This window comes from Papaver somniferum, unplaced genomic scaffold (assembly GCF_003573695.1).
Source record: "Papaver somniferum cultivar HN1 unplaced genomic scaffold, ASM357369v1 unplaced-scaffold_128, whole genome shotgun sequence".
NCBI lineage: Eukaryota > Viridiplantae > Streptophyta > Magnoliopsida > Ranunculales > Papaveraceae > Papaver > Papaver somniferum.
The window spans coordinates 2724820-2796908 of NW_020621936.1; the positions used below are offsets into that span (position 1 = coordinate 2724820).

Genomic DNA, 72089 nt, shown 5'->3' on the forward strand with positions numbered 1-72089 from the left:
AGACAAAGTTTGTTTGTGATTACTTTTTATCTTGCCTATCGGAGATATAAAATCTCAAGCCAATTATTAAAATTGTACTCGTACGATAGAAAATGCAAGATCAGATCACACAAATACAAGAAAAGTAGTATCGGTCTGGCTTCACAATCCCAATGAAGTCTTTAAGTCGTTAACTTGGTTTAGAAGAAGAAACCAAAGGTTAAAGGAGAATCGACTCTAGCTATGCAACTAGTATCACACGTAAGGTGTGGGGATTAGGTTTCCCAGTTGCTAGAGTTCTCCCTTATATACACTTTGAAATCAGGGTTTGCAATCAATGTTAGATTAGTAACAAAACATTTAATATTCACCGTTAGATGAAAACCTGATTAGATTCAAGCTAATATTTCTCAACCGTTAGATCGAAAACTTAGCTTGTCACACACAAATGAAATGTCCAATTTTGGGTTTATGAAACGTACCCAAACATTAATATTTGTTGGTTCAAAAAGTCAACCAAATTGGTTAGCCATATGATTACTTTCACATCAACCATATTCTTCTTCACCATAACTAGTTCAAATGACTCAAATGAACTAGTTAGAGAGTTGTTCAATTGCTTAGATCTTATGTAACTACACAAGACACAATCGAAGGAAAATCGGTTTGATTCACTCGAATCGGTTCATGAACTTTATAGCCACGGTTTGCAAAAGCATTCCTTAGTTTATTTAAACATTAGTTCAAGAACAACCGACTTTAGATATAACCTGCTCAAGTTCGCGGACTGGGTTCGTGGACTTAAGATCATGGAAGGAGTTCACAAACTCCAGCAGAAATTCTCGGTCGAACTTCCGCCAGTTCGCGGACTGGGCTCACGCCACTTCCATTTCTCTTGATCAACAAAGTTCGCAAACTCTGGTTCAAGGAATAAGGACTTATACATATATGTGTTTCCACAACAATGCTTATATCCTACCAATGGTTATGTAATATAAACTCTCATTTCAATCGTTGAAACATTCTCAGAGGACGGATATAGACGTTATTCACAGACCATTTTTCGTCAGAGCAATTTTCAAAGTGATTGAAACATAACATGACTTTCGTCACTAGGTAAATATGAATTCGGCTAAAGTGAAAGCTTACCAACACATATTTCGAGAAATAGATAGGCGAGATAAACTCGGCTCGAAATAGCAAATGTGTATAATGAAAGTCTATATATCAAAAACAATTTTGTATCAAGAGTAGGAGATAAAATAGATAGACTTTTGAGTGACAGATAAGTTCAAGTCTCCACATACCTTTTAGTCGATGAAGATCCACCAGTTCCTTGAGTAGTCCTTCGTCTTGTATGATGATTGTCATGGAGTCTTGAGCTCAACTACACTTTCTATCCTAGTCCGAGACCTTTAGCTATGTAGGCTATAAATCAAGACTTATAGTTTTAATCACTAACATTGACAAACATTCTTGAGATAGCAACGCATGCGAGTTCGACTGAGCAATGCTCTAACACGAAGAAGATGATGTTTGGACTGTTATGTTTCCATCTAAGAGAGTTCGCTTTGAATCTTCTGATAGTGATTCTTATCAAGATAAAGGTGCTTCTACACTTAAGTATGATTTTTCAAGATCTCAACTTAATGAGTTTACTCTTAAGATGAATGTAATTCTTATCGAATTCCAAGCTTTGAGCGAAGATATGCATTCATCCTCCAAAAGAATTAAAGAAAAATTGAAATCATTGAGTCAAGGTTGTCTCAGATTGAGGAGGAGTTGGAATATTACAGAGAAGTTGATGACTACACTCCTTCTTCTCCTTAAGTTTTCCTTTTTACTACTTAACCCCTTGTCGGAATTTTGTTCTTATCATTTAAACAAGAGCACTAATTTTTAGACTAATTTTTATGTATTACATTAGGTATTCCAAATATTTTCATCTTACATAGTTAAAGTTTATTAATTAAATTTTGTTTTGGAAGATGACTTGCAATACCTAATCTTCATGGTTATATATATATATGTATTGCTTGTGATATTTGTCTAATGCTATCATTATTGGTGATTAATTAGAACATATATCTCATATGTTCTCATAGGTTAAGCTCTTTCACTCTTGCAAAAGAGGAGTAAACTATTTTGAGAATGAAAGTTTTTGATCTTCATGGTTACACTTTTTGTGAAGAAACTGCTACAGGATTTCCTAAGATGTTCTGTATGGATCGACTTACTTCCATACTTGTGTCACCACCAGGGAATAAGTGGTGAACTTTAATCTCTACGTTCGTACATGTCTAGAGAGGTTATAATTCTTATGTTGAGTCATATCGCACTAATTGTTCTCTTGTTCGTAACTGGCGTCGAGAACAATTTGTGTTGATGATTTCTCTCACAAAAGTATTGTATCTTAGTGCCTCTAACATTAAGATCGTTGTTTTTAACTTCTTTGTTCATAACTGGCGAGAAGAGAGAAAAATATTGGATACAAGTTTAATTTGTTCGTAACCATCCTATTAAATATAAAGTCCAAGAAAATCCTTCTATTTTGACTGGAGTTCGCTCATGTCGTCCTTTCGGGAATGACATAAATGGGGGAGATTTTTATTTGAATTTGTGCTTAATGGTAATATGTTTGTGGGGAGTGCGGATGTGGAATTATAGGAGATGTTTGTGCCTTATATATGTCTCCTTGACGCAAACCGAGATTTCTTGGTTGAAATCGTCTAAACTAAAGGTTGGCATGTGTTCTCTAATATTGAAACTCTTTTAATTAATTCATGATTATCCCAATTTTTCGCATTTGTCAATTTTGTTGACAAAAAGGGGGAGAATTATTAAGTAGTATGTTACTACATACATGTGGCTTTTACGAAGCATCATGTAAGGGGGAGCGCATTATTATCTATAAGTCTTACCTATTTTGAAAAAGTAGTATGTATTGACTAAGGGGATAATGTATCACCGTAGTATTTCTTCAAAATTGTGGTGCAATTGAATTTTAAGGAAGGTAGCAATACTATGTTTCTATATAACGACTAATGAGTAGAGTGTGTTTACCTCGTTCTATAAAAGCTCTAACAAGCATTCTCATAAGTTGTTATCGTTATGGATCTTCAACAACAAAGTGTTGAACGAACACATGAAGAACAGTGGACGAACTTGAAATACGAAGAATTCAAGGCATGTATTGAAGAACCAAGGAAATCAAGCATAGTGAATTGATCTGAAAAAGTTTATTTATTTTATCCATATGTATTGAATATTTTTGTTACTAAAATTGAAAAAGGGGAAGATTGTTTGAGCATTACTCGGATGAACCTACAAGTTTTGCTATCTCAATCTTATTATCAATGTTAGGTGATCAAAACCATATCTTGATTTCTATTCTACTAAGTCAAGTTTCAGATAGGTAAGAATTGTATTGAGTATCATTGATTACCCTTGAAGACTGAAGGTCGATGAAAGACATCTGGAGAACTTCTGTATCAGGTGTGTGAATAATGAACCATTCTATTTTACCCACTATACCATCATTCTATCTATTGAGACTATGTCGTATGACTTATAGTAGATTCACAAAGAAGATGTTTCGAGTCAAGTTTGTCTTGTGAAAAATATAGAAATATGATTTAGCGATTAGATGTTCAAAGCTCCTTAACAATATAGTTCTATGAATTAATTTGTGGATCAATTGAAAAATTGCCCGTGCAAATGATTATATCACTTGGTAATGTTTCAAAAATCATAAGAAAGAAATATGAACTTACTGGAATTTCTACTCGGGGTAGGCATAGATATCTGAGATACACAAATACAGGAAGGTTGGCGAACTAGTTCGCAAACTATAGGTCCAGTTGGGAATAATTCACGAACCTGGTTGGCGAACCGTGGTGAACTGATTTTATAAGTTGGATTAATTGGCTAGCAGTTGGCGAACCCGGTTCATGGACTGTAGCACCCTAACTTGTGAAAAATCCCTACGCTTGGCGAACCGTTGTAAGAACTATCCCGATAATGTTTAGCAGATGCTCAAGGACTTATTATTTTAATATGTTTAGCATTGCTAGAACTCTCTTAAACACTTCTAAGACTTCATTGATCACTTAAACATTTATGTGTGTGAACTATGATTAATTTTTAGGTGTATAAATGAACATCAAGTAGCTTTTAGTTCTTTGGATAACTTTCCAAACTGAACAGTCATTATATAAGGTTCAGTAACCGAACCTATGTGTATAGTCTTCTATTGTAGTTTGAAGACCTAAGTAGTTTGCTTGATTCTCAAGTTATCTTAGCTTGAATTCTAAACTAACCCTATTCTTTGAAAACTATAAATAGAGCATCTCTGTCAACTGGGAAAATCAATCTCTGACACTTTGTGTCTTAGTTGATTGTAGAGTCGCATCTATTGACCAAGTGGCTCAACGACTAAAAAGATTTCGCTTGGGAATTCTGAAGCCAGGTTCGACTATCTTTACCTTGATAGTTCGTGAATCCTGATATTGCTTTCTATTATCGAGGTTTTCGTAATCTTTTTCAGGAAAGATAGATAATAATCACAAAGTTCTCTTCATCTCAGACTTTGTGATTCCTCAAGATAGATATTTAAAGACTGATCTTAGTTGATCTTTCGACGATCATTTTTAAGAGGTGGTTAAGAATCTAGGATGCTCTTCGAGAGTCGTAATTTCAAAATTTGTGAGGTTTGTAAGCTTGTCTATTGCAAACATATTTCTATACCTTGATCTTTGATTTAAAAGGAAATAAAATAGGATTATATGTTAGAGGCAGATTGGTATCAAAAGTCTTCACTTTGGCTAAAGCAACTCTTAGGATGTAAAGGACGTCATCTAAGGGAATCAAGTGCGTAGAACATCCGAGGTTCAAGAGACACAAGGAGCGCGACTGTAACTGAACTGCTTGGAGGATAGATTCGGTCCCAACTATATTCCAGTCTGAAGTCTGATAGTAAGCTAGTGTCTGTAGCGTCTTAACACAGTATGGTGTTCAATCTGGACGAGGTCCCGGGGTTTTTCTGCTATTGCAGTTTCCTCGTTAATAAAATTTCTGGTGTCTTGTGTTTTTCCTTTTCTGCATTATATTGTTTATCTTTATAATTGGATTTACACAGATTTCTACGTATTCAATCTAAGTAGATACGTTCGTTTAATTGTAATCGATTACGAGACTAGTTTCTTGTAGAATTCATATCTTGAAAGATAGATAACAAGTTTAATCACTCGGCAGAATTCCGATTGAATTATTTGGTACGACTAGATTGATCTTGGATATTGATTTTTGAGATCGCCCAAGTACTCTACTTAAAAATTAGGTTCACGGACCTTGTGTCTATATACATACTGATTGAGTAGAGGTTGAGATATTAACTCTATATACATATTGTCAAGGATCATTAAATTGGTATACTTGCAATTGTATTAAGTTTTTCCTATACATGTTTCTGAATGAAAAAGTTGGTGTATTTGGTATACCTTGTGTTTTCAGATCCATCTATTTCTTAAAGTTTTTCTTAACTAAATTAGATGGTGGGTTGTTAAACACACCACCAAACAACTTAACAACATTGTATTAGGCAGAAGTGTTAGGATCAACAAATGATCCATCCATTTTTCATGGTTTACAATGATAAAGTGACTAAAGTAACAAACAAAAACAAAACTAAAGTAACGACTAAGGCTGCACAAATAACCCGGTGTACCGAACTAGAACCAGGAAAAAAAAACGGAACTGGTGTAGGCGGTACAGGGACCGGGACTGGATATGAGAACCGGTATAAGACTAGGTACATGGACTGGTTCTATCATATTCCCGGCCAGTACCGGACCAAAAGTACCGGCTAATAATAGTCGTCTAGATTAGTTAATCCTAGCTGTATAGTCTAAGTCTTATCTATCGTGTATTCGCGTTAGTCTGTCTCATTTCTATTCACTTCTTCCTTTTCCTCTCGGCTATCAACTGAAGAGTGAAGAATAGCTTTGCAGCAACCTGAAATTGAGAGATGGAAAATTGATATGGGTTAGGGATTCACTATGAATCGAAAAATTGAGAAGGTGGTTGGAGTTTTTAGGGTTCGAAATCTGAGAGAAGAAGAAGATGGATCATGTAGATAGATGAAGAGCAAAAGGGGGATCTAGTGATGATAAATATATGGAATTATGCTACAGACGTTGCTGATGGTTTAATTGTCTTGATGATGATGAGTAATTAAGGAATTGAAGAGGGTTGAAAGAATCAGGAGAGATAATGAATTAGGGTTTCAATTTTCATCTGCAATAGAGAAGACGAAATTGCTGCTTTTGACATGAAGTACAACGAGGAGTTATGCTCGAGATTCAAGCCGATTGAAGAACTGAAAGTGAAATTAGGGTCTTTGAGATGAAATTCAGATTGGGATCGAGTTAGATTGTGAAAGGAAAGAAGATGATCGGTTTGAGTATGAAACTGATAATGGGTTTAATCGATGAGATCTTGCTGTTGTTGCTATAATTGATGAATATAGAGATGTTGAATTACAGGGGAAGGCTGAGTTGATGTTGATGGACTACACCCATAGAGGACTGAGTTGCTGTTGATGGACTCATTCTGACGGCCATTGAATTTTTTTTACTAGTATTGAACATGAACTTGTATCTTGTGTAGCAAGCTCAAATAATTAGGGTCAAGTTTGGGCAAGTATGAGATGATGTTGTTGAACGCTTGAAGCTGCAGTGTTATTTTTTTGGTTCTAGCAGTTCATTCAGATGGAGTTTTTTGTTCCATCTTCGTGTCAAAATATGGGTAAAAACCCGGTACCGGTCTTGAACTGGACTGGTCTTACAGGTACAGGTACAAGCACATGTACAGGTACCGGTCCTCAAAATGAGGTACCGGTCAACTCCAGGTACAGGTACCGGGTTCATAAGAAACCCGGACCGTATCGGCCCATGTGCAGCCTTAGTAACAACAGATAACTATCTCGGTATGTAGGTCTAAGTCGGTCTGAAAATGTGTCTGAATCTGTGTCCTAGTGGTCGGAGTTGGTGTCTTAGTGATCGAAGTTGTTGATGTTGATGAAACTCATATCGTTTTTGTTGATATTGCTGATATTTTTTCTTCTTCAGTTGCTTCTAGCTAAAGTTGGTGTTGATTTTTTGCCTGCTGAATCTTGAGTTGTTTTTGAACCAACTTTTCTGACGAAAATAATCCACATCATGGAACGAAAAAGTAAAAAGAAACAAACCAAAAACAATTGAATGATATAGAGATATAAATCCCTCAAAAGAAACCAGAGAGGACACGTAAATCTAAGTTAACAAGCAAGATTCAAGTTCAATAACTAAATGAGTTTTTGCTTAAGAACGACTGAAGGAAATAAACGAGATTAAAACCTAAACTGATTATAGAATAGATGATCACAAATAACAGAAAAGATTAGTGGTTATTTTTGCAACTCAGATTTATTTCCGAATGAGCCGGTATGAGTGGCAGCGTTATTAGGGTTTTAGTTTCTTATCGCCTAGAGAAAGAGAGCCTAATGCTTTGTGGGTGCATGTTTGGGAATATAAAAAAATTCCTACTACTAATCTTTTGCACTTTGTTTGGGCGTGGATAGGCATTTGCATTGGTTTTGACATAGTTAGAGGAAATTATTACCGGGCTATCCGGATGGTAAAAGTGTTTCAACGTGAGATGGCAAATGGAATTCCTAACAGGTCTCAAAGGTTTTTGAAAGGTTTAGGTCAATTTCTATGAGGATATTTAATAATCTAATGCTTCCTAGTAAGAATGTTTGGAAAGTGGACCTTTTACATGTTGTATTTGATAATGTAACTATTAAGGATATATATAAGATGAGAATATCAAAGAGAGATAGTGATTAATTAAGATGGATTCCTTCCCATAATGATATGATGTAAATACTGCTTACATAGTTGTTAATGATGCACGTAGTTATATTACTTTTGATATACAAAAAATTCCTTGGGTCACATTCTGGAAGGAAAAATTCCCTCCAAAGATTTTGCACTTTTTTTGGAAATGTGTTCATACTTGTCTCATGTTAGGGAGACAATGTCAAAATTTATGCTTAGTGTAGAATCACATTGTCCTTTTTATAACTCTGAAATTGAATTAGTGGATCATCTGTTTACAAATTGACAGGTGACTGTAAAAATACGATTAGACAATCACTTAATATGGAACCATTATATAATCAAAAAGAACCGATTTTTTTAATGAACTCTTTTTCATGAGCGACAATTTAATCCAGCTAATCATTTTGATCTACATATAAGGCGGAAACACTCCAAAAATTCGATTTCACCTTCGAATCGATAAGTTGATGCAATGTTCCAAATCCAATTGTGATGTTATAGAAGAAATCTCTATTTTTGTAAAGTCACGACCAGTTGATTAAGCCATCAGAGGTGAAAAACAAAAAATAAAAGGTGATAAATGAGAAATCTTTTTCTTTTTTTGTTCTTGAGACGTTCACTTCTTGGCAAAGAAATAGGAAAAGTAATTGATCTTAATTTTTCAGGATTCGAACAATATAAAGAGTATGAAAATCTCAACTAAACTCATCAAATTATCAAAAACCTATCAAAATATCTGGATGAGGATAAACAACCTTTGCTTCATCATAATCCTATTTTTCCTTGTCCGATATCCCCCAAATCAGGGTTCACAAAGTATTAGAGCATCATTCGGTCAAACTCATAAGTATTTCTATGTCAAGCTTGTTCTCAATGTTAGTTGAACGAAACTATATCTTGATTTACAGTATACTAAATTCATTCTTGGACCAGGATTAGAGCATGATAGCTAAGTATCAAAATTTACCAAATAACCCTTTAAGATTGAAGAGCAACGAAGACATCCACGAGAACTTCATCAACAAAAGTATGAGAAGACTCACTATCTTACTTACTTATTAAATCTACCATTTTATCTGCTAATATAACGTCGTATGTCTTTAGTATAATTGATGAATTGAAACATGGAAATTTCGAGTTTAATGTTATATTTAATTAATCTCGACGTATAATTTCAAGCAACGGATATTCATTGGTTTATCACTTTTGAGGTTGAGAGCAATTTATTGTCAAAAGACCATGACTATGAAGATATAAACTTAAAGACATCAATAAGTTGCTCACGAACTGCTATAAGGTTCAGAAATTATGCAAAAACTTGATGTTCCTAAACTCAAAAATGCACAAGAGATCACCATCAAGGTGTGTTACTGTACACTTTGAAAAATTACTCTTATGTTCACAAATTGATTTTTATTTATGAATTTGCGAACTATGCACTTTTGGATATGTTCATAGAACGTTTTTCAAACTTGCTCTTGTAAACGAGCTGGTTTATGAGTTCCCAAACTAGGAACTTTTGAATATGTTCCTGAACATTTTTAAAGATCTTGTACACGAACTGGTTTATAGGTTCGCAACCTAGCATCTTTTTTGGTGTTCCTGAACTCCAGTATTGCTTGAAGCTTCACTTTATGCACAATTCTAGAACAACAACTTTTGTATGCATTCTTCTTTGTAACTTAAGGAAAACTTTTCGCATGCTTACATGAAATCTATTCTTTAGAATCAAGCAATATTGAAAAGTTTTACTTTGCTTGAGACTAAAGTAATTCGCAAACATGGAAACTAATTCACAAACTTGATTTCATTATAAGCAACCTATCTTTGTCTATCATTATAAATAGAGGGGTCTCTGCAACCTAAAATCTCAATCCTGGCATGTTGTGACTTAGTTGAGACTGAATTCGTCCTCTAAAGATCTAGGTTTACTCGAGAAGCATAATTAGGCTACATTTTTTTTAGTTTTCACTAAGGGACTCGTGAATCCCAGTCAGGCTATCTTTTGCCTGATAGTTCTTGATATCTAGAATTTTATCTTGATTACCATATCTCTTTATTCTAAGGTTCGTCTCTCCGGTTATACGGCCATTCAAGAACTTTTGAGTGAAGCATAAGATTGATGGAAATTACAAATTTCATATAGTCTCAGATTTTCTATAAAATTTATATCTAGATTTAGGTTGATTTTATGAAGTGGAATCGATTAGGCATCTCTATGTATAACCTAATCTATCCTTATAGTTGAGGTTTGCTTGATATCTTCTTTACTCTTGAATATCCCTCATAAGAAAACAGATTTCCATACCTTGATTGAAATATATTTGTAAAAGATCAATAAGTTATCTGTTTGTGGAAGATTAGTTGAAGTCCTTCACATCGGATGAAGCAACTCTCGGGCCTGTAGAGAACGTCAAATAGGGGAATCATGCGCCCAAGATCTTGCGAGATCCAGGTGACATAAGGTGCACGACTGAAACTGAATTTCTCGGAAGGTTGATTCAGTCTCAACTACATTCCAGCCCGAAGTATGATAGTGGGCTAGTATTTGTGGCAATTTAATACAATGCGATATTCAAACTGGACATGCACAAGTCCCGGGGTTTACCTGCTAGATTGCAGTTTTCCTCGTTAACAAAATTTCAGGTGTCTTGTGTTATTCCTTTTCTACATTAGATTATTTGTTTGTATAATTGAAATATCACAAGTAATACATTGATAAGCCTAGATAGTCCAAGCCGGAAATGATACAAAAAAGCGTCTCGGATCTAGTTGAATTACTTGTTGTTGTGTTGCAGGCACCTTTGTACTTCAGTATCTGTCACTTTTGTATCTCCATCATTCTCATGTCACAGCTCATGCTGACTAGAAGTACCGCCAGAATTTACACGACCATCGGGATTTAAACTTGAACTCAATCTAAATAGGATGGTATCCACATGCTGTTTTCGAACCGCCTCTAAGTGCAAAGCCTTCATATTTTAATTAATCCACCACAAAATTTTACATTCTATCCTTAATTGATATTCAGTGCATCTATATTGAAATAAGGATATCTATCTTCCGTAGTTGTCGAAATTATTGGAAATAGTGGTTGTCTCCCCCATGTAAAGTTATACTTGGAAACCCCTAATATACTTCAGGCATATTTGAAATTATCGGATTTGCGATTCTCTGGTACCATTTCAGATAATGTGATTTAGTAATATTCGTTTGTGTGTTTTCATGGTATCGTTCCCATGCCGTCTATCTAAACCTATCAAAATATGATGCAGATACGTGAGTTTTCTTTTGGGGGTTAATGGATCTTACAAAAGTACTCTATAAATGGAAAATAACTCTTTTCTCGAAATATCAAACATCGCGGTTCGATATCATGCTAAATAGAACAACTATTCTTAGTGAATAATCCAGAATTCGTTGTGTCTCAGGATCCACAAACTCAACAAAATTACCATTGTAAGGATAAACATCAATATTTTGGAAACTTCTTGTCATTTGTTGATATCTCTGAGTAAAAACGAAAAATATTTTATCGTCACAAGGTTTGTTTTCCCAATTGCTCTTGATGTACATTCCATTGGTGAAACTCTTTGGGTGTTGTCAATAAGAGATGGTTTACCAACATAGAAGTAGATATATCACCAATACTGGAAATAAATTCAGTATGTTTTTATTTTAAAAAATTATTCAATTTAAAAAAAGAAATTTTGATATTTGCTTCTATGATGTCCCAGAAACCGTTGAAGCTTGTGTTGCCTATAGATATTGGAGGTCAAGGTATATTTCTGCTAAAGTTACGGATCCCCAATCAATTTATTTTATTTTTGAGCAAAGAGGAAGGAGATTTATTGATAATAGAACCAACATAGTACAAAGGGAAAAACCTAGACCACTCAAAGAAAAACTAACAAAGTAAATCTTGCTCTCAGACTCTAGAATTCTAGCTATGATGTTAGAAGGCTCTCCCAGCCAAGTTTGGAATCTGATGCTAGTTCTAGCTAGTTTTGCTAGCTTATCAGCTGCAACATTACAAGATCTTTTTTGGAAAGTAACTTGACAAGACTCTAAACTCTGAAGGATTTTTTGGCAGTCAGAGATGATATTCTGATCTTCCCATTTTAAACCTTCAACACTACTACTGTTACAATACTGAAATACAGATCTATTATCTCCTTCAATAATCACTTTTTTTAGCTCCGTGTATTTAACCCATTGTATAGCTTTGAGCAGAACTAATGATTCAGCCTGATTCACATCTCTGGACCTTGCTGAGAAGGCCATTGCTGCCACGAATCTCCCTGCAGAATCACGAGTGACTAAAGCAAACCCAGCATTAGTGTTTTGACAAGTGAAAGAAGCATCTATGTTCAGTTTAAATCAATCTAATGGGGGTTTTCTCCAGGTTTCATCATGCTTGATGCAGTTATGGTTTTGATTCTTCTTATTATGGCTAATGCAGTTCATTTCTATGTTGTTCAAGTAAGAAAATATATTATGCACAATGCTCCTAGGATGATAAGATTTTCTTTTCAAAGACTTTTCACATCTAGCCTTCCATATGTTCCATAAGGTACAAGCTGCAATATTAGCCAGGTGCTTATTTGAGGCTTCTAGAGAATTTTCATCAACAAACCAGGAAATGATCCAATCTTTGACAGAGTTGTGATTTATTTTTGATTGGTGCAGAGCTGTGGAGATGCCAAACCATATGATGTCAGTATAATGGCAGTTGCTCAGAAGATGAGTAGATGTTTCTGCTTCTTGATTGCATAATGTACACAGACTAGAGACTTATTTCTTGTATCTGCTAACTCTTTTGTTAATTGGCAGAAAGTCTTGGCAACATTTCCATAAGAACTGTTGAACTTTGTAAGGGACTTCAATATGCCATAATTTCAGCCATCGAGTTTCTTGAAGAGGGTTATTATGTTGCTGAGAGTCCTGAGGTTTTGTCATATTCCCCAATCATAATATGGTGCCTCGTACAGTTCTTATAAAGTTTCAATCCAACCAACTTTTGAAACACTGGTTGAGTAAGGAAAAGATGTTTGGCGCATTAACCATAACATAAACACTCTTCCGATTTCATTATATTTGGCTTGATTATTTGGACTTTCCTTGGATTGTAGGAAAGATTTCAACACTAAACAACATATTCTACCTCCTTTCAACTTTTTATGATTCGCTCGTTTGGGGGTTTGCCAAAACAATGGAAGATGTCTTCCTGTAGATGGGGCAAAATGATTTGCTGGTTTTCACGGAATTGAGGAGACGACCGTGCGTAGGAGACTCCTTGAACCGAGAGAAATGTTCAACCTCATACAGATGCACTGCAAGAAGAGAGTGCTTTGAATTCGAGAGATCAATCTCTAGTACCAAGACAATGGCCGTTCCAGAGTAAATTCAGTCACAAGAGAGAATGGGTTGATCTGTAGGAGGGAAGCTAAGAAATGTATGGAATCAATGGTAATCAAAGATTATGGGTGTGTTATGTATTCTGAATAAGATAAGTTCCGAATGATTGAAATTGCTTAGTTGAGAGTAATTGCTCAAATGATGAGGTGTTGATCTCGTGTTGTCTGTGAGACGTGAGATTCTTGTATATTCAATCATGATTACAGAGACTTATTTATATTGCTGGAATTGTAGACACCATGATCCCATGAAGTGTGACAGTTGATGGAATCAAAGAGTGGGTAAATGGAAATCGTGTTTGAAACCAGTTGTTCATCGTGTGGAGACTTGGTCGATTTTGCATCCACTACTTTGTTAAATCCTTCAACTGATTGCACGACTTGCTCACATTCCATCATGTGTATGAACACACGTGCCGTAGACCGCCATACCAAAACCCTAGTTAATATCCCCCATGTGACACGATTGACGTCTCGTGGTTAATTAGTTAGTTGTTGACTTCATGATTTTATGGGACGATGAGTCCATGTATTTGCTGAGTTGAACATGATTTTGCAAAATGTTATGAAACTCATGAATTGAACGTGTCTGTTGAGACAGAAGTATAATTCTCACGTTGATAGTTGAGGCGAGCAAGTATTGCTCTGAATTGTTGAATATTGATAGTTGAACCAATATTCCTTGATTTGAGCAAATATTGCTTATCTGAGTAAGTGTTGCTCGTCTGATGAATTATTAGTAGCGTGACCAAAATAAAACATTAATTAGAATACTGGTAGTTGAACCGAGCATAATTAATAAGAATACTGATCATGAGATCGCCGTAAAGTTATTAGTGTTCGAATCTGGAATTATGATCCTTGGAATCAGAAACCCTAATTTGATCAATTGATGACCAATTGATGGTTTATTTCAAAATCAACCATGGAATGAAAGATGGATCGGCTACATGAGACCATGGGTCGACCATGTAGCGTCCATATGCTCATGTGAGCAAATACCAAGGTCTCGTGAAGAGTTGGTGAAAGAATGATCAAATGCTAATTCAATCATTTCTCATATAATGCTCGTCTGAGCCTTAGGTAATAAAACCTAATTAATTATGAAGAGGTGAGGGACCGACCAAAGGGTCATGAAATCAGCCCTGGGTGGTCACGGGATCGAATGACGATCATTCCATGAAAATCCAAAATTATTTGGAAGAGTTTTGGACCTAATACGTGCAATTGCGCAAATTAGGTCAAATCATGAAAATACATGGGACCGGATCATTGCGAGCCTAGGAGCCAACCCTGGTCGGTCAAGGTAACATGCTCACGTCGTCAACACGTCCGTGTCTCAATCCTAAGAATTTTGATATTTTCTGGCGTGCAGTTGAGCATCCATTCGAGAAAATATGACAAAATTAGGGTTTTGCTGAAACTGAGAAAACTTCATGAGATGAAGGAAAATAATTATAAAATGAAGGAATATTGAAACGTGGGACTGCTGAGGCCATGGCATGGCCGGCTGGCCAGTGACCACGGTCCCGTGGTGTTTTTCCTGATTTTATATTCTTTTTCATGAATTTATGAAAATATCATGAAATAAAGGAATTTGTTGAAATTAAGGAGTTTCCTTAAAGTGAAAGAGTTTCCATGGGATCAAGGAAGCAAATAATATTAAAAATTAATAAAATAAGGGCATGTGGGACTGGCTGAGGCATGGCCGGCCGGCCGGGTCCTGGTCCCGTGCGTTTTCCCTAATTTTATGTATTTTTATGTATTTTTTCCATGATTTGAAGGAATTTTCATAATTTGAGAGAAATACCATGAAATCAAGGAATTTCATGGGATCAAGGAAACCTTAAAATACTAATAATAAAATAAAGGGACGTGTGGGACCGGCTAGGGCATGGTCGACCGGCTTGGGCCCGGTCCCACGGGTTTCCCTAATTTTATATTATATTTTTCATGGATTTATGAAAATACCATGAGATTAAGGAGTTTTCATGAGATTAGGAAAATAATAATAAAATAATGAGGAACCATGAGGTGTGGGGCCGTCCGGGATCAAGGCATGGCCGGTTGGCCAATAATCACGGCCCCACAATGTTTTTCCCAATTTTATATTATTTCCTTGGTGCGAAGGAAACACCATGAAACTGAGGAGTTTCCTCAAAATGATGGATATTTGTTCAAATGAAAGGATTTTCATAAGATCAAGGAAAATAACAAAAAATATGATAAAATATAAAACTGGGTGGGATTGGCCAGTTTTATATAAAACTGGCGTGGGAAATTCAGTGGATGAATCCAAGAATTTAGGAATAATTAACTTATGGCTATATACTAGCAGAGCAAGCTGTCTAGGAGCATTAATTATTCTGCTGGAGCTTCACATCCTTTATATAGTCAGGAAAAACTTGTTGTTTGTATCCTGAAGACGTTATCGCTCTATACTAGCAGAGCAAGCTGTCTAGGATCCGTCAATCTCGTGATTCTATATAGAAATAACTACTGAAATGTTCAGTGTTCATGAGATATGTCGTTATCCAGCCGAGAGACTACATATCTGCATGTACTCCGAGAGAAAGTATTCTCAGTCAGAGGATTCGATGAGAGACTCGTGTCTCAATACTCACATATGATTGCGGATCAGGAGTTCGTATAATTATGGGTTTACGATTTTAGCCTTTGTCGAAAATCCACCGTCTACACTTCCATTCTTCATTTTGGCAACCATTAGCTTTGATTGAATGGTGTGCGAGCTCCCACACCTCTTGGTATTTCAAAATGGAAATACAAGGGGGATAATTTTCATAACAACAATGATAGCATTTTTAATTTTTGGGTTTGGTCAGAAAAAATAATAAAAAAAAATTGTGTTTGACATCAAATATATATGAAAATAAATTTGAATCGTAATAAACTTACCAATTTCAAAGTCCAGGAAATGAGCATGTGTGTCGTAGGTCTCCACCTTTCTAACAACGTTCGGACAATTACGTTGTTGTGTTTTTTGTGATCTAAAAATAAACCGATTCCAAGGATACATATCCACTCTCTCTCCGACTAGAAGGGGCAACCATAGAAAAAACAAACATAACTCTTTGTAGCGGCTTCTCTTTCTGTGTTATCCAGATCGATCCTGACGTCCTGATATATGACCTGTGAACCAACAACTAAATTCAACGAACTAAACTCTACAACACGATTTTGTTCCTAATTGATATTTGGAACATGCAATGACATTATTTCATTTTTTATGTGATGGTTTTCATTTTATACACCAGTTTTTACTAAGAATTGTAAACAACAAGCCGAAGATTTTGTTTAGAAAAATTAGGAAGGAGAGAGTGGAGTGATGTGAGTCAAAATAGATGAATTTATATTATATCAAAAATAGAATCTTTGGCAAGTAAGCCGTTGGAGACACTTGTTCAACCGCCAGTAACTCTTCTTAGGCCGCGCGTCTCTATCACTGTCATGGATTAAGTTTTTCCATGGTGAAAAATGCGTTTTATATCCACATAGTTGGGTTGGACAAAAAAACAACATTTGCAAATTACCGTGGGAACTACCCTTAAATCAAATATTAGGTTACATGGCAGATTTTGGTTACTAAGCAATTATTGGGTCACATGATAATTTTTGTGTCGGGTTTGAGTCACTTGATAATTGTAAAATTTACAAGACAAATTTTTAGTTTGTTTGTTTTTCTATAAACGGAATGCATTGAGAAAAAGGAAAAAAAATCTAGTTTCTTCATGAGATAGTTTTGGGATTTTAACTTCCGAGACATTAAACTAATTTAGGATCAAAATAACATAGGATGTCATAGTGGAGATTTTAAGTTACGCCGGGCAGATTTTAGATCATAACTAGGTATCACCGAGGCCTACGGCCTCGGCTCAACCTTTTATTTTTGCATATTGTTTTAGATGATGGGTAAACTCACTTAATATATTTTTTATTTGAGAGTCAGGCTCCTGACCATCTTAGGAAGCTGTTGAATTTCTTTTATCGTTAGTTCCGTAAGTGCCCCTTGCAACCGAAGTGCTTGGTTGTCACCATCCGAGGAAATAAACAAACTCGTCTTACAAATATGACATCAAACATATTATGACCATTGAAACTATCCTAACCAAGCAGAAATTCGTTCAATGCTTGACCACCCTACATATGGAGCGCACACAGGTAAAAGATAATGAGTTTTGCCCGCCAACAACGTATCGGAACATAAGTGCTTTCTTTCTTTTTCTCGTGTCATTGTTTTTACACTGGGAAAGGAACCCTTTAATTATAATTTTTTTCTTTTGATCGGTAAAGAATTTGGTGCTGGAAAGTTTCGAACTCGGCTCACTGATATCATCACCCAATGTCTTTATCATTGTACTATAGTGACCGGCTTAATTACAAATATTTTGCTCATATAGAGTAAGTATGGATCACTTACATTCCGACTTATTTAATTGGACCATTCTTTACCACAATGAAAACCGTTATAACCTTCTAATTCTTGTCCATGAACACTTGAGGAGTGCTTTTATTGATATACTTCAAAACCGCACAACCAAGCTTGCAGTGATCAGAGGTAACCTTATTTACATTGAAAGAATCCGCTCCCAATTTACATTGTTTCAAACAATTAAGAGGACATAGTGTTGGAACAATTGCTGAATTATGCCTGCAAAATAATTACACAAAAAACAAACAAAACATTGTTATGGATGAATCGCGGACTAGGTCGCTTTCTTTAAGACGTTTCGCGGCTATGCCCAAGATTGTGCAAGCAATTCTTCCATGTCGCATCGTCCCCAGGATAAAACAGCCGAGTTCAATATCTCTTTCACAATCACTCTTGCACCGTGAGGAATGTGATACTACTACACTTCATTCTTGCTCAGAATCTCTTATAGAAAACAAATGATGTTCACAGATTGTTTTCTTTCACAAAAATATTTCCTTTGAAAACAAAAAACATAAAGAAGAACTCAACTCTCTCAATTTGTTTTTTCCAACCAAAATCTCTCTTTATATTAAAAGGTTTTGACATAATTTAATCAAATATAATTATGGTGTAGTTAACACCATTAACTCCACAATATGAAACCCTCAAAGTTATAATGGTGTGTTGTTAACACCATCAAGAGCAGAAAAATGAAACGGTCAAATTAATTATAGCAAAAATTAATTACTTTTAATAAAGACTAAATTTGCAAATAAAAAACATATTTATTGGGATCAAATATTTTAAAAATATATTCCCAATTATATTTTTAAAAACATTGAGCAAGAACGTACAGAGTTGTGCATAAGCAAAAGTGTCTCGCGACTTGAACCTTTAGGTAGTGTTAATATGCTCTCTTAAAGTCTGACCATAGAGTGAACATAAGTCTTGAACTCTAGGAGATAAAAAGATTACTTAACACACACGACTATACTAGTGTAAAGTCTAAAGCCAGCACACTATGGTCATGTGCTTGTATCCCAGTTTAATGAATGATCTAGAGAACTACCCATATTCTCATAGAAAGCGGCCAAACTTTCACATTCATATAGGTGAGTCTATCAAGAGTACTCATGAATGTACCCCACTCTAAATAGAGATATAAACATCATTAAGAGTTTAAAATTTTAAAATTAAAACTTAAACTCAACCTTTACTCGTTTCAGGATGTCATGCCGTGGGATGAATTCTTCAAAAGCATGATTCTCGCATCTCCATATCACCTATGACTTCGTCTAGTCCCTTTGAACCTCTTTCTAGGTTGGGTATCCATCATAGATGACTCAATCTCAATGGGAATCAACCTCATCCCTGAGATGTATTCACATCTTCTTATCAATCCTTTCGTCAAAAGACTAATGGAAACTCGTTTCAGACACTATATAATCCATATTCTCATAAAATCAACTCTTATAGTTGTCGTTACATTCTCAATTCATGCAATAGCCGCGGTACTATCACATTGGATTAATATGTCTGTTCATCTATCTATTATAGGATCGAATCACTCCATCCCTTAAAGGATTCAACTGAAAGGAGGTCCCCAATCAGCTTCGCAATATCCTTAAAGGATTGCGGTAACCATTTAGATAGTGTATTTCTAGGCATATGATGTGTTTGAAACACCTCATAACCTTCTCAATATTTTACCAATTTTCCATACTAGGATTGGCAAATCTGAATATAAAACCCCCACTATGGAAGCAATATATTACACCCCCACTACAAAAAATACTTATATATATAGTCAATCACGTAGCAAAGAAGCATACTGAGCTACCATACTCATGTCTAGTACAATCACACATAATCTCAAAAGCATTAGCACTAAACCAAATGAGTGAAAACTTGTTTACAGTCAGACTATATATATTTTTGTCTCTTTTAAAAATTATATTTTCATTGAAATGAAAATGATCCAAAGAAAGAAAAAATTCATTTCAAAAATATACATCATCTTCACTCAAGTCTTTCATGTCAAATAGCAAACTAAGCATGTCACTTATGCATACAAAACAAAGAGTATTGTGCATTTCATTTTCATCAATTCTGAAATCATTCGAATGAATCAAGTAAACAATTTTTATTTTATAAATTTTTTTAAAGTTGTTTTTCAGAATATAAAGGATAACTTATCTAACTTATATGATTTCTTTTATTGTAGAAACTACACAGTTTTCCATGCTTGGTTTACATAGATTCTCATCCTTAACTTACACAAAAGTATATATTTCTACTTATAACTATAAAAAATCATACATTGTAGAAACAACATCAACAAACAAGCATGTAAGTTATTTAGCGACATGAATGTAAGAGTCAACAATTTTATGTTTGCTTGTCTAAAAACAATAGGCTCATAAAAACTTTTTGCCAAGATTTAATAGTTTAAAGAACAAAGTTACTCTCTATAAGAAGTTATCTTTCAAATTATAAGCAACAAAATATTCATGACTAAAATTTAGTCTCACTATATATGCTTTTCTAGGTTCATTCTTAGTGAATTACTTGTCACCTTCATTTTTCTAGTTCCTCTAATTTAAATCAAATGTGTTAATGCATAAGATATGGAACCCCCACTATTTTTGACTCAAACAAGAATTTCAAAAAAATATTCAATGATCCCAAAATTTGTGAAAAACTAATAAACCAATAATCTAAACCCAAAACGTTTTGTACAAGATAGCGGATAAAAATTCAAACAATTTTCATGAAGACAACATCACCTAGTTAACTACTCAAAGTATCATATTTGATATCAATACATGCCACTCAAAGCATCACACATGTTTTTATAAAATTCTCCAACATTATATTTCATTTCAAACTTATGCAACTCGCATTAGATTTGAAAGGGTACATGCTTTTATGAGTTAGGTAAGATTACATACATGTTATTCAAAAATTCACCAAGTTTATAAGAAAATATAACATGCTTATATTCATCACTAACTCACTGATTTCTTAAAAAGCATGACAAAATCTCATATTTCAAATATTCAACATTCAATTTATGTTATGATAAAATTGCAATATTATGATCAAACATTTTATCCATAACATATCATTTGTAGTATTGCATTGATCAAACTCAACAAATTTATAATCTCAATCTTGTAAATAACAAGATAGGCGGAAACTAGAATTCTTTCAAAAGTATGAACATCTTTAACAAGATTGTTCTATCCAAAGTAAACTTTGAGATCGTACCAATACCGAAAATCCTAGTGATGTGAGTATATCTCAACACCACTTTCTTTCAAACGATTTGGTTCAACTTTTGAACCATAACCTATCAAAACAAACATGGTGTAAAACACCAATATATACCAACCTCTCACCGTATCCACAATTTAAATTAATTTAGCTTGAAAAGCATTGTTAATAATATTTGATATCTTTACAATGTCGTGCAAGAATAACAAATAAATTCATAATCAATATTATGTTCATTTCTTGGTGAGAGTTGATATTCACATTAGTTTTGACTAGGTTTCTAATTATTTCGGTTTTGGGTTCGTATAAAATTCCATCTCATAAGTTCCAAACTTATATGAGTCACATGTTTATTGTCATACACAATAATTCTCAATATCTTGTTTCCCTAAAATTTATTCTAAGATTGAACAATCAATTTATTCAATTTAGAATGTCATTATTTGATCACTACAATAACTACAAATAGTTCATCAAACATACCTCAATTGCTTTTAAAGCTCAATTGGTTGTAAACCATTGTCCATTCTTTGTGCACTAACAAAGAAATCAGCAACTCCATTTCTCCACACATCGATTAATCTCCCGCAATTTTTTATTTCATTAGAAAATAAAATTTCCTCAAGTAAGTGAATTTTCACCTGTCACAATCATGTACATGTGAGCATTTGAAACCAAAAAAAAATATGTAAGGTATGCACTTACATAATTACTTGAAAATCAAATAAAACATAGCACTTCATGTTTCTCTTAAGTTTCAAACAAAGATTCAAAGTTATATAGTTATAACATATGGTTATAACTTTCCACTAAGAATATTATCAAGCACATGTGGTGCATTAGCTTAATCTCTAACAATGATCTTCTTTTTCATTTCCAAAACAAGAGTATGAAGTAATAAAAATCAAAATCAAAATCAAAACATGAATTTTAATATAATTTATTACATCTCAATCTTTAATCTCTAATGTCAAGTATCATGTCCTATTTTGGACAAACGTACACAATGATTTTGAAATCACCACATCTCTCAATCTAAAAATCCAAACAGGAAATTTCAAAAAGGGTAAGTTCATAATCTAAAAGTTTCATGTTTCACACAAACCCAAAATATCAGCACAGAGATCAAAAATACTAAATTAATCAATACTAAATTTCTAATCGTCAGAAATTTTCAACAACATTATTCAGTTTCGTAAAAGACTCTAAAAATACTTTTCAGACTCTAAAAATTATGAAATTTTACAGGGATGATCCTCATGATGTCTCATATACTTGGTTAAAATTTTAAGACCCAATTCCTTTTCGTTAAAGAGATGCGCTTAAAACTCTACAACATGTTAAAAACACCCATTTATCATCAACAATATTTTTCTATGTCAAAAATTCACAAAAAAAAATTTTAACCATGTTATTCCTAGTCCATCAAGATCATACATAAATTTACTTTAGGTATTAAGTAAACTAATTCCAAGCATCTTGCTAAATTGCTAAAGAAGAATTATACCGTTTATATAATTTAAAAAAACAAATTAAACAATGATACTTATCGCGTTTCAACAATCGTTTCTTTTGATATCCGTGGCAGAATAGAACGTCTTAAAATTGTTGGAACAATTGCTGAATTATGCCTGCAAAATAATCACACAAAAAACAAACAAAACATTGTTATGGATGAGTCGCGGACTAGGTCGCTTTCTTTAAGACGTTTCGCGGCTCTGCCCAAGATTGTGCAAGCAATTCTTCCATGTCGCATCGTCCCCGGGATAAAACAGCCGAGTTCAATATCTCTTTCACAATCACTCTTGCACCGTGAGGAATGTGATACTACTACACTTCATTTGCTCGGAATCTCTTATAGAAAACAAATGATGTTCACAGATTGTTTTCTTTCACAAAAATATTTCCTTTGAAAACAAAAAACATAAAGAAGAACTCAACTCTCTCAATTTGTTTTTTCCAACCAAAATCTCTCTTTATATTAAAAGGTTTTAACATAATTTAATCAAATATAATTATGGTGTAGTTAACACCATTAACTCGACAATATGAAACCCTCAAAGTTATAATGGTGTGTTGTTAACACCATCAAAAGCAGAAAAATGAAACGGTCAAATTAATTATAGCAAAAATTAATTACTTTTAATAAAGATTAAATTTGAAAATAAAAAACATATTTATTGGGATCAAATATTTTAAAAATATATTCCCAACACATAGAAATGGTGTTGTTCCGCGTGCACAGTGTGCCCTGCATAAATTTTATACCGCATCTGCAATACTCTTCCGCACTAACATTCCCAATACTGACATTACTATCTTAAAAATCATCTTCAAATTCTTTCCTTCCATTCGCTCCTCTTATCTCTCTTACTTTGATTCTCTTGAAATTTTTGGTCAGTGCTTAATCAATTTGGCTTACTTAAATTTTCTAAACAACTAATCCTTCCCCTTTTGCACATCACTAGTACGTTCAATTAAAAAGTGAAATCTAGGGAATTGATTTAACTACTGATTTAAGCTAGGCCATTATAATAACAAACTAACTATTTTTTTTTCTTTTTTTTGGTAATCAACCAACCTAATAAAGTTGGATACATCTAACATCTCCCCTTCACTATCAAAAGAGCTTACAATATTTAGGAAGTAAAAATAGAAAATGCTCAAAGTACTTGGTCTCCAGGATGTACCTTATGCTTTATTTGTGGACAATCTGATCTAACAATTTTAAAATTTTGAGTTGCACACAAATTTAGTCATGAGGCAAATCTTAGATAACAATGCAGATATAGCATTACATGGTCAATTTTAGATGACAAGAGAAAAATTGTTTCAAAAAAACGATTTCGAGTCGGGACACATCTTTTGGGCCACTGCGCTAATATTGGGTCACACCATTACCTTCCGAACCCACTTTTAAGCTAATCAATGCAAATAAAGTTCCAAAAGTAACAAGCAAGAAGCACTTAAGTGAGGAACAAGAGAGGACAGGGATGAATGATATTTAAATCTCTATACCAAGCTGATATAACAGAATTTACAAGTTCAGAATTAAAAGAATGGATAGTAAGAAACCGCAGTGCAAGAAATTATTAAAGGTTAAATTGTTTCCACCGGATCATTCTATCACCGGTTCTGAAATTATTCTACAGATGATCATAACAAATATAAATATTAACTACTCTATGAGATGGTGATCCCCCGAGATCTTTGCTCCTAAAATATGTCTCTATGCTTCGAGCACCTTCCGAAGCTCCTCAATCAATTTCACCCGATTTGATGATTCCACCTGCAAAATTCATTTCCAGAAAAAACATTCATAAATGGTTCAGACACAAGAAAGAGAGAGAGCAACGAAAGTAGATCATTACTCAGTACCTTGCTTAGAAGCATAGTGAGAGCATGAGGAAGAACTTGTAAATCTGATGCCGATTCACCAAGATTAGATAACTGAATCATTACTTTCTCTGCCCGCAATTCTTGCAACTGTTCTTCATAGTTCTTCCCATCATCTTTCCACTGGAAGAAAGCTTCGTCATCTAACCAGGAGTCTTCTCTCACTTCAGCTGGTTTGGAATCGAGGAACCACTTCTTGATCAACTCCAATGCCGACTTATGACAAAGGCGATCACCAGCAGCATTTATCACAGTTCGAACTAGTGATCCTTCTGCAACTCTCCTGTTTAACCTCTTGTAAAAGAAAGATCTCGAGTTGCTCCAATCCACAACTTCTTTAATTACTCCTTTTGCTGCCATCCTGTAGGAAGTATCATGCAACTCAGCAAATCGAGTGGCAATTTGAGTATAAACAGGTAAAATCTGTTTCTCGCGGGATCTTATCTGCTGTCGTAGGGTCTCAATGGTGTTTGTAACTCCACTACTCTTGGCTTCCTTGAGTTTGGCTTTCAGAGAGATCAGCTTCTGATCAAGCCTACCCATGCACTCCAAAAGTTCCCTAGTCCTAAACTTAATTTCAATCATTCCCTCTGGTTCGAGAACATTCCCCTTGGCCGTTTTTTCAGCGTACATTTCGATATGATCAGGATTGATTTTGCTATCCACAACAACCCAAGCTCCACCACGAAGCTCTCCCATCATAGGAATGTAAACAAACACAGGTTGTTTGTACGTTCGAAGATTTTCAACAATAGTGGAACCCGCTTGAAGAATACCTTCGAAAAGATCCCTCTGTCCGCCAGAGAATCCTCTCCAATTGGCCATTATAAAAAGTGGAAGTTCTTCCCTGTTAAAATCTAACAGAGCTTGAGATGTTTTACTGGCAGAATCAGGGAACCAAACTTGCCCTGCTTGAGGAACAACCCTCTCATGAGAATCAAGCTGACCAGGATCCGCTGGGATAACTTGCATCATAGTTTGTGTTTCGACAGCGACAATTCCTACAGGGATCCCCCCAAGTTTTGCCCTACCTGTGACAACAGTTCTAGCCCAACCTTCTAATGTCTCGACAAAGCTATTTCTATCGAAAATTCCACCAAGCCATCTTCCCATACTATCATTAAGACCACAGATAGCTGCTCGAGGATCACATGAGTTCTCCGGAAAGTACTCAACAAGCCTTTGAGGAGGATCTGAGGGGGTCAAAATGGGTAGGGGGACACCTACACATGATGGGACATAGCTAAGCCACTTCAAGATAGCTGAAACACCTTCGAGATCATCTGAGACAGTCAAATGGACAACCCCATTGGTTCCCATGATTTTAGGACCTCCAAGTTGCATGTGAGAACTATATACTTCCCTGCCAAGAAGTTTATTCAGTGCAGAAAAACCTGTGAGAATTATAGGCTGATCTAACCTTTGGATGCACCGCATACCAAGACGAGCCAGATAAGCTCCAATACCAACTGTTCGACCTGTCACATAGGTTAAGGTAAATGTTTCCTTGTATGCCCTAGAATATGCACCCGCAATTGCTCCACTTCCTGTTAAGTTCTCAACCCCTAATCCATCCTCTTTACCCACGATTGTGTCAATGACCCATCTTGTTTCACCGCTTTCTAGCTTTAATTCGTGTGCTATCACAGAAGAGCCGACTTCTGCATAATCTTCAGGAGTTAAATAAATGTACTGAAATCCTCGTTCAGGACTTGACTCGTCGGACCATCCAACTTTGAAGCAAGCTTTAATCTCCTCAGCTACCCCAATACGAGCACCTGAGTTTGCTGCCAGATAAATTAAAGGGATTTTCTTTTCACAAGCTAGGTTGCTCACTGCAAGGAAGAATGCATCCTCTCTTGGACCAAAGGAACCAGCTTTAAAGGTCACATCATTTGCTACAATCAGAATGGTCCTTCCAGTGGGGAACTCGGGAGTAGACATTTCCATACTCCATGCCACCATTCCAATATCGTTTTGGGCAGGTGGGCGTTCGACAGAAACAAGAGGACTGCCCCAAGAACCTTCCTTGTCTTCAAACATGAGCTCCTTGACTTTAACACAAGCTTCCTCTTCAGGTTTATTTATACCCGGGGATTGGGACACCCACAACTGTCGCAAGGCAGTCTCAAATGCCTGCAAATATACAAAATGTAAATCAGCACTTAGGTTGTACATAACTTTAATGGAGCAACAATACATGAGTTGGGATGAGTAAATGGAGCAATTAAACACACCAGTGGAAAGTCATAGCAGTAAGTGGTATTGCTTTTTCTAGCCACAAGCCGCTTCCTTGCGAGCAATCCTAAAGGCTGATAGCGAGCATTCACTGGAACACCATGCAGAGGACCGACAGGAGAGAAGGCTGAATGATAGACTACTTCATGTCTGCTTGCATCCTCTACTTCTCGGTATATCTGCAAGTCGGACCTTACTAAGTTAACAACAAAGAAAACAAGTTGTAACTAACCTGACTAATTTTGAGGAACCGTGATGTACATGCTGATCAGGTCCTGAAAGGTAAAGAAACTTACATGTACAGTACAGGTGTGCCCAGTCACATTTGTAACAACAAGTCTCCAGGCTCCGCTGGCGAGTCCTACAGACGGCATCCGGAGCTTGACTTCCCACTCACAAACACCTAAACGGTGCATTCTCACGCCAACATTCTCATGAATCTCATGTGCTAGTTCTTGCAAAGTCATCGCGACCATAGCTTCTTCTTGGCCCTCCACCAGGTCAATGCTCCTGATACAAACATCTACGACTTTAGACTATGTGAAATGCTGGTATATCTTTTTTGCTTTCTTCTATTTACGTAAAGGATGGTTTCTTGAATCTTAACATACCTTGGATATGGCACAAGATCATCCATTTCCTGTCCTCTTAAGATGTAAAGATACATATGGGCATGATCAGGTCTGACAGTTGCATTATGCCCGTGCAATTCCAATTCTTCAAGGGCAGCCATCATGGACCTCAAGATGCTTCTGGACGTAAAGGACAAAGCTCGTTGATTTTGTGCCTGACCAACTACCAGACCTTGATATGTCCAGAACCCTTCATTTACATTTGGTTGCCTAACAAGGGTTCTCAAAAACATCCTTTGGATGGGTTGTGGTCTGTCCACAACAGTATAAAGATGCCATTGGCGATCTCGGGATGGTGTATACTGTGTTTTCTCGTACCCTTTTAGCTTTTCCTGAAGCAGAATTAATAGCATGAGATAATCTATTCAGTCGAAGGCAGGGAAATAAAGTCAAACAGGAAAGCGAAGCCAAGGCTGGTATATTTTACAAACCAGTTCAAGAAATATGGATAGAGGTGGTTCCAAGTGACGCATTAGAGGTTCTTCTTCATAATGGAGATTCTCAAGAGACCAGTGGAAGGAATGCCTCGTTGGAGTCCGGCCCTCATCCCTCTGTATGATACAGCTGATTACTTTAACACCGGCTGATCGGAGAGCAGAACCAACTTGTTGCTCTTTAAGGATCTTGGCCAATTTATTTATTCTTTCCTGAGCCTGATCTTCGTCGCCACTTCAATAAAGAAAGAAGTAACACTAGTTAGGAAGGAAGATGCATACAATTAATACACTGCTTAACTTGATTCATTTCCACTCCCTGGAACCATAAAATCAACCCTAAGCAGGAAGACAGAGAAAATCTTCCTCAACATAGTGACATAAAATGAACACTCAAGCACAAAATTTAATGCTTTTGATCCTTCCTAATTGGAAAGACTAAAGAGAAAAGAAAGCATGTCTATACCTATCTTGAAGCGAACTCATCGGGTTGTTGATGCCCACCAATGCAATGTGCAACATGTTCCCATTGCTAACTGCTTCTGCGGACCCTTTTGGCATCATCTCACGAGAGCCATGAGAAGTTTCCTTCAACACAGTACTGATTGCCATTGGCAAGGACCGAAGAGATTTGACAATAACCATGGCACCCCATTTTCTCTCAGTGTGCTTCTCAACCATCAGACTCGTGGATGTTTCATCTTCTGAAGCATTCCTTCTTTCGACATGTTCTTCAGAAAACTCCCATGAAGCTATAAGACCAGATCTATGCCATTGCATTCTGACGCTTTCTTTCACAAGGTACGGCTGAAAACAGATGAAGGGGGTTATAGATTGAAGACGGATGTTCAGTATAAGAACAAATTAACTAGCATAAAAGTATAAAATTCAAAGCCATATCACCTGGTAAAGTCTTCGAATATAAGTCTCAACAACCCGTCTTAGTAGAGTATGATCACTGTGATCAAACAGACCCACAAGAGCATCTTCAACTGCAAGAGGAGTACTTACAAGATCCTCCATCCTTTCATTGATTGCACTCTTTCTTCTTGGGGTATCAAGATGTTCACCTTCCTCTGTAAACATCTCTAACTCTGATAAGCTTCTAGCTATGTTCGAACGGAGTTCACTCAGTTTTGTTTGTTCGAGCAATTGGCTTGCCTTTAGTGCTAACTGCATAAATGTGATTTATGTCAATATTGGACATGGAGAAGAATCAATACTAACTTCAGGCTAGACTCTAATGACAATACAGAAACTAGTAAGAGCTTAAACCTCGGAGTAACTTGTATGATTAAGAGCAGAGAAGCGGATCAGTTTCTCCCTGTATGCAGCAGGATTAGGGTAAACCAGTGCTTCCATGAGTCTCAAGACTAGCTTATTTTTGCTACGGACACCCTGCAAGACATTATTCATCCATTTCTCATCATTTTTTTAAGCAATCAATACCAATAGAATGAACACTTTTAACCACTTCATAAGAAAGCGGTGACACATAACTCGTAGGTACCTGGCGAGAAAGCACAATGTCCACTATCTTTAGAAGATCTTTCTTATATTGAAGTCGAAGACGTTCGATTACATCAGCCTAGAGAAAGCACAGAAATTAATAGTTAAGTCAACCATTAGAAAACAAGACAAGCTTCAAATATTATTACACATTAATTTACCAAGTTTACACCAAGAGATGTCACATATCAGGAATTTTTACTGTCCAAAGGTAGAGACTCTAAAAATCAAGAGATACGCTTACCTGGATATTGTCACTGAATAATTCTTCAACTGAAAGATATTCCTCAAAAAGCGAGTGGACAATCACACGGGCATGACTCTCTCTTCCACCCTCGTAAGACTTAACAAGACTCATCAGAGGTTCAATAAGCCTTTCTTGGTTTGCTTTCTCTTTTTCAGGACAAGCTAACATATGAGACTGCAGTAAAAGCAAAAAACACACCCCCTCCAATAAGCACCACAACCAAAACTTTTTAAGAATAAGTATTTGATACTAAAGTTCGCAAAGGACTAACCTCGAGAACACTGCGCAATAGTTTGGTTGGGAAGTCAATATTTTTGAGAGAGCTTGAGAATCCTTCGTACTCCTTGTATTTCATGTCCAACTGATGAAATTCAAATTTATGCAGGAATGTATAAAATCAGTTCTATATTTGAGCTGGAAGTAACAATGTCAAGCATAACTGCTGGAAGTAACAATGTCAAGCATAACTAAGAGAGCAACTACACAAGAAAACCGAACCTCATCTCTGAGATTTTTGGGAAGGCGGGTTGCAAGAACTGACATGCACTCTTGCCACTGAAGGAAAGGAAGCTCTGGACTGTCGAGGCAGTTAAGTAAATCTTGTACAACCTGAAATGGATTTGGAGCCAATGAATATGACAGTTGACAAGGACAGGAAATCTAGAAGAAAAAAGAAACACAATTGGGTGATCAGGAATTGATCTTTTATGTATGAGTGTTTGCTAATCATGATTTCGAGGTTTGAGTTTTACTTCATTGATGTCATGCTCATAGCCGGCAAGAATCATCCGCGCAGCATTTAAACTTGCAGCCAATCTCTGATGAACTCTCCCAGAAACTGCAGTTGGGGGTCCCAAAAGAGGGAAACTTCCGTGAAAGGGTTCGGCTTTTCTTACAGCTGTTGGATCATCCAGATCAAGCCTTGCTATAAGATCACCAGCCTGCAGTTGAAGTAACATATAAAGCCAGAATTAGGGGGCAAAAAAATATGAAATTCATCTCAATGGGACTAATTCTCTGTGAGAGAGAGAGAGAGAGGGACAATACCTGCATCGGCTGGCCTTCAGATATCTTGAAATGAATAATTCCTGAAGCAGGTAACAGAAGAGGCATACACATCTTCATAACCTCGACCTCTGCATATGGACTATCAGCTTCAACATGACTGCCATCTGGGACTAGAAAACGGAGAAGCTTGCATGGTGTTTCTGACACTAACTTAGATGGGTCGTGATCATTCTGAAAATTCAAAAGAAAATAATAAGGTACTTATTTCATAGGCAGGTCAACTCAGCAAGAACGAATAAATACTGCCAAGAAGAAACTCTTGGTGGTACCTGTAACAAACAAGTCCTTCCATCAATTAGAAGGCGGGTCCCAGCTGCCTCTTCCTCTGCATAGATCACATGACTGCTTCCATCCAACTGTGACAATGTACAGTTAGTTAATAAGAGCTCTAAATTAAGCTTAACTACACCAGTGGAATGTAGTTGTAAGAATTGTTATCACATACATAACAGAGAGAGAGAGAGAGAGAGAGGGGGGGGGGGGGGGGGGGGGGGGCATTTTCAAACCTGCATTAACAGACCACCATCACGCAAGCTATGTATTTCAGCTTCAATCTCTGACTGGTTCATCCTTAACTTATAGCTTCTTGGTCCTCCCCTTACCATGTCAACCTAATAAACAACCTTCAGCAGACTTAGTACAGGAATATAATGTTGTCCATCTTTAAATGAGCTAAAACTCATCAATCTCGAAAACAATAGAAAGAACATAATCCCTTTTACTGGTAATAAACTATTAATAGAAAATTTACCGTATATTTGCTTCCTTCAATGTTCAAAGAAACTTGAGAATTGACAAGTGAGATGTGCTGCAATTAAGGAAGAATTAGCGTTAATCAATATAGATAAGCAACTGAACGCAAGCATCTCAATGCACAAGTGACTTATCAAAGCAAGTTATAGCATCGAATCATACCTTGGGTGGAATTTGACCCTTTTCAAGATAGCCCACATAGTCAGATACCATTGTCGTGCTGCTGGTTGAAGCTTTCTAGAGAGAGGGAAAAAAAGAACAGAGTAAACAAGACTTGAATAAGAATGTGTACCTTGTCAAATGCAAAGTGTTACAGACATAAATCTTGAAGCCAAAAAGTAGTACTTAGATCATTTTCCTTACATAAAGGGCCCCTCCGACCACTGAGAGGTACCAAGGAGGTCTTTCAGCTCTAACACGCATAGCAATTCTACTGTCCAGCCAGCCAGTGTGGATTTTGTTGTCTCTATATTCTGCAGCCTGCGGAAGCCAATTACTCGTATCAGTGTTTTCTAGATAAAAGACTGGGTGTAGGATTCAGTCTTTTCAAGATAAAATGAGATGGATAATGGCTTTATTGAAACACATGAAGCTTACATGTAAAAGATCTATTGTGTAATCGACATTTGTACGGATTTCCCCACGAATATGAATTTCCTTTAGCCCAAGAACCATATTAGCTATAGCTAAGGCTCTCGACTCCCCAAATGCAAATACATGTCCTGAAAAACAAATGTATTAAGCCGATCAAAAAAAAAAATGTATTAAAGGAAGAAACAAAATCTAAACAGCCATCTATTTAAATGTAAGCTCAACAAATGAAGAGTATCACTCCCTCAAGCTGTGGCTCATTCAAAATAAACCTCAGTTATACTGTACCACTTCATCTGCTCAACCAGTATTTTCAATTTAAACCCTATGAAGATGAAATTAGTAGTTTGTACCCAGGAACGCTGACTAAATTACTCTCTCGACTCTAAGAAAAAATCATTTCCAGTTTCTCCAAAGGTTTATGCATAAGTAGTCGGGCTTAGTTGATGAAAACTAGGACTTTTACAACTTACCAAATTGAGAATCCGAGAACTCATGAATACCTCCTCCAGACTGCACAGTTCAAGAAATTCAACCACGATATCAGTTATAGCTCGTACGTAAGGTCAAAATCTAGGTGCAGCCATACACGTCTAATCGCTCAGAAGATTACCTTAACAGAGAAGTACGCCCATGCATTTGGCTTGCTTTTAAAACTCAGTTCCTAAAAGAATCAAAGTTTGAGATTTATCATAAGAGTGGAAGATGGAAAGATGGACAAAATACTTTCAGAATTCTCCGCAAATACAAACCTGCACTTTCCCACCAGTAGGCTTAAAACCATCATCTGGGTCTTCACTTGTTACACGTACAGCAACACAATGACCTTTTGGCCTAACAGACTCAGCTTTGTCAAAATCAAAAGGGGTGGCAACGCTCAATGTTCTCCTCCAAGCATCATATCCACCATTATGGTCCATTCCATAAAATCTCCTTATTTCTAAAAAAAAAATATGAAGGTCATTAACACGAGTTGTGGGGTCAAAATGTAAAGCCAGACTAAAAATCAATATATTTCATACCAGGTATTTGCCAGAGAGGAATTCCCATCCCCACTGCAACTTGAGCCGCTGGAAGATTAACCTCTGCTATCCACTCAGTAACAGGATGCTCAACCTAAAATTGACCTAGAGAATCAGTTATTGAATCAACAGGACCACAGAAATTTAATTGACGACGACATCTGCTCAACTATGGTTTGGAAATCACCCACAAAAAAAAATGATCAATTCCGGAAACTGTGTCAATTATTTTTATGAACTAACGTGACGGACCTGTAACCGCGGGTTGAGCTCTAAGAAATAGTACTCCCCAGTGTCCATACTATACAGATACTCCACAGTAGCAGCTCCAACATAGTTCACACATTTAGCAAGCCTTCGAGCTGCCTGCTCGAGCTTCTTTACTGTCTCCATTGGTGCTACTGTAATTGGACCTTCCTCAATAATCTATCAAACACAAGATAGAAGACATACAATACCCAATCATGATAACGCCAGTGAACAGGAATAAAGACAACGACAGCCCAAATTTACTACCCTTGATAATCAGAGAAACCCCACCAAAAAAAAAAAAACTAACTAAACACTTACCTTTTGATGCCGTCTCTGAACACTACAATCACGGCTGTGTAAAGCTGCAACATTTCCATGTTGATCGCAAATTAACTGGACTTCTAAATGCCGGCTCTAAGTAATGAAACCATAATGCGATGTCAGAAAAGAGCTTAATCCTCAAAACGTTGTAAATGATGTACTTAGTTATAGGTGAAATTGAATGCTGAGGATGGTCTCATCACCTGTGATGCAACCTTCATTATAAAAATTGGAGATCCAGGAACTTCTCCCTGCACTTGCTTGAACAAAGCCTTCACTTCATCATCATTATGAACCTACATATTTACCGGAAATCAAAACAAGATAAAATACGTATAGATAAAATACGTCTAATTGGAGTTCAAAACAAGCCCCCGATGGTGCCGCTACTCTAGATAAAGAGAAAGAAAATTTCTTTGCATATACATTCCATATCAAAAAGTGTGGATGTTGTCTTTGTTTGAAATTGAGAACTAAATCTATATGCTGTTGATGATTAACATGATAGGGGTTAAGTATGATGCGAACCTTTCTTATGCCTTTACCACCGCCACCCCAAGATGCCTTGATCATTGCAGGATAACCGATCACCTGACAGCTTGCCACAGCCTCTTCTGTCGTATAAACACAGGCTTCACGGTAGATGTTTTCAGGTATGTTATCCAAGCAACTTTGTGGAGGAATTTTGACCTAGAAAAAAACATTGATTATTGGACAATGATCACCCCGACATACTCAACACGTAACAAAAAAAAAAGTTGAAGTAATGTACATGTGAACCACTCCATGGGACTGTTGGTACTCCTGCTGCTTGGGCAATCAGTGATGAACCGATCTTATCTCCTAGTGCTCCCATTGATGAAGCTGGGGGGCCCAAAAATATGATTCCTTTTGCAGTCAGAGCATCAGGAAGCTCAGGGTTCTCTGATGCATGGCCCCATCCAGGCCAAACAGCATCTACATGTGTGATCTCTGCCATCTGGAATGACCCAAAAGTTAAAGTATAGTGTATCAGAAAAAGAAGAAAGAGTCCAGCAGAGTTAAAAATATAATGCAGCTAATTTTTTTAAGCCTAAGATAGGTCATGTAGAAACATAGCCAACAGGTAGCAAAGTCAGTGAAGTTTAGAACTGTATCTAAATGTAGATCCCTTTAAGACTTTTACATTCATAAAATAACAACTAGATGGTTATGTATGGATTTCGGAATCCTCTCGCAGATGCTGATTATCCAATGTCAGTGCACGAAAATGGTTAATTAGGAAAACAGAAGAGCTGCTACATCATTCCTAATAGGGGAGTCGTTGCATATTCGCAATAGTACAAATTTGTTAGAAAATGAAACATTTAAAATATCACAGTGCTTATAGGAGTTCCAAATATGTTTACTTGTTGCATATCAGTAGGATCCGATTATCAACAATAAAATGAACATACCTCCACAATGAGCTGAACATTAGCATAATTATTGTTGTTAGTTCCACCTGGGACTTCCACAAACTGGTCAGCAATTCTAATATGTTCAGCATTAATTCTCATATCCTCTGGAGTGGCCATGGCAACCAGCAAAATTGCCTTCTCGGTTCCAAATGCTTCATATGCCCACGTTCTTATACTTCGGATGAATTTCACAGCTGCCATCCCATTGTTTGCAATTAAGATACTGTGAATAGGCCGTGATCCTCCAAGAGCAAAGCAGAAATCATCTATTTTGGACAAAGTAGTTGGGTTCCTAGTCGAGTTGATTCCATTTACAGTCCCATTCCCTCGCCAACTCTCCACCATGGTTGCACCGTTTTGAAGCGCCGACATGCTACATTCCAATCATCACAATCAATGCTCCAATTTTAGTAAGATCAGTTGCACTAATACTAATTCACTTCAAAATATCACATTCAGAAATTTTAATATTTTAACTTCCTAGCAAATGGGTACTCAATTATACATAGATCATCATGTAAGTAAAATAAAATTGGGAAATCAGGTGAATTATACAGTAACTCCAAATTAAGCAGGAACCTATACTACAGACATGATAACCCAGATCTTCAAAAGCCCCACAAAGTCAAATACTTAAATCAAAAACTCTAGCAGTCCAATTTCATTCTGGGGTGACAACAAACATTAGCTTTCTAGTTTAGACTACTTCCAGAAACAACCCAAATCAAAGCTTGAAAAAAAAAAAAAGAAAGAAAGAAAGAAAGAAGAATGAGATTCAATTAACTACTCACCTCGTGAAAGAGCAAACAAAAAGACAAACCCAGACAATCAAAAACCCAAATCAGATTTCTTTCTGATCTCTTCTGGTATGATCATTCAAGCATTATAACGTTTAAAGTGAAACAAACAAAACCCAGTCTAGAGGATTTTGCAGTTTGTATTGTTTAGAAAGAAGGAAAGAAATAAGTAGTATTAACGGCTTTAAATGAGAGAGTGCACGTGTTACCAGCCCAAAGCCTTTGCTCTTCACAGAGGTAGTTCCCAACTACCCTTATTTGTGTCTCAATGAAAAATCGAAAAAACTTGAAATCTATGGTTTTAAAGAGTCCACATAAAACCCATATTTGTTGTTTCTTGTGCTGCTGAACAGCAATAAGGTAGGTAAGTATTGACTGTAAGTTGGGTAGTAGTCGACCAACCTGTTGAGCTTTCTTCTTGTTGTATTAATATTATTACAGAATGGAAAAGAAGAGGACTGCTGACAAAATTGACAACTTCATTCTGATTTGAATAAAAATGTCTTTTTCCATCTGTATCTGTCTGTTTATTCATGATGAATGGTGGTAGTAATTAAGAAGACAACAAGTGAGAGAGATAAAAAGATGAGATGAGAAAAGAGAAGAGGGAATGGAATTTGGAAGGAGGAAGTTGTGTCATGTCATGTGTGTATTTAGTACAAAGTTAAAGACGGAGGTTGGAACACATGCTCATTAAACTATGAGGGTCCGACTCCGAATTAGTTGTATGTTTATGCCCCATCACCCATGGAAAATGGATATTACCACGGGAATCAAATGAGAATCAAACAATAGTTAAAATTGATTTGTTTGGGTAATTTAAGCTGTTGCATTTTATTGTATACCTTTTTGGTTTCCAAATAAATAATAACAAATATGGTTGAGAAGTAGGTCTATCCATGCCATCCTGACTTCACATCTCTATCTGTCTCTATTTATTTCATTTCATGAGGTAAAATGGTGGTCATGGGAAAGATAATAGATTAGTTAGCATTAAATAGTCTTGTATTTGGGTTAGGTTTGAAGTTGGTCGATGTTTTTTGAATAATGGTAAAGTTATTAGATGATTCTCGTTATACAGTAAAAAAAATAGATGCATCATCGTAAGTAAAAAAAGTGTGTTAGGGAAGAAATTAGTGATAAAAATCTAAGTAAATTTTCAAACAATTATAATTATGTGGAGAAATGAAAGTAACTAACTCACTTGCTGGAGGAGGAACTGGAGGTGTTGAAGGCTGAAACCTTAGAAAGCTTATTACTAAAATTTGGAATCGATGATCTCATGACGATAATGCGATGATTAGTTGCTATGAGGAGTGTATTATTTAGACATAATTTTATCGTGTTGTTCCCTTTCAGCATGGTATAGAGTCAATCGTATCCCGAAAATTAGCTCATTTCAAAATGTTCTCAAATTTGTAAGAAAAAACTGTTTTTGATTTCATATTTATATATATTTATATTGATAATGTATGTTGTTATATTTCCTGACTAATCACGCTTTCTTGGATCACATTTTAACTAGATTGGTTGCTCATGTATATTAGCCCTAGCTTCAAATTGTGCATGATACATGTCATACAATACAATTGAACAATTTTACTTTCGTTTGAGAGAGAAATATACCTGTGATATCAGGTCACTTATGAAGCTCTTGCAATTGATTTTATACTTGTTCTAAAATGAATATTAATAGATGGTTTTCATGGGGACAAATATAGTTGAGAAGTAGGTTTATGATCCATGTCGTCTTACTTCACATCTCACTATCTGTCCCCATTTGTATTTTATTTAGGGAATTGAATAGAACCATCTTTTGGGGACGGTGATTTTTCTTGGAGGACCATGGTTTTATTTTAGGTAAAGACATTAGAAGTAAATCTAGGTCACCCCTTATCTAGATATTTATATTAATACCTAAATTACCCTCCTGATTAATTTTGGGTGATGATTAGCTAGTGTTAATAATAGTTAGTGTAATGATTAGTGAGATGATTAAGTTAAAGATAATTAGTGAGATTAAAAAATCAGATGGGTTTTTTTTAAAGAAGTAGAATTATTGAGAGAGTAAAGTTAGAGAAGATGAAGAAGAAAAACATGAAAAACGATGGATTTTACCAACCACAACCAGAGGAAGGGTATTTGGGTACCCAGATATGCTTCAAACTTAGATAATGTTGGTTGAGTTACTCCAAACTTTCAAAAAAATGAAATCTTTTATGTAAATTTGGGCCAGTTCGGTTAACCATATGTCAACAACTTGTAACCGAACACATCTGATTGTGTAGTTCGGTTACCATATGTCAAGAACATGTAACCGAACACACCTGAAAGTGTAGTTCGGTTACGTTTTCCAAACACGCAGGTTACCGAACTCGCTCGTTAATGGAGGTTTTGGTTGTACAGTGCAATGTTCGGTTACCTAGGATAAAATGGTAGGTAACCGAACTTTGAACTTAACAATTTATTTGAGTACATCTTGTGTGTTCGGTTAGTTCGCAAACTTCAACGCAACCAAGTTCCCAACCGAACTTCAGGTTAAAAGTAACCTAGTGTTAGAAGTTCGGTTGGTTCGCAAACTTCACCATATTTTGCGAATCAACCGAATTGGGCTTATAGGTAGAGTTCGGTTACAAAGAAAACTTAATAATTTTGCGAACGAACCGAACTTATGGACTTGTATTGTTCTAATACAAGGAGTTCGGTTAAAAGTATTTTTTTTTGCGAATCAACCGAACTTTGAGTTCGGTTAAGAAAAAAATAATTTGTGATAACCGAACTTTTTACTGAAAAAAAATTCCATTAAACCTCTCTGCAACTTCCATTTTCAACTCATTTTGATGATTAGTTCTCATTTATTCAACCAAAAACGAATGACAAGTAATGGGTTTGTGAGAATATCTTTGTTAATGTTTTAAATTAAGCTATATATATAGTTGTGGTGGTGGTAATCGGTGGTTGTTGGTGGTGATAATTGGAGGTGGTGGTGGTGGTGGTAATCGGCGGTGGTGGGAGGCGGTGGTGAGAGGAGGTGGTGGTTATATATATAGAGAGAGAGGTGGTTATTGTGTTAGTTTTAAATTAAATTAGGTTAAGGGTAGGTTAGCCATTTCAATGTTCTATGACACTCCTTATAACTATAGGGAAGATCACCTAATAAGACCATGGTCCCAAAAAAAAACCATGGTTCCAAAAAAAAAAATCATTCATTGAATATCAGCGGTGAGATTGGAAATGAAACTAGACAGATCCACTAGGAAATAAACTCAGCTGGGCTCTAACTCAGCGCAGGCGCCTAGCAGCGTAAACTTTAGAAGGCCCAATGGTGTTTGTTTCGTTAAAAAAAACAACTGAAAAAGTAATACAACTTTAAACTAAGACTTTAACCTAAAATGCTAAAATTTTCTGATCCAGTTACGCTTATAAGTAATCTTAATAATACTCTCGTAAATTTCTTCAGTGTTTGGGTAAATCTATATTGTTTGATTCATTAAATAGAATAATTCTACCAATGGTGGTGTAAGAAAAGTTTATTACAGCATTTTTATAAAGAAGCTAATATTGTTGTGCATAAACTTTTCTAATGGTGAATGTAAATTTCTAAAAAAATAATTAAATTAGATAGACAAATGAAAGAAACTCACTTGCTCGAGGAGGAGGAGGAGTCTGCAACCTTAGTAACCTTCTTACTAATACTCGGAGCTGATGATTTCATGGTGATGATGCGATTAGTAACTAATGAAGTCTTCTTGTTATAGTTGGCTGACCTAGAAACACCAATGGAGGCAGCCGTGGAAGGATATTTTAGAGACATTTTCTCTCTTGCAACTCTGACAGATCCGTAGAATGACAAGGGATATCGTGTAACTATATATATTCTAGAATGAATTTAGTTGTGTAGCAGTTTCATGGAGTTTAATTTCTCATTAATATATATCCAATGAAGAACAAACAAATAAGGGGATTAAAGGAAGCTTACTCCTCTCCCTCTAGACAGAGAAGAAAGCATTGCCCAAACTGAAGAGATGCATGATTTTGTTTATAATCGGAAACGTATATCAAAAAAATCAAATCTAATAAATAACAAAATATTAAGACTATTAAGTAAAATATATATATGTGCCTTAATTTTCTCCATTTACCTCTTTTTAAAAGGAAACTTGGTGCCCAAACATTGCTTTATTGTAGGTATGAATTAGTATAAGCCTAGAAATTAGGAGACCAATTAGGTGATAATCAAAAGACTTGTTCTAAAAAAGAAGTCTCTAGTAAGTTAGTAGCAACGAAACTCTAGGTTTTACACTAAAACATAGCAACGGGGACCGGCTCACTTTACCTGACAAATACTTGTATTTGACTTGCATTTGCATACATGGTTTATAAATTGCTCAGACCATGGATACTAGTGGTTCGCCGGTGGCTGAAATTTGGTTGTCCCAAATCTAAGTATTATTCTTTTGTACAAATATGAATGACCTATGATAAAAATCTAAGTAATTATTCATCATAACTCTTCTTCTCTCTGTTAGCGGAATCGGGCATAAGAACCAAAAGAATATGAATTTATAGCCTTATTAAAATGTTACAAACACCTTTGATCCCAATTCCCAAACCTTAGCCAGGACACCAGATTTGTGAAGTTGTCCGTGTTACATTAAGCAATGTGGTTATATCCATTTACAAGACACCAGCAATTGATGCAACTCCCAATAGTAATGCAGTTGGCAGTATACACCCAATCACACTTGCTATTGACGCTGGTATAGCAGAGCACAGCAGAAGTTGAGTGACTTACCACGACACTCGCTACAATTTTAATAAAAATTCAGATTTGTGATTTACAATTGTTAGATAAATTGTAAACAAACCCATAAAGAAATATCAACATGAATGAAATACCCATACCCAGAAATCCGCAATGCAGAGAAAAAAAAAAGTGACAAAAGAGACTGACCTCCATTCATTCAAAAGAATGAGAGGCTTTAAAGAAGGGTCTTCGATGGCTTCAATGTACCATTAGAAAAGATTTCTACCCGTATCTTCATTGACTATAACATATAAAATCAACATAAAATACTGCCCAGGGAAATGATTAACTTTGTACAGCTCTTGTTGGTCAATTGGGTTTAAGCTAAAACTACTATTAGTAGGACTAATACGACTCTTAAAGTCAGCAATAAGGAAGGAAAAAAAACCGTCTCTGTTTTTCCCATTTCCTTGAATTTGAAAGTTCGAATTTGTTTTGCTCGCAAGGAAATTACTGGCATCATTAAGCTGTGGAGCAATTGATAAGTAAATTAACTACTCTCTAAAATAATTTTGTTCATACTAAACAAAGAAGCAAAATAAAAAAAAAGCATACGAAAGACATCTATACTATAATGTAACAAGATAACCCAATGCATAAACTATTCGATCATGCTGAAAGTTTAGCTAGGTGTTTCGGTCAGGACAATCAGCATTCCAAAGGAATGTGAATTTGCTGACGTAGAACTGATAGTTTATCAGCCTTTTACATTGGTTTCCGTCTGTGGGAATCGAACCCACATCCTCGGGGCAGAATGCCACACGCTCTGCCAATTGAGCTAAGACGGCAAATGATGGTATAGGGAATTATGTAAGAAAGTTAAGAGAACACCGTGGTAAATGACTAATGTCGAATCATGGGAGGGTTACATGTTATAAAAAACAAACTAACCACTACCATAATAAGAAAATATGGTGCTAATCTATAGCCGTGGAAACATAAATATATGATATCAGAATATGTACACATACCTCACTGATCCAACAGCCACATTTCCAAGCACGGTCGCTTCTACAAACTAAAAGTCAAGCCTTCAGTTCAACATAAATAGAAAAATGAACTCTTTAAAAGAAAATTAGAAACATTCGTAAGTCAGAGAGGCAAATACAGGGTATTTATTGAAGCAATAAAAAATCCAAGCTTCCCTGGCTTGCTTTATTTTCTTCTGCGAGTGAGCAATCTGCAAGTACAACATCTAGTGACTCTTTCAACAAAATGTGAAAGACTAATCTTCTTCTAGTCTAAAAATGCATGAATGTCCATCAATCAAACAGAAAAACTACACTCCAGATCACTACGATAAAACCAAATTGTTTTACCAATTCTCTATGTGCACAGTAGTGTCCACCTTTCCCAGGCATCTTACCCTTGCTTAATTTCTTTGAGCGGCAAACTTCAGATCTACATGATCGACAGAGTGTGAGGCACATAAAACCACTATACAATAGCGTTTATGCAGGATGCATACCTCAGGGACCACAAACCTTCATGAGTCGTTCAGGAATCCAAGGAAGAAGAAATAAAGCAGCATAAGCTCTCAAGCCCGGTGAAAGGCGAATGTTCTTAGGTGGCGACAGCGAATGTTCTTGAAGGTGATTATTCATTCCGAAAGATCACCCTAAATGGACATTCATGATAATTACTCACTAATTTTATGCAGTTTCAAGTTAAAACCAAGACAAATAGGACATCTAGTAGCAGGCCAGAAATATGTCATCCTACTTTGGTCCTCCACTTCAGTTCAATTACTAAAAGCCTTCACAAAACACATAAAATACATAAAAAAGATCACTCCTTTTGCAAGCTAGAGTACGTAAAATTAAGAGTACCAACTTTTTAAGAGTTACTCTTAATCACTATCTCTATTGATGATCAAATATATGCTTAATTAGCATGTAGCATGTAGAAAGTTTTAATCCGCGAAACAAATGATTGGGTGCAAATATAAACGACATAAGAAGCAGACATGTTAATCAGACCGATCAAAGAGAAAAAGAATTATTTGAATTTTTAACATACCACAAATAGTTGACATGATATCACAATCATTATATTATATATACAGGCAGAGACGGACGTGTATAAGGTGGGTCAATCACGTTTATCATCACATTTGTTGATTGGTTGGTAACACAAATGATACGCATGCTTATGAGCTATTGGATCTTTTCATGGAGTTTGGCATACACAGACAACTGAACATGGCTTAAGTAACCTCGAATTGTCTTTCGGCTTAGAGCATACATAATTCAAAACAAACAATTCAGAATTTGGCCTTAATTTAATTAGGCCCACTCTGCAGTGTGCCATATATTTTGCAATGAGTCTGTCTGCACCCTGTCGTGAGTCTTAATAAACAACAACAATACCTTCTTGGCTTGTCTTTTACAGGTCAATTTGGGAAAATAGCAAGAAACAGATCATCAAGGAAAATTTGGGACTTCTGCCCACGTCCAACGTCAAGTCCTCTGCATTCTTTTTGTAAAACTCGGATAACTTCTCTATCTGCTGAAAAGAGTTTGATCTGTTTTGGTCTACAACAATTGAAAATAGTTCCTTCAATACCTTTAATAAACAATGGAGATTTTCATATAAAGAATATGGACACCTCTTCTTACTAAACTAAACAACTAATTTCTGGAGAAGAATCCTTACAGTGAAAGTGCATTTTGATTCACAATACTATATGCACTATGCAGCTGCTCGTCTTGCTGCAGCAATTGTGCATTATCAATGTTCAGTAAACCATATAAAACAACATAAGATTTCAGATATCAATTCTCTTAAGTAGCATCAAAAAGATATATCTGTTCACATTAAGGAATGTTTTAAGCGCGTCAACCTCACTGGATACTACTAGTACACCTAAAATTAGGTGATGAAATCAGTATAAATATTTCAGATGAGTAACCTAATTAGCTTACTGACCTTAACTGTGAAGTATGCATTATGCAATATACCTTATATCGTACACACACCTTTATGAAACATTACCAAAAGAGAGTTCTTCTCTTACCGTGAACTCAAAAAAAATAAAAACGATTTCGGAGAAGATTTAAGAGAAAACATCATGCACAAAATTAAAAAGATAATCAGAGAAGTGACAAAAAAAAAAAAAAAAACATTACCAATAGAGAATTGGTATTCCCTTCTCACCTAAAAGATCAAATCAGAGAAGAGATCAGTAGATCAAAGAAGTGATTAGTAATTCATTGAATGAATATGTAACGCAATTGGATTTTAGCCTAGTACTTTATCAAAATTAAGTAGGAACTTACCTATATCAGAGAAGAGACTACGAAATCAAAACCCAGATTAAAAAAAATGGAAGAGGGAGTAATGCGATTTTACCTATTATGATGTGAAACAAAACAAATCAATAATCAGAACAAAATTAATAATCATAACTAATACCGTGAAAAAGAAAGGGAGAAAATGAAAATAGGTAGAAGAAGGGAGAAGAAAAGAGACGATTGAACCCTTCTGCACCGATCGAGAAACTGAACAAATTTAAAACCGATCACAACTTTTTTTTTTTTGGAGGACCGGCTTCCTCACCCCCACTAGCCAATTTTGCTCCCTCGTGGGTTGAGCAAATCACAAAAACGTAAGAACCATCATTTGAGGCATAGAACAAAAATTTGGGGCATACTGAATAAGACAAAAATAGGATTAGAAATAGTGTTTCTACGGTATCTCTTATCAACCTATTTTCATAAATGTAAAAATACCTTTGTCTGATTAGTGTTAATTTGGTTAATTAGTTGTTAATGATTGTCATTTAGTGGTAACTAGTTGCTATGCCCGTGCTCTGCGCGGGCCTAGATATGTATTATGGTAAAAATATGTGAAAATTAGGTACTCATAATAGCAAATTAAATATCAAATCTAAAAATAATCAAGTCTAATCAACTAAAAATAATCAAATCCAAACATAATCAAATCTAATATTAACTAAAAATAATCAAATCCAAACACAATCAAATCTAAAAAGTTGAATTTTTCTTCCTCATCAGAATTTCATATTATGATTTTCTTGCGGGTTACTCTGCTCTCCTTTTTCTTGTCTGGAAGTATTTCTCAATCAAAATCAGTATTAATATTGTGTCATAAATAAATGAATTCAACGAGGGGTGCACATACCCTACCCATACCCGCCAACCCTACCCTACCCGCCAGTTTTTTAACCGTATACTACCCTATCCACTATTTGGCGGGTAGGATGGCGGGTAAAGATTTTCTTAACCGCCAGTAAACGGGTAGGGTGGCGGGTATAGGCCATATCTTACCCACTCTACCTAGGGGTGCACATACCCTACTCCTACCCGCCAACCCTATCCTACCCGTCAGTTTTTTAACCGTATCCTACCCTATCCATTATTTGGCGGGTAGGGTGGCGGGTAAAGATTTTCTTAACCATCAGTAAACGGGTAGGATGGCGGGTATAGGCCATATCCTACCCACCCTACCCGTTGTGCACCCCTAAATTCAACTATCAGATCAGGAAAAAAATACAAATCACTCAATCGCTGTTATATAATACAGAAAATATGCATTCCCATTTAGGGAGAATTGATATACCATTCTTTGCTTTAAGTCGATAAGAGGGATCTTGATCACACTCGGAAAGCACATAGTAACCAATAACTTATTTGTTTAAACTTTTTAATGAGTAAGCCTGTAAAAGTCTAATTCTCTCCAACTAACAATTTCCCAAGAACAGCTACTTCCAAGATGATGAAAATTGCGTTAGTATCATTCATCAGGTTGAACCCACTCAAGAAATTATTCCAAGTTTCCTCTTAAAATTAGAGCAAGTCTTATGGTGGAAGAGTTCCATCTTCCACGCCACCTCAGCATTTGGAACCGTGGATGGAAGTGTAAGTGTAGTGGTGGAATAGTGAAAACGCTATTCTTAATAGCGCTAAAAAAACGCTATTAAGAATATCGTTTTTTTCTCAGCCGTTAGATTTCAACAACTTATCCTAAATCTACGGAAAAAAAACACGCTATTCTTATTGGCGTTCAGATGGATTCCACGAACCCTTCCACGAAACGGTGGAACCTTGCTTGAATTTTCTGTGGAAAACCCCAACTTGTAAGCCATTAAACTTGACATTTCATGATTTTTCCACACTTGGAATAGGTTGGATTCCACCATAAGACTTGCTCTTATATGAAATCAAGTAAAATAAATACTGCTAAAAAGACCAACAATTAAGTTTCTTTAACCAATTGAGATCAGTTTTAAAAAAAATCCAAACTGTTAGAACCATTAACCATAATGATTCACCATGCAACAAAAAAATAATACATCATTTCTAATAACCAATATCAGACCCGTATGTGAAGAAAAGAGTAAGATCCACATGTAAGATTTCATACCAACAAATAAGAACCATGAAGACTCCAACAAACTATTTCAAGAATGAACTGGTAATCAAAAAGAAAATGATGCAAGGGAATATGAATGATTGCCAATGTAATAAATTATTAATCTTCGAGTTGGCCTCTACTCCAGCTTCTTGTTCAAGAATTCCATTAAACATGATTAATGTAAAAAAAAAAAAAGTAAAAATCCCTAACTATGTATACAGAATAAACAAAATCCTATTCGACATTCATACTTCCACAGTTCCACTACAATCTGTCTTTTAAGTACAAACACCAAAGTTTGACTTGATTGAGAAATCTCCCTTTGAACAACTTATTATTTACTATGCACTAAGAGATATGGCTTTATATGGTCGGTTTTCGTCATAGGGAGAACAAACCATAACCTGCTCCAGCAAATGAATATATAGCTTACTGGCAGTCCAGTCAATATATATCAAAAAACAAAAAGTTTAAACTTACCCATGATCCGAAATTGACCAACAGAAAACAGGATCTAAAAACCCAAAGAGGTAAGAGATTGATAGTCGAATTTCTCTGCCAAAAAAAAAAAAGTTGTTGTGCCAATGCTTATGGATTAGTTGGTTAATAGCATTAAATAAACCCAAAATAAAACGACTAATTTAATCAAAAACTAAAATCAAATCAAAAGGGTATTTGAATTCGGATTCGGAAATAGAGAAATGTAAAAATAAAAGAACACCGGTAGATTATTTATTTAACGAAAAAAATTAGACATTGCCTCGATTCAATGATTCAACTTACTGATTTTTATATAGGAACAAACACGATTTGCGGGTGAAAGTATCAGCATCTCTTGATTATCAACGGATTGATTAATATCTGCAACCAATAGGATATCACGTCAAAAAGAGAATATATAACATATCAATCAGGGAGTAGTACATAAAAGAGTAATTATAAGATTGTGGTCGAAAGAATATTGACAGGCAGGCGAGAGAGTGTGAAATTAATTGGGAAAAAATATTAGGGTTTTGAACTTCTGAAAAGTACGGCAGCGTCTCGTGCTTTTAGACTCGGATGATCATTAATAATATGGCTTAGTAAAATAGATTCGATGGTTTTTTGGAGTGAATATTGGTGGTGTGAAACAACGGAATATTTTTATTGGTCTAATAATTTCTTGTGGGGTGAGAAGCTTTAAGAAGAGAGATTTGTTCAGTTTTTAACCATAATAGAGGAAATTCACCCGAAATTATATTATTAATTTAGGATAATAATTTTCTTTTTAAAGATAGTTAGTGAGTTATTTTAGAAAAAGAAGAAAAGAAGAAGAAGAGCAAGAAAAAAACTTTTTTTTGCTTTGAGATCTTTGTGATTATTGAGAGATGTGTGATCCAAATTCAAGTGAGGATGGTGAATCTTCATCACGTAAAGCTAAGAAAATACATATCAATTACGATGGAGATCCAGAGATGGCTTATTTGTTGGATTATGAAAACGATTTTGCCCAAACTCAATCTCAAACTCAACTTTTTTCTCAAACTCAAGATGATGAATTTGTGGAGCCAAATCCCGAAGATGAGTACATGGATGAGGAACCCAATGCTAATAATACACAGGTATGGTTGTAGACATTGTTTAATGTCCGTTTTGTAGCTTGAATTCACCAAAAGGTTGGATTTTTTTGTATGTAGTTCGGCGCAACAGGGTTAGGTTCGGCAAATATAATGTATGCCGAACCTTAATAAATAAGAACAGTTCGTTTTTGTGCGATTGAAATATTTATACGTCGAACTGTCATTCAATTATTTTCGCGCCAAATAATTTTCATGGTTCGGCTTGAATAGGATGTGCTAATATCAGCCGAACCGTATACAAAACAATTTATGAGTTATAGTGTAATGTTCGGCTCACACGTGATCCAGCCGAACATATATTTTTTGTTTTCATAAATTTCAAGTCTTATGGTTCGGCTTATAATATTAGTGCCCAATAAGCCGATTCCATGTATGACAAGTAGTTCGACTTTATAAGTCAAACACGAATGAGCCGAACCTTAAGCTCGACTTTCAAATAGTACTGCGGGTGAGCCTAACCTAACCCAAAACCTGTGTGATATTGTTGTGATTGTTCCTGAAATAGAAACTATGGAGGATCAACCACCGCCTGTTGATGTCATTCATGAAGATACTAAAGATCACTTCCAAACTGACTTGGTAGGTAACGTAATTTATGTTTTTATTAATTTTCAAGTATGTTGTATTCAAAATCAATAAGAAAACTTAACTTTTGTACTTGTGGATATGTAGACGTGCAAAACTAAAGATGGAGCTGTTAAATAGGCTAAGGAACATGGTTGGAAAATCAATTGCGTCCTAGTTAAAGGTGGACAAAGCAGAAAGGAACGGTTTGAGATGGTTTGTGAGAGAGGCGGGAAGAAAGTAAGCAAAAAGAAAAAAGGTGAGGTGCATATTGGGAAAACCGGGAAAAAATATAAGACTAAAACAAGGAAGATAAATTGTCCCTTCAAGATCGTCTTCAATTGGAACATAAATGAAAGAGTTTTCACATTGAAGAAAGATATGGATTGCCGTCATAACCACCCACGTCCAAAGGATCTTCATGGACATTATAGATCCGGAAGACTCAAAGCTAATGAATATGCGGAGTTAGATAAAATGACACGAGCACGTATGCCACCAAGACAAATTCTTAGCAAGTTGAAGGCGGATGATAAGAACGAGAAGACTACGTTGCAACAAATCTATAACGCGAGAAGTACTTTGAGAAGAAGGGATTTGCAAGTTAGGTTGGTGATGCAACAATTATGGTGGTTGGCGCAAAAGAATAACTATTCTTGCCAAAAGAAATTGGATGAATTCGTCCATGTGACGCACCTTTTTATTGCCCATCCAGAATGCGTAAAGTTGGCGTTATGCTTCCCACAAGTTCTCATATTGGATTGCACTTACAAGACCAATAAGTATGAGATGCCATTGATGAATGTGGTTGGTCATACGTCAACCAAGTCACCTTTCACCGTTGCTTTTTGTTTTTTGCATGATGAGTTGAAAGAAAGCTATGTTTGGGCATTGGAACAAGTGAAGTTAATCTTCCGGGAGGATGCTCTTCCAAAGGTCATAGTAACCGACCAAGAGGTGGCATTGATGTTTGGTATAAGGAAGGTATTCCCGAACGCGCAAAAATTTCTTTGTACCTTTCATGTATGGAATAATGTTAGGAAAAAATGCCAACGGATAATTCAACCACTCAAGTTGAAAGAGCTAGAGGCGATTGTTAAGTTACCGGATGGAGAACGAGAAGTGAAGAAGAAAAAATTCAAGAAAGCATACAAGGTTAATGAAAGGATGTGGGCATGTTTCTCCAACGATTGGGATGCTTTGCAATGGTCAATCACCGAAGAAGTGTACGAAGAAAATGTTGCAAAACTCATTGCGAATTGGGGCGTCAGATACTCGGAAATCATTATATATTTACGCAAGCAATTCTTGGATACCAACAAACATAGATTTGTTAGTGCATTTAAAAACCACCACAAGCACTTCGACAACCAAGCTACAAGTATGGTAGAGTCGGCTCACTATCGTTTGAAGAGGAATCTATTTGGGTGCGTGGACAAGTTCGTCATGGTGTTTGACGCAATGGAAGACTATTTCATGAGTGATGTTATAAGAATTAAAACGTTACTCGAAAAAAGTCTAATGATGAAGCATGATGATTACCCGGATGATAAGTGGCTCCGGGAACTAACCCATAGGGTCTCTCATTTGTGCCTTGAACTTATAATGAAGGAAGTGGATTTGATGGAAAAAATGGATGTTAACTCCCAAGAAGAGTGTATTTGTAAAATGAGGGAAAGCATGGGACTTCCATGTCGGCATGATCTACTTCGGTACAAGGATTGCATGGTACATTTTGAGGATATTGATCCTCATTGGAAACAATTGAGTTGTGATCCCATGCCCGACGAGGACGATGCTGTAGAGATTTGGGACACACCTTATGGGAAAAGGTTGGCCGAAATGTATCGTGGTATGTTCCGAGCTCAGAAACAAATCTTATGGCACAACATGATGCCAATCCTCTATCCTTACACCCAACAAGGTATAAAAGAACCGGAAAAAGGGTCACAAAAAGGTAGGCCACCCTCGAAAGAAACCCGAAAAGAACAAAGAGCAAAAGCGTATGCTCTTTCCAAAACAAGGGGTCCTACCAAAAGAGATCCATCCGGGGTCGAGTACCATGATGCTGAGTACGAAGAAGAGAAGAAGGCAATAGAGAAGTTAGACAAGATGAATGAAGTGAAACTATCAAAGAAACGTGGTCGACCAAGCAAGAATAAAGGTGAAACAAGTAACAAAGAAGTTAAGAATAGTGGTCCTCTATGTCCTCCCCCATTGTAAGGAAACGTCAAGCTTAAGGGTAAGATGTTTCTATCTCAACAAATGGAAACAACAAAGAGTACTTCGGTGCCCAAGCAAAAGGAGAAGAAAACCATATATGCGAATGGTAAAATGAAAGGTCCTAAAAGAGATAGTTTGGGAAAGTATTTGCGACCTACTAATATGATTTACAAAAAATACTTGCTTAACCTACCCGAAGCCATTCACGAGTATATCATATCTATGGATGATGTCGAAGGGGATGGCAATTGTGGTTTCCATGTCACCGTGGAACAACTAGGACCTTTTAAAGATGGAAACCATCCGGTTGAGCAAGGAGACGAATTTAATTATATAAGGCAAAGATTGTTACAAACACTACGCCGAAACAAGTACTTCTACAAGTCAATGATGAGAGGTGGCGGAGACCATGGGGTCGCACAAGATTTCATTAATTTTGAACGGCGTTTACATGGGGATATCGTCATCACAAGTGACCATTGGATGCAAATGCGGATAAGTGGGTTTTTAATTGCGGAGGCCTTCAATTGCGTTGTTCATTCTTTTGCGAGGGATGGAAGTTTTTTCACCTACGCGCCGCCAACAAAACCTTGCCATGAGGATTTTAAAGATATAAGACTTGTTATTGCATTTATTCAAGGATGCCATTATATCGGTCTCAATCTTAGACCCGGTTGTCCAATACCTCCATTGTGTCCTTTAGCCTTTTGGCCTCTTCTTCAAGAAAATTACTCGATGGATTGGTGTGCAAATTACGCTACGGAGATGGAGCTTTGGAGAAGTTTGCATCCACCGCTTCAATGCGGACTAATAAGTCTAACAGATGATGAGGATGAAGATGATGAAGAAGATGTTTTTGAAGATGGTGAAGAAGATGTTGTAAGGTTATGATCACCCTAATACTTAATCTAATACATTGGGTGGATATATATTCTTTTTTTGCATTTTGTTTTCATTGGATGCCTAGGATGATATGAGATTATGAATGTTATATAATGTATCCTAACACGCATCTTATGAATTGAATATATTTTGTGGTTTTTTAAATTGTTTGTTGGTGCAAAGATTTAAAGAAAGTGAACTACGAGTGTATGGTTCGGCTAAGCCGTAAAAATATATTTCATCCGATCCTGCCAAGTGTCATGGTTAGGCTTAAAGATGGTGATAGTTTTGCGCCGAACTGGCATGATACAGAATTTTCGTAGCATACAGAGTAATTTTCGGCTCATTAACTAATAAGTCGATCCTGGATTGGTTTCCCAAGTGCTTTGGTTCGTCTTAAAGATGATGATCGTTGTGTGCCGAACTAGTATGATCCACATTTTCTCAACATACAGAGTAATGTTCGGCTCATTTTTAATATTCTCTAATAAGCCGATCCTGAGTAGATTTCAGAATTATGCGGGTTCGACTTAATTGATGTATTTCTGCTACTAGCCGAACCTTAAACTGAGATTAAATTACCTAATTCGTTTGAAATCATAAAACCACCATTACAAATTAACCATTACAAAATCACTAACCATTACAAGATTCTAATAACCAAAACGAGTTTTGAGAAACTTCCTAAGGATGTTGTAGTGAGCTTGGTATTTGAAATTTTTTCCTTTCCATTTTCGCCATTCCTCTAGAGCTCGAATAACAATCTCATCATTTGTTTCACCTTTAAGCCGATATCGATTGACAATTCGAACCATAGGTATGAAGTCCCCAACTTTCTTTTTAATTGTTTCGATTCGACAAAACAATGATGACATATCCCGGTTGTTAGGATTACTTGTTTCGTTGGTGAAGGCTTCATGAATTTTGACCAAGTAGTACATACTCATTAGATCCTTTACCCGTCGCTCGGCACCCTTCTCCGGATAGTACGTTACGTAATGTTTGCAAAGAGACAAATCTTATTCTAGAGTATACTTAGGACTAGAGGTTGCCATTTTGTGCTTTGTTAATGAGATACCATATATGGGTATATATATGTTTGATGGATTGTACTATTTGTAACGGTTATTTTTTCAAATATTGTTTAAATCTATAAGGTTCGGCTTACATGGCGTTCAAATTAGAAGCCGAACCTGACTAAACGTACCAACCCCAACAACTAGTTTTTTTTTTTATTTTGAAAAACATTACAAGGTTCGGCAGACATACATTTTCGTTTCAAAGCCGAGCCTGTAAATATTTCGACCATCTAGTGTATCTCGGTGCAAAGGTCTCTTATAGATCTCGGAATTCTTCTCTTCAACCATTGGTAACATATTCCGAGCTCGTATCTTCTTCCTCCATGGCGTATATCCCAAAGGCTTTGAATTCTAGCTTCCTAAATAAAAAGGAATGAGAAGTTAGTTTACAAAAAGAAAACTAAACAACTCTATAATGCAACAGTAAGCTTTTGGATTACTCACTTTTTCTTCATTAGTTTCGCTGAGATGATATTGATTAACCCATCCTAATACTCTGATGTAATCTTTCATCGCATAACGGATTTGTTGGAATCTTTCGCCTAATTCCGAACGCTATGATGTTTAGGATTTCCATCTAACCGAAAATGGAATTCTTTTACTTTTTTTCCAAAACATCGAATAATGCACATGAGGATGATCACCAAAAATACGATAAGTTCGAAAGCTCTAACAAGCAACTTATCGTCTTCTACGGTGAATGGTTCCATGAATTAGTATAGAAGGAAAAATGAGTTAAGCAGACCCAATTCTATGAATAGAATACTATATATAGAAGAAGCCACAACGGATATATTTTTTGGGAAAAATAAGAAAGAGTCGTTGTATTTTACAGAAATCAGTGTAATGTTCGGCTCATGTTAACGATTTATTTATCAGCCGAACTTGATGAATTAAGGGTTCGGCTGATTCGAGTGTAGCCTAATGAGCCGAACACCATGCGCATAAACTTAAAATTTGTTAAAGGCATCAGGTTCGGCAAATACGAAAATAATAATATGAGCCGAACCAAGTTCCTTTATGTTGTTTCAAAGACCAGCAAACATTCGAACCAAACATATAAAAAACCATTCAAAAATACATTAAAACATAAGATTCAAGGTACTTAACCAAACAAGTGTATTTAACAAAACATAACAAATTAAGTGTACGTCACGACTCATAACAAAGAAAGTGTACTTAACAAAGAAATCCAGACATTCAAGGCAGTTTACACATCTAAACTTATAGTTCACTGACCACGACCTCTTTTCCCTTTAGGACGTACATTTTCGTCGTCTTCACAAGTTGGCCCGCCCCTAGCAGCTCGCCTTGAGCCTTCACCTTCTTGCCGGGGCCTCTTGATCGTCGGCCTTTTTTCTGGTATATTCGGTCTTTTTCCTTTGTTTATGACTGCATCCCACTGGTTTTACCAATCCTCTTGCTCCTCCACTGTCATCTTAGTTTTGCAAGAAAGTCTTTTCTTCAAATTTCTCAACAACTCCTTACCCGCCGCAACCTGGTTCCATTTAATATTTAAGAACTTTATTATTTAAGAATTAATAATTAAACAAGTAAAAATTGAAGACATCGCTTACCATTGTTTTATACGCCTTTTGAATGTCAACGGCCTTGGACTTCTTTTTGGCAACCTTTGCCTTCTCCCTGTCAGCTACAACTTGGCTTTCTCTATTAATAATAAGGGGATGTGAAATTTCATTATACCAATCCATGTAGCCCGGCTCAACTTGAGGAGGACCGTCACCCAAAATTTGTAAGTGATTCATATTTAACTTGTTGGATTCCAACCTTCTCCAGTAATCTAAGGTTGATTCTGGATCATATTTGGGGCACCACGAAGAGGTGGTTCTTTTGGTTCCATTGGAACCCAATGCCAACAACTTGAACTTATCGTTAACCACAGGGAGCGTTTGGATAGATCCTAATTGACGTAGTACTCGACGAGGATCATATATTACAAAACCACCCGGATAAAATAAAGGTCTGTAGTACATACCTATCGGCACATGATTATCTTGAACAACATAATCTTCTTGAACATCTCTCAAATATGGGTCAAATACGACGTCACTCCCATCCAAAGAGTCTAATTTCTCTCTCAAGTTAATAAACGCTTGTTTCTTATTTCTTTTCTTGGTTTCCTCAAACTCATATCGATCAGCTTTTGGCGTTGTATTAACCCAACTTTCATTTACGTTGGCCAATTTCAATTTCGGGAAATGGTCATACACCCACACCTACATAAATAATGCAAGAATTCTCAAAATATCCTCCAACAAAGAAACTGAATTCCTATTGTTAATCAAGAATTATGAGAATATTCACAAAAAAATATGCTTGGTTTTCCTCTAAACTATAAGGGTTCGGCACAAAAGTAAAATTTACGTATCCGCCGAACCTTCACAGTACAAGGATCGGCTTGTATTATAGGTTTACTTTTGAGCTGAACTTTATACTGAACTACCAATATGTTGTTTTAAAAAAAAATTGAACAACAAAGTCAAATTTAATGAAGATAATTACCTGAAGCATAGTGAAATTTCCTCCAATGTTTGTACTTGCCAACCTAGATGCTTGTGCGAGTTGATTGAGTAGGTAGGCAAGTGACGCTGTCCCCTAAGCATAACTATTAACGGAGTGAACATCCTTGAAAAATTGGAGATATTGAGCACTCACCTTGTTCCCAGAAAGGTCTGGAAATATATCTCTTCCAAGAGTGTACAACATATATGATGTTGCAGTTTGCTTCACTAACTCCTCAGTCATCACCAACTCTCCATCTTTAACCTTCTCCGCTGTATATGAAAAATAGTTTTTCAACCTCAACAACTTGAACTTCTTGTTTTTCTTGTTGGATGCACCTTTATCATCATGGGTAGAAGTGACATCTCTCACAGAACAATAAAACTCTAGCTCGGTTATTGATCTTGGCTAACCTAGAGTTTCCTACGCCAACTTATACAACTCATCCCAACTCATATTATAAAACGCTGCATCCATGCTTTCGCCGGTGACACTAAGGCCCGTAATCTTATTCGCGTCGTTAGGAGTGATTGTCATCTCGCCAAAGGGGAGATGAAATGTGTAAGTCTCATGAGCAAATCTCTCGGCAAAGGAGGAGGACGTCACTCTATCACATTCCTGATGACCATATCTAACGACATGCCATAAACCAGAGGCTTGCACTATAGCAATCACCTCAGGAACCTCTTTAAACAAATCCCAATGTGCAACCCTTTGATGTCTCAAAACTCAGACCGCACGACAATGGTCAGGAATCTCATATATCCTCTTAACCCAAGACTCTCTGTAACCAATCAACACTTTGCCTCCGTCGGCTGGAAGACCGTGTGGTAAACCATCCTCTCGTGCATATATTACATCATCATCATCAGGAATGTGAAACCCAACAACACGAGGTGTAGCATCTTGCTTCTCTTGTTGTTGTTGTTCTTCTTCCACTTCAGGTTTATCTTCCACATCTGGTTGATCTTCCAAGTTTTTTCTTTTACCCTTTTGGTTCCTATACATAGTACAAAAACATAAATAAGTATAATCCTACAGAATACACATCATGTCATAAACAATGAAAGTTACAGAAGGAAGTTCGACTCAAAATTATTACAGACGAAACAGCCAAACCTAACAAACTCAAAGATCGGCAATGACCAAATTATGCTGAATTGTTCTTCAATAAAAGTTCGGCTTCTAATATATAACACAATATGAGCCGAACTGTTCTCTGTGTTACAAAAAAAAACCTAGGTTATTCTAATTAAACCTAATCTAACAATACAAAAAAAATGCATTTATCAACAAATTAAATGGTTGAGTTTGTAGAATATACCTTCTAATCCTCATTTATGGAGTTTCTTCTTCACTTGATTGAACTTCTTTGTCAATTTCAGTTTGAACTCCTTTTAACAGTTGTTGGTCTTCAATTGACGGATTAGAAGAAGATTTTGACCGCCTACCAATTGCTTTTTGTTTTCCACGAGCCATTATATAGTTGTGTTTAATCGACGATCAAATTTTTATGAATCAACGATTAATTTCGGCGATGAAATATGATTTTAACCGTTTTTCCCCTACTTGGATCGGCTAGAGAAGAGGAGAGGAATCAAAGAGGTCTTTTGGTGTTTCTTATGCTTTGACCCCAAAGAGAATGTTTTGCTTTTATATCACCTTAAGGGCAGTTCAGTAATTTACGAGTTTTTAGAATGTTCTAATACTTTCCAAATAGTTCGGCTCTAAAAAAATTTGAAATTTAAGCCGAACATGTTTCCTTGAGAATTATCGAGTGCCGGGAGTTTGGTTCGGCTGTATACTAAATTGGCAATTTATGCCGAACTTTACTAAGAGAACTATTGAATTTCACCAAATTAGTTCGGTTGATACGCATTAAACACTAATAAGCCGATCTTTTTACTGGGACTATTAAGGTATGTCAGCAATAAGTTCGGCTCATACGTATTACGTATTCATAAGCTGAACCTCTTACTGTAACTTAGATATCACATTATACTCAAAGCATAACATTTCACTAAAACATAAAAACATAACATTGTACTTAATCATCGTAATATTGTACCGAAAACCAAACAAATAACACTGTTTTCTTCAAGTAAATAACATTGTGCTAAATTCAAACATTACTTAAAAACCAAACAATAAAAACCTAGTGTACTTCCATTTTAACATATTCATTCATTGAGCACGACCGCGTTTTCCACCACCACGACCTTTTTTACCTCCACTTCCACTCGCACCTTCACCTTTGTTGATTACTCCATATCAACGGTTGTAAAGATATTCTTGCTCTTCCACCGCCATATCTACTCTGCAATCAATTTTCTTCATCATGGTCTTCAACACGTCTTTACCCCCGGCCACCTAATAAAATTTAGTTACAACAAATAAGCAACAATATACAAAAATATTGAAAACAACTTTAAATGTATGCACTCAATATACCATAGTTCGGTAAGCCTTTGCAACATCTTCTACAATGCCCTTTGAGTTCTTCCTCGTCTTCGGATCCACTTCCTTTTGTTTTTGCTCTCCACTATTAGCATCTTCCAAAGCTTGAATTTCCCAATTAATGATTAAGGGATGTGAAATTTGGTTATACCAATCAAAATAAGCCGGGTCAACTTCACAAGGATTGTCACGCAACTCTTCTAAGTTAACCCAACTTAATTTGTTCTCTTCCAATTTATCCCAATAATTAGTGGTAGGATCAGGATAATATTCGGCATTCCATGAACTTTCTGTACTATTAATTCCCTTAGAACCCTTGGGCAACAACTTGAACTTTGATTCCTCTAGCACCGGAATCGTTTGGATAAATCCATATTGACGGAGTACTCGACGGGGATCAAACACTGTAAAGCCTTCAGGATAAAAAAAATGGCCCATAGTACATCCCCAATGGCATATCTTCATCCTCAACAACTTCATCATCTTCTTCATCCTTTTTGTATGGTTGAAATACAACTTGTTCAACAGTCAAAGAGTCCAACTTTTCTCTCAATTCTATCAAGATTTCCTTTTTATTCCTCTTCTTATTTTCCTTGAAAATACATTTGCCCGAGGTAGGGAATGTATCTACCCACTTGTCATCTTCCTTGGCAAATTTTAATTCCGGGAAATGGTCATATATCCATACTTACATCAACAATATATAGGAAAAAACCCAAAACTCTTTTATTAGAATCAGTAGAAATGGATCATTGAGGATGCCAACTTTGGGAAACAGAAGCAAGTTCGGCTTAAAAGGATAAAACACTAACAAGACGAGCCTAACAAGTTCGGCTCAAACAATTAAATTCGTAACAGCCGAACCATATTAAAACGATGTTCGACGTAAAAATAAAAGCTAATTTTGAGCCGAGCTTAGTCATGAAAATAGAACTGAAATGTGTAAACTTACCTGAAGCATGGTGAAATAACCTCCAATATTTGTACTTATTAACCTGGAGACAGTTCCAAGTTGCTCGAATAGGAAAAAAAAAAGGGGGTGCGGTTCCCCAAGAGTACTTGTGGCATCTTTTCAAATCCCTTAACAATTGAAGGTATTGAGCATTAACCTTGTTCCCACTGTTATCGGGAAATATAACACTTCCTAAAGTATACAACAAATATGCGGTAGCAGTGCGCCTAGCTGTGACCTCGTCCATAACCATCTGCCCCTTTGAAATTTTCTCTTTAGTGTCTCCAAAATACTTTTTCAAAGCGGTGAACTTTATTTTCTTCAACTTCTTTGTGCTAGAATCCACAAACTTCACCTCTTTAGCAGCGCAGGTAAACTCCAATTATATCTTGTCTTTTGGACAACCTAGAGTTTCCTCAGCAAGTAAATACAACTCATTCCAAGTCATTTCATAAACTGCTGACTTCACATTTTTCCCCTTCATTCTAAGACCGCTAATCTTTTGTGCATCATCAGGAGTAATTGACATCTCGCCAAAAAGGATATGAAATGTGTAAGTCTCCGGACAAAATCTCTCACAAAATGTTGAGTTTGTAACTGCATCAAATTCCTCTTGTGCATAGAAAATAGCAGGCCATAAACCAGAACCCTGTACTAAAGCCACCACCTCAAGAGCCTCTTTGAAAATATCCCAATATGCGGCACTTCGGTGTCTAAGTACGCGTACTGCACCTCTGTGATCCAGAGTCTCATAGATTCTCTTCGCCCATGACTCCTTGTATCCAATCAACACTCTTCCACCATCTTTCGGAAGACCATGGGGCAAACCATCCTCGCGTTAGCGTATAACATGATCATCACTAGGAATGTGCTTACCTGTATGCCTTGATGTATCAGCTTTCTTCTTCCCTTTCTCTTGTTTTTGTTGGGCTTCTTGTTGTGGTTCTTCCTCTTCATCACCATCATCCTTATCTTCATCACTGTCACCCTCTTGCTGTACAGGCAAAGAGCAAGTCGTGTCAATTCCCCTTTTCCCTGCATGCAAGTTCTTAGTTCCACCACCTCGAGGTTTGGGAGTTTTTGAATTAGAAGGAGTCACTTCCATTGTTCTCCTTTTAAGCTTGTCTTTGAATTTTCCCGGATGGGTGCTAAAACAAATGATAAACCTTAATTAATTTTCCAAAATAAACAATTATGATTCTACTAAACAATGTGATAAGTCACCTATAAATGGACAATTTTATAGGAAGCTATTAGCCATACACAGAGTCAAGTTCGGCACATTCGATATTTATCAAAATGAGCCGAACAATGTGCCGAATAATGTAGGATAGATTATTCAAGTTCGGCTGATAATCATAAAAATATTTAGAAGCCGAACATATAGGTTCGGCTGATTCGATATTCAAAACACAACATATTTGTCAGCCGAACTGTTCTCCGTCTGTAGAACAAAAATTAAGTTCGACTTCTAAATTTGATCCGAACACTACTCTGGAACTACCAAAACCTAGAGGAATCTTCGATTACATGTCATAAATCAACGAAATACGAAAAACCAAGCAATGGGTTTGTGGTAAATACCTTTCTATGTGCAATTTTATAGAATCAGGGTCTATTTCTCGCTCTCCAACACCAATCAATCCGCTATCCTCTTCATCTCCATCTTTTCCAAAAACCCTAGATTGAGATGCTACAGAAGCAACACTAGGATTCGGCACCATATTTCTAGGGCATCGCTTAACACGAGGTGTCATGTATGTGTTTAATCGAGAACTTAATCGAACAAAGAAATTTTCAGAAATTTTGGAGAAGAAGAGGGAGAGAGAAGGGTTTTTGGTTTTAAAACTTAAAAAAAATAATCTTAAGTAACGGTTTTAAGATTAATTAGTGGGTAACGATTAATTAGTGGAAGGGTAGTTAATTAGGGGATGGGTTAATTAGTGGGAGAGTTTTAGGATTATAATTTAATTAAGTGGAAGGGTAGTAATGTAATTTAAACTATGTAAGGGTATTACAATAACTTGAGCATCACTAGGACACCCCTTAGCATCTTGCATTGGATGGCATAATAAGTCTGTATGCCCCAAAATTATCTTGTATGCCCCAAATGAGGGTTCAAACGTATGGGCAGTTGGAAAATTTATTGGTTTGCTCATTATGGTATAACAAGAGATGCGCGTTTCATCACATACCGTGCGGTTCAACTACATATGTCAGCGGATTCAGCCTAGTCACCTGCCCACAGTATTTCGTTGGTGGTTCAAGAAATACCGCTCACGACCCTTGATTAGACGTTAACGCGTACATTTGAACGGCTACAAACTTTGATCATCCGACGGTTCTCTTTGATTTTATATAAATACTCCTCATTTCAACTCCAAACTCACACATTTTGTCCATTTAAGTCTCACTCAAAGATCATCTAAAAATGTATTGTGTCTCAACAACAAGATTACCAATTCCAGTTGAGAAAGGAAGAAAAAATATCTGATTTAGAATCAGCCAGAGAGAAGAAGAAATCTCACAAGGAAAAACTAATTTTCATTCAATTATTTCTCGGCCGCAAAACGGCAGTCACTTACACATTAAAAGCCATAATCCACTCAGGTGTGGAGAACAATCGACTAACCGATGCAGGACATCTATCCTCATCCTAAGGGATTAGACGATCGTGATAAAAGAACCCCTTTAGTTACTAACAACACCCTAAGAACTTATAAGTAAAAGTCTAACCATATGACAATACCCCTCCCATGAGAAAATCCTTGTCCTCAAGTATTGAAGGAAGGAAAGTGAGCAAAAATATTGGCTGAGTCTTCCCAAGTGGCTTCCTCAGCTGTGGAGTTTAACCAATAGATGAGTAGTTGGGTAACTGAATGACTTCCTCTGATCAATTGTCTGGAATCCAACACTGAAATAGGAGTAACAATTATTTGGCCTTTATGGTCCATTAGTGGTAGTGTGGGAACAAGGGTGTGAGTAGAGCCAATTCTCTTTTTGAGTTGGGACACATGAAACACTGGGTGTATCCTAGCTTCAGCAGGTAACTGCAACTTATAAGCAAGAGCCCCAATTTTTTGAATGACAGGAAAAGGTCTATAGTACTTAGCTGAGAGTTTCAAGTTTTTCCTGAGAGAGACTGAAGCTTGTCTGTAGGGTTGGAGCTTGAGGTACACCATATCATCAACTGCAAAAACTCTGTCAGTTCTTTTGGAGTCAGCAAAGTGCTTCATTCTTTCTTGAGCTTTAGAGAGTGTGTCCTTGAGAATAAGAAATATGCCCTCTCTTTGTTTAAGAAACTTTTCAACAGAGTCCACAGAAGTACCAGCAGAAGGTGGGAAGGACAAATGTGGAGCTTCATAACCATAGAGAGCTTGAAAGGAGACATCTTCAGACTGGTGTGATAACTAGTATTATACCACCACTCAGATAAGTCCAACCAACTCATCCAGTTTTTTGGTTGATGGCTAGTCATGCATCTGGGATAGTTCTCAAGACAAGCATTCACCCTTTCAGTTTGGCCATCAGTCTGGTGGTAAGCAGTGCTGAGCTTGAGGCTGGTACCCAAATTCTTGAATAAGTCTTGCCATAAATTGCTTGTAAACCCTTTGTCCCTGTCTGACACAATTGAAGCTGGTAAGTCATGGAGTCTAAAGATGTGATGCATAAAGGCTTTGGCAACTGAAGAAGCTGTATAGGGATGTTGGAGAGGAATAAAGTGACTATATTTGGTGAATCTGTCCACCACCACTAAAATGACATCTTTCCTGTCACTTTTTGGTAAGCCTTCAATGAAATACATGCTGATGTGTTGCAAAGCATGGTCAGGGATTGGTAATGGCTGTAGAAACCCAACAGGTAAAGTGTGTTCACCCTTATTTCTTTGACATACATCACAAGTGGAAACTAGGGAAAAAACCTCTTGTTTCATTCTAGGCCAGAAAAAGTAAGTTTTGGCTCTCATATAAGTAGCTTGCATACCAGAGTGTCCCCCCCACAACAGAAGCATGAATTGTTAAGAGAACATTTTGTCTGACATTGTTGCTTGCACCAATAAAGAGTCTGGACTTGTATCTTAAAACACCATTCTGATAAGTATAGGAGGGTTGGAATCAGGAGATATAAGCAATTGGGACAACAGTTGTTGAGCCTTTGAATCATGTTCATAGCTTGAGATCACCTCTTGTACCCAAATTGGTTGAGAAATGTTGCAGATGGTAGAGGTAGGGTGTGGTCTTCTAGATAGTGCATCAGCCACTTTATTTTCTGTGCCCTTCTTATACTGGATAGTGTAGTCATAACCTAGCAATTTCATAAGCCATTTCTACTGGATGCCGGTATTAATCTTCTGCTCCAGAAAATACTTGATGTTTTCTTGGTCAGTCTTGATAATGAAATGATGTTCTTGTAAGTAATGCCTCCACTTAGTCACAGCTGAGCCAACAGCTAATAGTTCTTTTTCATAATTAGAGAGGCTCATAGCTCTAGGACCCAAAGGTTTGCTGAAAAAAGCAATTGGCCTGCCTTCCTGCATTAAGACAACACCAATCCCCATTGCGCAAGTATCAGTTTCAAGAATAAAGGTTTTAGTAAAATCTGGAAGAGCAAGAACTGGAGTAGTAGTCATTGCTGATTTTAAGGTGTTGAAGGCATGAGTAGCTTGCTCAGTCCAAATGAATGAATTTTTCTTCAACAACTCAGTAAGTGGTTTGCTCAACACACCATAGTGTCTCACAAATTTTTTGTAGTAACCAGTGAGCCCTAAAAAACCTCTGAGCTCTTTTATAGAAGTAGGGATATGCCAGCTGGTCATGGAAGAAATCTTGGATGGATCAGCTACAACCCCTTGGGAAGTAATGATATGGCCCAAGTACTCTAACTCAGGTTTTGCAAAACAACATTTTGACAATTTAGCATAGAGTTGGTGTTGTCTCAATGAAGAAAGGGTAATTTGTAAGTGTTTTGCATGGGTTTCCAAGTCAGTGAAGTAGATTAGGATATCATCAAAGAAAACCAAAATGAATTTCCTCAGTTAAGGTTGAAAAATCTCATTCGCGAGAGCTTGGAAGGTGGCTGGAGCATTAGTAAGGCCAAAAGGCATAACATTGAATTCATAATGGCCATGATGGGTTCTGAAGGCTTTTTTGTAAATATCAGCTAAACTGACTCTAATCTGGTGATAACCTGACCTTAAATCAATTTTTGTAAATACACAAGAACCAAACAATTCATCCAAGAGCTCATCAATCACAGGGATGAGAAACTTATCTTTTATGGTGATATTGTTGAGTTTCCTATAGTCCACACAGAATTTCCAGTTGTTGTCTTTTTTCTTAACAAGAAGGATTGAAGAAGCAAAAGGACTATGACTTGGCTGAATAACCCCTGCCTGTAACATCTCCTGAACTAATTGCTCAACAACACCTTTTTGGACATAAGGGCATTTATATGGTCTTTGATTGACTGGTGGGGCATTTGGGATGAGGAGAATGGCATGATCAAGTGATCTGTGAGGTGAAAGGGAAGTGGGTTCTGAGAAGACATCCTTAAAGTCTTGAAGAATGTCAGAAATGCTTGATGGAATGGGTGGTTGAGGTGTAGATGGGGAAACTGAGAATAATTGACCTATGATGCCATGGGAATGTTTATGAAGGTAATCTTGTAAACCAGTTGCAGACATCATCTTTATAGAAGGGGATGTTTGTTGGCCAACTAGAGTTATCTGTTCACCATGATGTGTAAAAGAGATACTTAGGGTAGAAAAGTTGAAAAGAATATCCCCTAGTATTCTAAGCCAGTCAGCTCCAAGAACCATGTCACAACCACCCAGTGGCAATAGTCTCAAACCCCAATGACGTCATGATGTTGCATCTGACGATGCATAAAAGCACAAATCCCAGAACTCACTGTTTTTTCTCCATTCGCCACAGTAACTAACAGGTTAGCATTAGGCTGAATAGAACATCCAAGAGATTTAGCCAAGTTACAATCAATAAAGCTATGAGTACCGCCTGTATCAATAAGAATAGAAATGGCATGTTTTTTGATAAAACCTGGAATCCCGATGGTATCCCCAATGGAAGTACCTGTAAGTGCATGTAGAGAAATTTTCATGTCACTGTCCACAGCAGGTGTATCTTCAGTCTCATAAATTTCCTCTTCTTTTTCACAAGGCTCAGCTTCAGCTTCAGTGGCTACCATCAAATAGAATTGTTGTTTCTTACAGAAATGCCCTGGTCTATAAACTTCCTCACAATTATAACACAATCCCTGATTCTTCCTATTTTGAATTTGTTCAGGAGTTAATCTCTTGATGGGTAAAGGTGGTAGGGGGGGTGTTGAGGTTGTAAGTAAGGGAGGGAGGGGTGTGGTTTTTAGTGAGAAGGACTGAGAAGGGGACTTCCTGGTAGTGTTGAAAGTATTTGAAAAAAATTTAGTAGGAGTTATGTGGGTTTTTATTTGGTTATTGAGTGTTTGTTCTTGCATCCTAGCAAGGGAAACGCTTGCATCAAGTTGGTAGGATCAAATATACTGACTGAATACTTAATATCTTCTCTCAAGCCTCCAATGAAGCTCATCACATAATAATGTTCATTAAGCATGGGGTATTATCTGTAAAGCAGAGCCTTAAGATTCTCAAACTGCTCAAAATACTCATCAACTGTGGTAGTCTGAGATAACTTATTGAGTGATGAGATTTTAATTTATACCGCAAGTGCACGACTGTCTATTGGACAATATACAAATGCGAGTTCGTTCCATAGGGACTTTGTGTTATTTTCAATTTCTAATAAATAGTAAGCTAAAAAGATTAAATAGTAAAATATCAATTAACGCTAATAAAGTTTATAAACCAAATTGAATGAAACTAGGGTTTTAGGATTCCACCTGATTAATTATGTAAAACACCCAAACAATCTTCAACAAATATCCAATTTTATAACTCAAGACTATCGAGACCCAACCGATACATCTCGGAAGATATAACTTTTGAAACAAATAGTACAACTTTTGTTGTAACCCAAAAAATTATAACCTCCTTCGCTTATAAAATATCAACAACCTAAGGCTATTCAAAACAAATAAAGAACGAAGCTCATATAGAAGAGAGATTAATAAAACAATTATTGCTCAAAAGAATATTTTATTAAAAGATTACCTGAATATTGTACATAATAACCCGACTTCTTCCTCAACCCCAGTGGAGAAATTACTCCATTATTACAAAAGAAAATTAAACGAATGAAATAAAAACTTTATTATTTTGCTCAGTCTAAGGACCCCATTTTTCCTCGTATCCACAACGTATTTATAGTTTGCAAAGGAAAACAATTTCCTTTTCTATTTATCACTACCACATCATCACCCAATGAGAATGCGCCACATGTCAATACGATGCAAATCCCTCCAATAAGATATTGCCACGCGTCAAATAATATAATTCTCATGTAGTTATATTTGGGAATTATTTATTCTTTATTAACTCCAACCATAAAGAATATTATTATTTCCAAAATCTTCATATATTTAATTCCTTGTAATTACTCCATGCAGATTTCTTACCAACACCTTTATTTCTTCATTATAGTAAAATATATTTTTAATATCTTGTAATGATGTCGACATAATGGGCTCCACACTTTCAACGCTACCATATCCAAATAATTGGACCAAATGAAATAATTCTCCATTTTCTTCCTTTAGGGCCTAGCCCATTAAATTATAAGTCACTTCATTTCCTCCATTTTACGAGCGGAATTTCACAGTTTAGTCCATCGAGCTTTATTTCCCAAAAACACCTACAAAAACACAAAATAGCAAAATAAGTACAAAGATGGGTACTAACAATATAGAAAATAAATATCAAATTAGACACATAATTGCGTCTATCATTGAGCATCCTCAATATGTTTTCATTTGCAGGGTTTTCAAATATAAAACAAGCAAGTTCAGATAATTCATACCAAGAAGTAATAGATCTAGCAGTTTGTAAGTCGGTTAGCCACTTATCTGCTTTACCCTCCAGATGCATAGATGCCATGGTGATTTTCTGGCTTTCATCTCGAATGTTGTTGAGAAATAAATAGCGGTCACACTTTTAAATCCACCCCTTTGCGTTCTCACCATTGAATCTAGGAAAATCCAACTTAGGCATTCGTGGGTTGGAGTTTGAACCATGATTACCATATTGAAGATTGAAATCCTCCCTTCTTGATATTGATAATTAGAATGAGAACCTTCCACTCTTGAGTTGCGTTGCTCCGCATTCCTCTTCCATGAAAAGGTCTCCATATACTTAAAGAAATCTTCCTTTGACAGTACTGACGATTTTAATTCATTTTTGAGTTGCACATTTTGCGCAGCGATATCATCCATCCTTACAGTAAGATTATGCATCTGATCTTTAACTGAATCCACGAATTTATGCAATTCTTCATTTACCTCCTTGACTGTGGGATTCTTTTCGACCACCATGATAGGAAGTGTTAGAGCATAGCTGGGTCGACCTCGCATGCGTTTCTATATCAAGCATGTTTGTCAATGTTAGTCATCAAAACTACGAGTCTTGATTTCTAGTCTACATAGCTAAGTCTCGGACTAGGATAGAAAAGTGTAGTTGAGCTCAAGGACTTCATGGCGATTCATCATACAACGAAGAAGATCTACTCAAGGAACCGTGGAACTTCATCAACAAAAAGGTATGTGGAGACTTGAACTTATCTATCACTCAAAAGTCTATCTCTTCTATCTCCTACTTCTTATGAGACAAAATTCGTATGCTATATAGATTGGATCATACACATTTGATATTTCGAGCCGAGTATATCTCGCCTAGCTATATCTCGAAATCATGTGTTGGTAAAGCGTTTCGCTTTGATCGGGTTTATCTTCACCTAATGACGAAAGTCATAATGTTTCAATCACTTTGAAAATCGCTTTGACGAAAAATAGTGTAACAACTATATAACGTCCTCTAAGAATGTTTCAATGGTTGGAATGAAGTTTAGGTCTATATAACCAATGATGGATATAAGCATTGTGTGGTAACACATATGTGCATAAGTCTTATTCCTTAATCCGAAGTTTGCGAACTTTGTTGATTGAGAGAAACCGGAGGAATTGGCTTTGCCAAGTCCGCGAACTGACAGAAGTTCTCTTTCCGAGAATTTCTGCTGGGATTTTCCAAAAACTCGTTTGTGTGTTTAGTCCGCGAACTCAGTCCGAACCTAGTCCGCGAACTGGCGAAAGTCTCCTTGCCGAGATTTTCCGCTGAGTTTGGAAAACTCTACCGGTTGCCTTAAGTCCGCGAACTTGCTTGCGAACTTGAGTGGGTTATGATCTAAAGATGTGCTCTGAACATGAAACTTAAATTACTAAGGAATGCAGTATGCAAACCGTGGCTATAAAGTTCATGATCCGATTCAATCGAATCGAATTATGTTTGTTTGAATTGTGTCTTGTGTAGTTACATAAGATCTCATAGCAATTGAACAACTCTCTAACTAGTTCATTTGAGTCAATTGAACTAGTTATGGTGAAGAAGAACAAAGTTAATATGAAATGCTCATATGGTTGACCTTTTGGGTTACTATGTTAAACCAACACACACGTACACGTTTGGGCATGGTTTTCACAAACCCAGTAAACGTATATCTCAAGTGTGTGTGACAAGCTGAGTTTTTGATCTAACGGTTAAGAAATATTAGCTTGAATCTAAATCAGGTTTTCATTTAACGGTGAATATTGATTGCTTTGTAACTAAGGCAAAACCCTGATTTGAAGACTATATATAGGAGACATCTAGCTCGCTAGAGTCGATTCTCCTCTAACCTTTGGTTTTCTTCTCTAAAACCAGGTTAACGACTTTAAGACTTCATTGGGATTGTGAAGCCAGACCGATACTACTTTTATCGTAGTTATGTGATCTGATCTTGCATCTTCTATCGTACGAGTACAATCTATTGATTGGCTTGAGATCGTGAGAGTTCTCCGATAGGCAAGATAAAGAAGTCACAAACATCTTCGTCTCACTGTTTGTGATTCCTCGATGTCCTCTTGTGTATTCAAGTAAGATTGTTGAGAGGTGATTGATTAATCTAGGTTGTTCTTCGGGAATATAAGACCGGATTATCAATTGGTTCATGTTCACCTTGATTTCATATCTTAAGACGGAATAAAAACCTAGGGTTTTTCTGTGGGAGACAGATTTATCCTTTGATGGACTTTTCTGTGTGAGACAGATTTGTTTATTATCAAGTCTGCGATTTTGGGTTGCAGCAACTCTTGGTTGTGGGTGAGATCAGCTAAGGGAGTCAAGTCCGCAGTATCCTGTTGGGATCAGAGGCGTAGGAGTACAAATGTACCTTGAATTAGTGGGAGACTGATTGGGGTTCAACTATAGTCCATTCCTAAGTTAGTTTGGAGTAGGCTAGTGTCTATAGCGGCTTAATACAGTGTGTATTCAATCTGGACTAGGTCCCGGGGTTTTTCTGCATTTGCGATTTCCTCGATAACAAAACTTCTGGTGTCTGTGTTATTTCTTTTCCGCATTATATTGTTTATCTTTATAATTGAAATAATATAGTTTGTGCGTTAAAGTTTAATCGATTGGAGATCCGATCTTGTGGTTGTCGATTTCATTGATTAACACTTGGACATTGGTCTTTGGTACCGTCCAAGTGATAGGCGTTGTAAAACATCTATTTTCATATCTAGTATTTATGCTTTCTTTGCTATTATCCCTGTGAATTGCATCTCTTATGTTTAGTTTTGAGTTATTAGGTGCAATGGAGTCCTTTGGAGCAAAAGAAGGAAGAAAACACTCTTTTAGAGCATAAAGGGCAGAATCGTCATTTCACAGGCGAGGATAGCTGGAGCTAGCTAAGGTTATGCGGTGAAGAAGGCGAAGAATGAATTGTCAGTCCTCCATAACTGACAGTTGAGTTGAGAAAGGAAATAGATTGTCGGTTTTCTGAAACCGACAAGCCAGTTTGCCATTAACAATTAACTGGGGTGCCGATAGCAGTTTTGTTTCCTACATGACCCTAGAATTGAGATTCATTTCTCAATCATTCTTTCTCAAAATCAAGACAGATAGAAAGATGATTGCGGCTGCTGGTGATTTTAGCCGAGAGAGTGAAGCAGTAGCAGTAGTAGGTGATGCTGAAACTCAGAAGAACTGAGAGAAGTTGAGAGAATCGGTGAGACGATGAAGAAATCAGTCTATTAACTCATCTGGTGAATGAGTAGAAGAGATGGTGGTGCCTGAGATCGACAAATTAGGGTTCTTGATTTTGTGTATGAATCTGAAATAGAGATCGAGAAGAAGAGAAGACTAACCCATGAAATTATTAGGGTTTGAGATGAATTTGTTCTGGGTGGCAATTTGATAGGGAGATTGATGAGATTCAGAAGGAAATTAGGATTTCTGCTACAGGAATTTCTGATGCAAGCAAGAATCAGCTGGAGAAGAGTTGGGGTTTGCTTCTGGTGTTTGAGGTTGATGTGTGCTGCTGGTGAAATGATTAAGCTAGGGTTGGTGTTTAATTTCAGAAATATGAGTAGATGGGTATTCTCAGATTTGATATTGAAGGAGTAGTAGAGAGTCTGATGAAGTTTAGAAGGATGGGTCTTGAGCTGGTAGTTGCAGTGAAGTCTTGAATCGAGATTTGAAGCGTTGTTGCCATGGATTCGACAGTTTGACTGGGGTAATTGTGATGAAGAAAGATTGAGAAGATGGTTTTACTGTGGCAGTTGTTGGTGACAATGGAGCTCAGGTGGTGATTCTGTTGCTTGTGAATTACTGGAAGTTATGGTGTGGTGGTGTTGCTGTTTGAGCTGATGTTACTTCAAGGAGTTATAAATTTTAGTTTGTGTTGAGAAGAATATGAAGTTGCAGTTGAGTGCAATTGCAAAGCTGGTGGTGGCTTAAAGCTGGGAAATGATTGCAGTTCAGATGGAACTGAGTAGAATGTTGCAGTGGTGATTGCAGGTGGATGGATGTTGAGCATAATGCAGTTGAACTGAGGCAACTGTGAAATGAAGTTGGTGTTGCTGCTGTAGAGAATGAATTAAGATGCCTGTGATGACTGAAGCTTCAGATGGAGTTTGTGCTGTTGATTTGTGAAGTTGAGTTGCAGAATAGATGAATGTTAGGACTGAAATAAAATTGCCGATGGAAGTGTTGGTGTTTTGCTGGATACAGAGTAAGTGGACTGAAGTTTGACAAGAATTAGAATGCTTGAGTGTTGAACTGCAAGGAACTAGCATGAGTTGTGTTGCAGTATGGATCTGAAATGTTAGTTGCAGCTGTTGGAAAGAAGCTACAGAAGGTTGCGATGCTATGGCTGAAGCTGTAGTGAATAAATGGAGTAGACTTTGCAGTTGAGAACAAATCGAAGGATGTAGTGATGCTGAGAAGGCTAGAGCTGGATGATTTTGCAACTGCGATTCAAGTGGTGGTAGTGGTAGCAGCTAATGGCCTTGAATGGCTTGAATTGTGCTGAATTGAGTGATTGCACATGACTTGAAGTTAGTTCACAGCACTGGTGATGCACAATGATGGTGCAGCAAGCTCAAGCCAAAGAAATGACTCAGGCCAAAGCTTTCTCAGTTGGTTCAGCTCAGTCAGGCTACTCAGACCCTGACTCAGGTCTGACTCAATGAGCTGACCCGGTTTGACTCGGTGCTTGACCCGAGTTAACTCAATTGACCGGTAACCGGGTGGACTTTGCCGGTCACCTGAGACGTTTGCCGGCCACTTTTCCGGCGTGTTTCCGGCAGACTTCCGGCCACTTTTTGACGATAATTTTTGGACATATTTTCTACGTGGGTTCTTCACACACATGGGCTTGGTGGACCGCTTTGGATATGGACTTTTGGAGGATTGACCTAGTTTTGGAAAGATGAAAAGCTACCAAAGGAAAAAGTTTCTACTTATTTTATCACGTATTATTCTTGGAGCTTTGGAGATAGCCGCAACTAGGGTTTGCTTTTGCATATTTTTCATCTTCTTAATTTATTATTGATTATGATTATGAGTATGATGAACTCCATTATTATGAGTGATTAAACTCAATTATTGGTTATGAGATAAAGTTGATTTCCAACATGTTATTTGATTCAATGAATTAGTTTTGTCTCAATACTTTATTGTTTATGATTCATTATTAATATTGTCATATGATTTGATTGTTTGTTTGGTTGAGTCCGGAATCAATCCGATTTACATTCATCTCTATTGCTAGATTAGGGTTTTCAATACAAAATAGTTGTTTATCCCTGATTCTAAATAGCATACTGCCATTATTACTTGTAGTGATACATCTTTATAATAGCATATGAATCATAACCTTTGTTAAAACGAATTAGTGCTTTTACAAGTTTGTTTGCATTGATTAGTCTTATTTCATAGAACTTATTGCTCTTAGGGAGTTAAACTTGATTGTTCTTTTACACTTTAGGTTGCTTTCTAGGTAGATTTCACAATAGCATCTTTTAATGTTGTTTGTGATAAAATCGGGAAATAAATGGGATACTCTTGCGATCAAGATATCCTAGGACTTTTAATAGATGAGAGATTAAAATTCCAATTCTAGTCATTGATGAAAATACATGTTTGTGAATGATACTATCCCATGACCAATATCTTCTCCTTATTGACTATTCAAATTATTTTATTGCTTTCGATTACTTTTATTACTTTGTTTATTTAGCTAAAACAAACCCCCTCCCTTTTGGTTACTAAGAAACTGAAAATTGATAACAACAAAAGCCTCTCTGTGGGAACGAACTCTTTCTTATCACGTACTATATTTATATCTAGTTAAGTGAGAAAGTGAATTATATTTGCACGGCTGACAACCGGTCAAAGTTTGGCGCCGCTGCCGGGGAGGCATACGGCTTGTTATTAAGTTTTTAG

General features: G+C 36.5%; 2 protein-coding genes across 3 annotated transcripts; one reads left to right on the forward strand and one right to left on the reverse strand.

The window, feature by feature from the left end:
• Positions 1-23958: 23958 nt before the first annotated feature.
• Positions 23959-39642, reverse strand: LOC113331744 (acetyl-CoA carboxylase 1-like). 2 transcript variants are annotated; one of them, XM_026578388.1, is made up of 32 exons: positions 39328-39642; positions 34884-35259; positions 34220-34426; positions 33976-34137; positions 33651-33743; positions 33445-33540; positions 33127-33300; positions 32875-32968; positions 32605-32792; positions 32466-32516; positions 32326-32365; positions 31859-31983; positions 31625-31741; positions 31424-31498; positions 31260-31316; positions 31015-31119; positions 30778-30864; positions 30488-30679; positions 30193-30381; positions 29939-30049; positions 29712-29801; positions 29438-29614; positions 29195-29272; positions 28960-29082; positions 28588-28857; positions 28151-28491; positions 27682-27919; positions 27230-27582; positions 26915-27128; positions 26618-26797; positions 24363-26516; positions 23959-24273 (listed from the first exon to the last, which is right to left on the reverse strand). In XM_026578388.1, the coding sequence occupies exons 1-32, from the start codon at positions 39495-39497 to the stop codon at positions 24214-24216; spliced, it is 6987 nt and encodes a 2328-aa protein (XP_026434173.1). In that variant the 5' UTR covers positions 39498-39642; the 3' UTR covers positions 23959-24213. The 2 variants fall into 2 exon arrangements, with proteins under 2 accessions (XP_026434173.1, XP_026434174.1); XM_026578389.1 differs by lacking the exon at positions 39328-39642 and adding an exon at positions 35678-36207.
• An 8788-nt stretch (positions 39643-48430) lies between these two features.
• LOC113332112 (PKS-NRPS hybrid synthetase CHGG_01239-like) lies at positions 48431-50272 on the forward strand. Its single transcript, XM_026578787.1, has one exon. It carries the CDS (start codon positions 48431-48433, stop codon positions 50270-50272), a length of 1842 nt encoding a protein of 613 aa, XP_026434572.1.
• The last annotated feature ends 21817 nt before the right edge of the window (positions 50273-72089 follow it).

Bases quoted from the DNA above. Each gene is read 5' to 3' on its own strand.
- LOC113331744 (XM_026578388.1), bottom strand. From the start codon at position 39,497: ATGTCTCTAAAATATCCTTCCACGGCTGCCTCCATTGGTGTTTCTAGG. The intron at 34,427-34,883 runs GTATGTTCATTT...GGGTCATTCCAG, and splicing joins ATGTTCAGCTCATTGTGGAG to ATGGCAGAGATCACACATGT. The intron at 29,083-29,194 runs GTACCTACGAGT...AATGTCTTGCAG, and splicing joins ACATTGTGCTTTCTCGCCAG to GGTGTCCGTAGCAAAAATAA.
- LOC113332112 (XM_026578787.1), top strand. From the start codon at position 48,431: ATGGATTGCCGTCATAACCACCCACGTCCAAAGGATCTTCATGGACAT.